The sequence below is a fragment of the Myodes glareolus genome, chromosome 22 (genome assembly GCF_982192425.1).
Source record: "Myodes glareolus chromosome 22, mMyoGla1.1, whole genome shotgun sequence".
NCBI classification, from domain to species: domain Eukaryota; kingdom Metazoa; phylum Chordata; class Mammalia; order Rodentia; family Cricetidae; genus Myodes; species Myodes glareolus.
In genome coordinates this window covers 14,289,416-14,361,504 of record NC_142047.1, presented here as the reverse complement: position 1 = coordinate 14,361,504, position 72,089 = coordinate 14,289,416, and the positions used below count along the sequence as shown (strand labels likewise).

The window sequence follows — 72,089 nt, the reverse complement described above, 5'->3', positions numbered from 1 at the left end:
GGAAGAGCCATTGGAGAGCATCTGAAGGAAGAGATGGGCAGGCGCCAAGGCAAGAATTCCACCAACAATCTGAAAAACAACATGAAAACACCAGATCCCAGCGATCTTATGACAGAAGGACTTGAACACCCTTTTCCGGAAGAAGTGGAAAACAGTGTCATTATGAAAGCAATAGAGTCTCTTAAACAGGGTATGAATAACTCACTTAAAGAAATAGAAGAGAAATATAACAAAAAGATGGAAGAAATGAGTAAAGAAATGGAAGACAAATATAACAAAAAGTTTGAAGAAATGAGTAAATTCGTAAATGATACCCTGGGAAACCAAGAAAAAACAATCAAACAGGTAATGGAATCAGTACAAGAATTGAAAACTGAAATGGAGGCAGTGAAGAAAACACAAATCGAGGGCCGGCTGGATATGGAAAATCTAGGTAAATGAACGGAGACTACAGAATCAAGCATAACCAATAGAATACAAGAGATAGAAGAACGAATCTCAGATTATGAAGACATCATAGAGAAAATAAACGCCCTGACCAAAGAAAACAGCAAATCCAACAAATTCTCATCACAAAACATTCAGGAAATATGGGACATAATAAAAAAACCAAATCTAAGAATAATAGGAGTAGAGGAAGGAGAAGAATTGCAGATCAAAGGTTCAGAAGATATATTCAACAAAATTATAGAAGAAAACTTTCCCATCCTAAAGAGGGATATTCCTATGAAGGTGCAAGAAGCATACAGAACACCGAATAGACTGGATCAGAAAAAAACACCCCTCGCCATATAATAATCAAAACACAAAGCAGTCAGATTAAAGAAAGGATATTAAGAGCTGCAAAGGAAAAAGGTCAAGTAACCTATAAAGGTAAACCTATCAGACTTACACCAGACTTCTCTATAGAAACCATGAACGCCAGAAGGTCCTGGATAGAGGTACTGCAGAAATTAAGGGACCATGGATACAAGCCCAGACTACTTTACCCAGCCAAGCTTTCGTTCACTATCAACGGAGAAAACAAAATATTTCAGGATAAAAACAAATTTAAACAATACGTAACTACTAATCCAGCCTTACAGAGAATATTAGAAGGAAAATCACATCCCAAGGAATTCAACATTGCCAACACTGACTACAATAATTCAGACATCTAGCGACCCTTCACTAGCACAATTCAAAGAAGGAAAACACATACACTCTATTACCCCAAAAAAAATGACTGGCGTCAACAACCAATGGTCATTAATATCTCTTAATATCAATGGACTCAATTCACCTATAAAGAGGCACAGACTTAGAGATTGGATACGAAAAAAGGATCCAACATTCTGCTGTTTACAAGAAACACACCTCAACCACAAAGACAGACACCTACTCAGAGTAAAGGGGTGGGAAAAGGTTTTCCAAGCAAATGGACCTAAGAAACAAGCGGGTGTGGCCATTCTAATATCTAACAAAATCGACTTCAAACTAAAATCAATCAGAAGAGATGGAGATGGACATTTCATACTCATAACAAGAACAACTCATCAGGAAGAAGTCTCAATCCTGAATATCTATGCCCCTAATGTAAAGGCGCCCACATATGTAAAAGAAACTCTTCTAGAACTCAAGGCAGTCATCAAACCACACACGCTAATAGTAGGAGACTTCAACACTCCTCTCTCACCAATGGACAGGTCAATCAGACAGAAACCAAACAGAGAATTAAGAGATTTATTGGAGGTATTGAATCAAATGGACTTAACAGACATCTATAGAACACTCCAACCAAATTGGAAAGAATATACCTTCTTCTCTGCAGTTCATGGAACCTTCTCGAAGATTGACCATATACTCGGTAACAAAGCAAACTCTCACAGATACAAAAAAAATATTAGTAACCACCTGTGTCTTGTCAGATCACCATGGATTAAAATTAGAATTCAACAACAACGCTACCCCCAGGAAGTCAACAAACTCATGGAAGTTGAACAGTCAACTACTAAATCACCCCTGGGTCAAGGACGAAATTAAGAAAGAAATTAAAGTCTTCCTTGAATTTAATGAAAACAAAGACACAACATACTCAAACCTATGGGACACTATGAAAGCAGTGCTAAGAGGAAAGTTCATAGCAATCGGTGCCCAAATAAAGAAAACGGAGAAAGCACACATTGGAGACCTAACAGCACACTTGAAAGCTCTAGAAAAAAAAGAAGCTGATTCACCCAGGAGGAGTAGAAGACTGGAAATAATCAAACTGAGGGCTGAAATCAACAAAATAGAAACAGAGAAAACAATCCAAAGAATCAATGAATCAAAAAGCTGGTTCTTGGAGAAAATCAACAAGATTGACAAACCTCTATCCAAACTAATCAAACGGCAGAGAGAGCACATGCAAATTAATAGGATCAGAAATGAAAAGGGGGACATAACCACAGACACAGAGGAAATTCATAGAATCATTAGATCTTACCATGAAAGTTTATGTGCCACAAAGTTGGAAAATGTAAAAGAAATGGACATTTTTTTAGATAAGTACCATATACCAAAGTTGAACCAAGAACAGGTGAACAATCTAAATAGACCTGTTAGTCGTGAAGAATTAGAAACTGTTATCAGAAATCTCCCTGCCAAAAAAAGCCCAGGACCAGATGGTTTCAATGCAGAATTCTACCAGAACTTCCAGGAAGAGCTAATACCTATACTCCTTAATGTATTCCATAATATAGAAACGGAAGAGTCATTGCCAAACTCCTTTTATGAAGCTACAGTTACCTTAATACCAAAACCACATAAAGACACAATCAAGAAAGAGAATTACAGGCCAATCTCACTCATGAACATCGATGCGAAAATTCTCAATAAAATACTGGCAAACCGAATCCAGGAACACATTAGAAAAATTATCCATTATGATCAAGTCGGCTTCATCCCAGAGATGCAGGGCTGGTTCAACATACGCAAATCTATCAATGTAATCCATCATATAAATAAACTGAAAGAAAAAAACCATGTGATCATTTCATTGGATGCTGAAAAAGCATTTGACAAAATTCAACACCCATTTATGATAAAGGTGTTGGAGAGACTGGGGATACAAGGATCATACCTAAATATAATAAAAGCAATATACAGCAAGCCGACAGCTAACATCAAATTGAATGGAGAGAAACTCAAAGCCTTCCCACTAAAATCAGGAACACGACAAGGCTGTCCACTCTCTCCATACCTCTTCAATATAGTGCTTGAAGTTCTAGCAATAGCAATAAGACAACACAAGGAGATCAAGGGGATTCGAATTGGAAAGGATGAAGTTAAACTTTCGTTATTTGCTGACGATATGATAGTGTACATAAGTGACCCCAAAAACTCTACCAAAGAACTCCTATAGCTGATAAACACCTTTAGTAACGTAGCAGGATACAAGATCAACTCCAAAAAATTAGAGGCCCTCCTATACACAAAGGATAAAGAAGCAGAGAGGGAAATCAGAGAAACATCACCTTTCATGATAGCCACAAATAGCATAAAATATCTTGGGGTTACTCTAACCAAGGAAGTGAAAGACCTATTTGACAAGAACTTTAAGTCTTTGAAGAAAGAAATTGAGGAGGATACCAGAAAATGGAAAGATCTCCCTTGTTCTTGGATTGGGAGGATCAACATAGTAAAAATGGCAATTCTACCAAAAGCAATCTATAGATTCAATGCAATCCCCATCAAAATTCCATCAAACTTCTTCACAGACCTTGAGAAAACAATAATCAAGTTTATATGGCAAAACAAAAAACCCAGGATAGCCAAAACAATCTTATACAATAAAGGAACTTCTGGAGGCATTACCATCCCTGACTTCAAACTCTATTACAGAGCTACAGTATTGAAAACAGCTTGGTATTTGCATAAGAACAGAGAAATCGACCTATGGAATCGAATAGAAGACCCGGATATTAACCCACAAACCTATGAGCACCTAATTTTTGACAAGGGAGCTAAAGGTATACAATGGAAGAAGGAAAGCATCTTTAACAAATGGTGCTGGCATAACTGGATGTCAACCTGTAGAAGGATGAAAGTAGATCCATACCTATCACCATGCACAAAACTCAGGTCCAAATGGATTAAAGACATCAACATTAATCCGTCCACTTTGAACCTGATAGAAGAGAAAGTGGGAAGTAGTCTACAAGATAAAGGCACAGGAGGCCTCTTCCTAAGTAGGACCCCAGCAGCACAGATAATAAGAGAAACAATGAATAAATGGGATCTACTGAAACTGAGAAGCTTCTGTAAAGCAAAGGACACTGTCAGTAAGACAAAAAGGCTGCCTTCTGAGTGGGAGAAGATCTTCACCAACCCCTCATCAGACAAAGGTCTGATCTCCAAAATATACAAAGAACTCAAGAAACTAGGCACTAAAACTCTAATTAACCCAATTAAAAAATGGGGTACTGAACTGAACAGAGAATTCACAACAGATGAACTTCGAATGGCCAGAAGACACTTAAGGTCATGCTCAACCTCCTTAGCGATCAGGGAAATGCAAATCAAAACCACTTTGAGATACCATCTTACACCTGTCAGAATAGCTAAAGTCAAAAACACCAATGATAGCCTATGCTGGAGAGGATGTGGGGTGAGGGGAACACTCATCCATTGTTGGTGGGAATGCAAACTTGTGCAGCCACTGTGGAAATCAGTGTGGCGGTTTCTCAGGAAACTGGGATTCAACCTCCCTCAGGACCCAGCAATTCCACTCTTGGGAATATACCCTAGAGATTCCCTAACATACTACAAAAGCATTTGTTCAACTATGTTCATAGCAGCACTATTTGTAATAGCCAGAACCTGGAAACAGCCTAGGTGCCCCTCAATAGAAGAATGGTTAAAAAAGGTGTGGAACATATACACATTAGAGTTTTACTCAGCGGTAAAAAATAATGACATCTTGAATTTTGCATGCAAATGGATGGACATAGAAAACGCCTTACTGAGTGAGGTAAGCCAGACCCAAAAAGAGGAACAAGGTATGTATTCACTCATAAGTGGATTCTAACCACAATTAAAGGTCTTTGAGCCTATTATTCGTGATCCTAGAGAAGCTAAATAAGAAGACGAACCTGATGAAGACTATTTAGCTATCCGCCAGGAGGTAGGAAATAGTCAAGAGTCCCAGGTAACCTTGGGTGCATGGGGGGGGGGTGGAGAGTTGTTGGAAGGGGAGAGGGTTAGAGAGAAGGGAGAAGGGGAGGAATGGAGAAAGCTCGGTTGACCGGGATGGGGGGAAGGGAGGAAGGATGAATATGGGATCAGGGAAGAATATATTTCAACTAAGGGAGTCATTTTAGGGTTTACAGGAAACTTGATTATATATGGGATCCCAGGTCCAAGGAGAGATCCCCAGATTGTTCTCTGGACAGAGGAGAGGGTGCCTGAACTGGCCTTGGCCCATAACCACACTGATGAATATTTTGCTTATCACCATAGATCCTTCATCTGGCGATGGATGGCGATACAGACGGAGACCCACAACAGACGGAGACCCACATTGGAGCACCGGACTGAGCCCCCCAAGGTCCAAATGAGGAGCAGAAGAACGAAGAAAATGACGAAGGACTGCGAGGGATGCTATCACCCACTGATACAAGGGGTCGGATCTAATGAGAGTTTACCAAGGCCAGATGGACCGTGACTGAATGAGCATGTGATCCAACCAGATTCTCTGAAGGTGGCCGGATTCTCTGAATGTGGCTGGCCCGGAGTCTTCCTGAGAAGCCATTGACAATGACACTGGGACTAGTTTCCTCTGCATATACTGGATTTTTGTGATCCAGTCTGTTTGGATACTCACCTTCCTGGACCTGGAGGGAGGGGGGAGGAACTTGAACTTCCCACAGGGCTGGAAACCCTGACTGCCCTTAGGGACAAAGAGGGAGGAGGAGGGGGGGGAGTGGGAGGGTGTTGGGAAGAGGGGCGTAAATGGAAACTTTTATAATTTAATAAAATTACTTTCAAAAAAAGAGAATATATTGTAAGGAAAAAAATCTATTTTCAAAAATAAAACAAAAGGAAAACTGCCAGAAGTATTGCATCTCAGGTTTCAAGTTACGTTATCTGTAGTAGAGTCTTAGTAATAAAAGCTCAAGGTACTCGCATAAAACCAGGCACACTGATCAATAGATTAGAATTGAGAACCCACATATAATCCCACACTCCTACAGCCATCTGATTTTTGACAAAGAGACCAACAGTACACACTGGAGAAAAGAGCACCTTCAACAAAATAGTGCCGAACAACTAGATAGCTACGCGTAGAAGAATGAAACTAGATACTATCTCTCACTCCACACAAAACTCGGCTAGAGATGGATCAAGGACCTCAATATAAGACATAATACCCTGAATTTGAGAGAAGGAAGGACACGATATGTTTGAACTCATTGTCACAAGAAAGGACTTTCTTCTTTTTAAAAAATGTGTACAAAAATGTTTTACTTCCGTGTTTGTATGGATGCCAGTGTGCATGCCTGGTACCTGTGACTGGTGAAGACAGCTTCAGATTCCCTGGAAATGGAGGGTTGCAAGGCACTATGGGGGTTCTGGGAAGCAAATAATGTCTTCTGCAAGAGCAACAAGTGCTCTTACCCACTAAGGCGTTGCTCCAGCCTCAAGAAAGACTTTGTGAACAGGAGCATGTTAACTCGGGTATTAAGTCAAACAACTATTAAATGGGACCTCATGAAACTAAGACATTTTTGTCCACCAAAGAATATCATCATTAAAGTGAAGATATAGCCTGCAGACTTGGGAAAAAAATCTTTACAGTTATACATTTGACAGAAGGTTTGAATCTGGAATGTACAAAGAGCTTAAACAAAATGTAGACACAAAGAAATCAAACAACCTAATTAGAAATTGGGCAGGGATGCTGGTGGAGAGCATCACTTTTCCTTGTAAAGGTGGCAACTGATGGTTTGGTCGTGTCTCAGTGGATGGCAGCACTAATTGGACTCAGTGAGTTAAAACAAATTAGGAGAAAATTTGGGAGGGAGATTTGTTAAAGGATCTTGGGGGAAGCTGGAAGGGGATGTATGTGATGAATATGATCAAGATATATTATATACATGTATTAAATTTTCAAAGAATAAATTTGTAATAAAAATAAATAAATAAAAATAAAAATATTGTAAAATGGAGCCTGGACCTGAACAGAAAGTTCTCAAAAGATGAAATGCTAATGGATGCAAAACATTTTTTAAGTGTTCCACTTCCTTAGCCACCAAGGAAATACAAATTAAAACTACTTTGAGATTTTGTCTTACCCCAGTGAGAATGACTAGGATTAAAAAGAAAACAAACAAACAAAAACCAATGCTGGCAAGGAGGTTAGGAAAGGGGAACACTTAATTCTCAGCTGTCTGGAGTGAAAACTGACCAGCTGCTATGGAAATCAGAGTGGAGGTGCCTCTAAAAGTTAGAAATAAATCTACCACACAATCCAGTGTAACTGGAGGTTTCATTTCCACCCGCCACTTCCCGAATAACTGCTCTGAGGCTTAATAATAATTAATAAGCCTGTTTGGCTTATTAGCTCAGAATTATTATTAACTAGCTCTTACAACTTAAATTAACCCATTTCTATTATTTTATATTTTATAACAGGGTTTGTAGCTTGTTACCTTCCGTCTTGCTTCTCTGGTGGCTTTCTGATGTCTTCCAGATTCTGTCTTCTTTTTCCCGGTACCTTTGCTTGAATTTTCTGCCTGACTATTTGGCTATTGTCCAAATCAGCTTTTTTATTAAGCGATGGTAATAAAACATATTCACAGCATACAGAAAGGCATCCCACATCAATCCAGCTCTGTCACTTTTGGACGTATTCCCAAACAACTCTGTGTTCCACTATAGAAATACCTGCCAATCCATGTTCAAGGCTGCTCTATTCACAAGAACCAAGAAATAGAAACAGCCTAGAAATATCAACTGATGAATGAACAATGAAAATATCACACAATATTCAGCACAATATTTTACAGTCTGTTAAGAAAAAAACCAAATCTATCTCATAGAGTGTGCATTAAATTCAATCAGAAAGTGGTTGGTTACTCAATAACATTGATACTACTATTGCACCAGTGGTTACTATTTTGCCAGGCTAGTCATTAGTGTAGCTCATAGGACTCAGAGCTGGGTTGGTTTGATGACTAATTTGCTCTTCCATGAATATAAACAACACCTTCCAGCACTCTGAAAGCTTTCAGGGCAGTACCAGCTCAGTTTCTTCCTGTGACTCTAATATCTGGTGTCTTCGACAGTGGGGTTGTACAGCAACCATGCATATTGGCAACAGCCTGTAATGTGTGCAGTCTTTGTGAATGTCCTGGTCAATAGCTATGAGACGTACTACATTCCTGATGCTGTGCTTTTCCTTTGTTAGCATATGGTGTCTAATAGAGGCATTGCTGCCCTATACAGAATAATTCTACTTAAACTCTTTTAATATATGTATATAGGGAATTCCATTTTAAGCCTTTATATAATGTATTCTATCTCCCCTCTCTTGAAAATCCCCCCTCACTACCATTTAGTAGTTGTCTGACCTCTATCAGCATTCTAGATTTATCTAAAGATTTAAAGATAACAACCACAAATGAAAGAAAAACAATGTTTATTTATTTATTTTTGGTTTGGGTTACCTCACTAAAAACAATTATCTCCAGCTCTATCTAATATATGCAAACTTCATAATTTAATTTATTAAATCTTGGAATTATCCCCTGGGTAGCACATATTCATTATTTGTCCATCAGATAAAGCCCATACCTAGCACCATTATCATACCAAGAGCCTATGGTTAGATAGATCATAGACTCTAGGAGAGAACCTATTACTCTGCTAAATAGGCATAATATTAATCAAACAACTAGTGACTTATCATTGTACCCACAGAGTAAGACATCTCTGAACCCTTACCAGAAAGCTCTATTTGCGGTAGATGACTATCAACACAGAGATTTAAGGTCTGTTCCAAAGGTAAAACCCATAGAGCACCATACTATCAGTGCCAAGAACCTGTGGCTACATAGGCCATTGGCACAGGGGAGAATCTACCACTACTATTCTGCTAAATGGGCATAGTATTAAACCAGTTCCTAACGGCTTATCATTATACCCATAGATAAGTGTATCTTCACCCTCGTCAGAGAAGCTTCTTTATGCAATAGACAGTGATTACTATAGAGAGCCACAAATGGTCAACATGCAGAGAATAAGAGACTGAGGAATACTTGGTCCTAAATTAAATCTCAGTATTGCACCCCTTTCCCACACTCAGAGATCTTCGCAGAGGAAAAGGCAGAAAGTTCATGAGAGCTAGATATGGTGCGTTTCTATAACCGTATGGTGTTTTCTGGGCACAATAGGGAGATTGTACATAGGAGCTCACAGCAATTGCAACAATATGTACAAGACCCTGATAAGCTAAGGCCAAACAAAACCTCAGCCAAGAGAGGAGTTGAGAATGAAGTCCCACCCATAGTTGCGGAATGATTACCATTTGATAGTTACTGGAAGAGGTAGAGTTAGGTTTTAACCTTAACATAGTAAAACGATATTCAACAGAGCATTTAATAAGTAAGGATTACATTTATAATATTCAGTCCATTTGTATTTAGCAAATTCAGAGAAAATACTCCACTATCTATCTTACCTTAGTGGTTCCAAAGTTTTATACCTAATTCACCTTCTATCCTAACTAAAAACTATAACTCTATTTTTTGTTGTAATTCTTTATTGATTCTTTGGAAATTACACATCATGCACTCCAATCCTGCTCACCTCCCGGTCCCTCTATATACTCCTCTTACCCCTGCAGCGTGCCCCTCTCCCCAAACTAATTAAAACCAACCAAAACCCACCTTGCTCCTCCATCTTTTCAACACCTCTTCATCCCAGTGGTATCGGGAGCTGTCGTGTGTCACGCAGTCTACCCTTCTGTTCAGTCAGCCTCACCATGAAGTGTTCATTTCAATGAGTCATCAGTCTGGTTGAAGGGCTTTGGTTTCTGGTACGTCATCAACACTGGGCCCTCAGATGTCCTGTTGTTGCCTGAGTCATGGAGATTCTGCAGTTATCATTCTGTAGGACCAGCCCATTGTGCACACCAGCAGGTCAAGGATGGGCTGGCTGTTAGGTGGGCCAACCCAAGGTCCAGGATATAGGCCGGAATGGCACTTGAGCTGGTGGGTCTGGGTCACTGGGACCACTCCCCTCAGCTGAGGATCAGAGCCAACTTTCCTAAGCCCGTGCCACTGGGGCCAGTTCTCCCACACCCATGGCGCAGGGTGGGGCCATGCTTCCTGAGTGCTGAGGTCAGCTCTTCCATGGGGGCAGGGGCAGGGGCAGGGGAAACACTAGCTCTCCTGTTATAATGCCCAGTGAGAGGTAGGGACAGCTATCCTGGGGCCAGTGAGGGACAGGGCCAATTCAACACAGCCCTTGGATTTCAACATGCTTGGTTCCTATGACCCCTTGTGATATCATGAACCATGGACTTCAGCCCAGACCCTGGCTGCTGTTGGACCACAGACCGAGATGTGGCCCATTGCAGCAGCCTGGGTCAGGCCTGTGTGACTGTGCAGACCACATGGATTAGCCTGACCTCCATAGTAGCAAAGCCCTTGGATATCAGCATGGTCCCCATGGCAGTATGGTCTTTGGACACCAACATACCCCCAGGAGGTGGCCCACACCCTGGCATCAGCATTGCCTTCAATGTTATCAGGAGTCACAAACATCAGTTCAGACCCTGGCTGCAGTAGGGCCACCGACCCAGACATGGCTCCTCAGTGCAGTCCAGGATCAGATGTCAACATGGCCTCAGGTGTCAGCATAGGCCATCCAGATTATCATGGCCCCAATGGAAGCATGGCCTGTGGAGACCAACATTAGAACCCAGTCATCTACATGGCCTTCAGTGGTCACCAAAGCCCTGGCCATAAACACAGACCCTACAGGGGAATGTACCCAGACATGGTCCCTGGCAGCAACCCAGGCCTGATGTCATTATGTTTTTCAGGTGGCAACATAGTCCATCTAGACCAACATAGGCCTGGTGGTGGCACAGCCTATGGACACCACAATGGTCACAGGTGGCATCCCACACCCTGGGCATCCCTGTGTCCTTGGTGGCAACATGGGTCATAGACATCAACATAGACCCCGGCTGTTGAAGACCCATATATGGCCGTAGGCAGCAGCCCAGGTCCAGATGTTACCCTGGTCCTGGGTGACAAGAAGACCACCAACATCAGCCCATTCCTCTTAGCCTTCACTTCTTCAGAACTGTGTCTTATTACAGCACATGGACCATTCCACTTCTCTTTCTCTCTGAATTCACCACCATATACCTGCTCAACATATCAACACCCACAAGGGTGCCTGGCAGACATGTGGATGTTTCAGGTGACTTGAACCGTGAGCAAATCTATTTTGTCTTTAACTCCATCCATCCAAGACCTGGAAAGATGTAATATTACCTAACAACAGAGACATATGGCTGCCTGGACAGTCACCCAAAGTTTTTCTGCAACATTGGGGCATCCATCTTTGGTCTACAGACCTAGAATATTTGACGGACTTTTCAGTGAAGTTGGAAAGTTGAAGGACTGTCCTGCCTTGTATTGGCAAACTTTGTCAGTTGCTTTCGCTTGTGTCCAGAAGAACATCTGGCAGAGTCTTCTGTGAAGCAGGAATCTTGAGGGACTGTCCTGCCTTTCTTGGCAAAATTTAGCAGTGTTTTCCCCATGTCCCACTTGTCCAGTCTGTACTGCACACTGTCAGCGGTCAAGGCAAGAGCAGTTTCTTGACAAAATGGTTAGCCTTTTCATATTGAAATCACATTCCTTATGGAGTTTCTTTGATGGCCATGATCCTTTTATGAAGTATATTGGTGCTGCCAGGAGAAGACATATCTCACTGTCATGGAAAGCCCTATGTTAATAAAACATTTTCAGTGCCACATTCTATGGGTCTTTGCAGTGTCTGAAACTATCCGTCTCTCTAAAATACACCCATCTAACCTTGAAAACATACCTAATGTGACTACAAGTTTACTTATTATAGATGAACTGCTAACCTCATTTCTTAATTATACATTGCATTTTTAAATGAGCAGCAAAAGCACAATAGGCCAGATAAGAGTAGGAACACATATGCAGTATAGCAAAATAAATTTAAGCTTATATCAATATGCCAAGATTCATGTCAATGCAAAATATCTGAGATTAATAGTTGTCTTTTTATCCTATATTTCTATATTCCCCTAAATGATAACAAATATCCATAAATCACCAAATAACAAAAGACTACACACTAACTCTTGAGGGCATTGTGTTCTCCAGACTGCTTCCTGTTGTCTGTGGGGTTCCTGAGAAAATTGAGATAATGGTCAAGTCCTGGAAGATCTTTGTTGATATATATTACTTATCAAGATTCAAGAGGTCTCTCCCAATCAAACCTGACTCATATTAACCCTGAAGGAATAAACATCCATTTTCTGTGAAAACAAAGGTATAACCTCTTCCCCAAAGCATTTTTGACTTCCATTTGACAAATACATTTTGACTTCCATGTTAAAGTTAAGACACCCTTAAAACATCTAGGCTGGCTTGTTTCAGTAGTCCTTTTCACGGTGTCTCCCAGCAGCAGTCTTTTGCTTATCAGCATTCAAAAAAGTAACAAACAACACAGCAACATACAGGATCCAGACTCCCTGTGTATTTTTCACCTTTATGTGGCTTACTCTTTTTATATTACTTTTCTTTTCTCTTTAAAGACCTCACTTTATTATTTTAAACTTTTCATCTTTTCCTGTGACCATCTATACCCCTTTTCATTCTTTCTTGAGCCTATGCATATTTTTAAGCTTGTTTAGATTTTTTTTTCTGTCTGAACCTGCTTTGCTGAGCATCTCTAGCAATAAACTGCTAAGCTGCAGCTGGTTCCTCTGCTGTGGCTTTAGTGGCTTGGTCTGCCCCTTCCTTGGGTCTGTGAAAGTCAAGCCTAAAGTTGGTGGGCCAGCTGGAGGCAGGTGACTGAGAACTGTGTTTAATCCCTAGCTCTGGAATTCTGGCGCCCTGCACCGCTGTTTAAGACCTCTGCTGTATGGCAGAGGCTGAATTGCCCTGAGACCTAGGATAGAACTAAACTTGATCGGAGGAAAATAAGTCGATATAATGATGCCTAACATTATTCTGCTACTCATAGACTACTGCATATCGCAATTGTCATCAGAATAGTTTTATCCAGCAACAGATGGAAACAGATGCAGAGGCCCATAGCCAAATATTAGGGCAATCTCGGGATATCCTGCTGAAAAGAGGAAGGAAGGATTGTAGGAGTCAGAGGGTTCAAGGGCATCACAAGCAAACCCCCTAGAATCAACGAACATGGGCTCATAGGAGCTCATATAGGCTAAAGTGACAAACAGGGAGCCTGCATGGGACTGACTTAGACCTTCTGCATACATATGACAGTTGAATAGCTTGGTCTTCTTGTGGTACTTCTAACAGTGGGAACAGGGACTGTCTTTGATTCTTTGGACAGCTTTTGGAACCCTACTCCTCATACTGGGTTGCTTTGCTCAGTTTTAATACAAGAGGAGTTACTTAGTCTTACTGCAACTTGATATGGAATGTTTTGTTGATATCCATGGAAGGCATGTTCTTTTCTGATTAGAAATGAGGAGGAGAGGATGGGGAAGTGTCAGACAGGGGGTGGGAGGAGGGAGAGAGTAGAAGAGGGGAGGGAGGGAAAACTGCAGTTGGGATGTAGTATAAATAAATAAATTTAAACATTAAAAATTTCATGTGTTAATAATGTTGCCTTTAGCTGCCTTCTGACTGGGAGAAGATCTTCACCAACCCCTCATCAGACAAAGGTCTGATCTCCAAAATATACAAAGAACTCAAGAAACTAGGCACTAAATCTCTAATTAACCCAATTAAAAAATGGGGGTACTGAACTTAACAGAGAATTCACAACAGATGAACTTCGAATGGCCAGAAGACACTTAAGGTCATGCTCAACCTCCTTAGCGATCAGGGAAATGCAAATCAAAACCACTTTGAGATACCATCTTACACCTGTCAGAATAGCTAAAGTCAAAAACACCAATGATATCCTATGCTGGAGAGGATGTGGGGTGAGGGGAACACTCATCCATTGTTGGTGGGAATGCAAACTCGTGCAGCCACTGTGGAAATCAGTGTGGCGGTTTCTCAGGAAACTGGGAGTCAACCTCCCTCAGGACCCAGCAATTCCACTCTTGGGAATATACCCTAAAGATTCCCGATCATACTACAAAAGCATTTGTTCTACTATGTTCATAGCAGCACTATTTGTAATAGCCAGAACCTGGAAACAGCCTAGGTGCCCCTCAATAGAAGAATGGTTAAAAAAGGTGTGGAACATATACACATTAGAGTTTTACTCAGTGGTAAAAAACAATGACATCTTGAATTTTGCATGCAAATGGATGGAAATAGAAAACGCTTTACTGAGTGAGGTAAGCCAGACCCAAAAAGAGGAACACAGTATGTATTCACTCATAAGTGGATTCTAACCATAATTAAAGGTCTTTGAGCCTATTATTCGTGATCCTAGAGAAGCTAAATAAGAAGACGAACCTGATGAAGATTATTTACCTATCCGCCAGGAGGTAGGAAATAGTCAAGAGTCCCAGGTAATCTTGGGTGCATGGGGGGGGTGGGAGCGTTGTTGGAAGGGGAGAGGGTTAGAGAGAAGGGAGTAGGGGAGGAATGGAGAAAGCTCGGTTGACCGGGATGGGGGGAAGGGAGGAAGGATGAATGTGGGATCAGGGAAGAATATATCTCAACTAAGGGAGTCATATTAGAGTTTACAGGAAACTTGATTATATATGGGATCCCAGGTCCAAGGAGAGATCCCCAGATTGTTCTCTGGACAGAGGAGGGGGTGCCTGAACCGGCCTTGGCCCGTGACCATACTGATGAATATTTTGCTTATCACCATAGATCCCTCATCTGGCATTGGATGACGAAACAGATGGAGGCCCGCGTTGGAGCACCGAACTGAGCCCCCCAAGATCCAAACGAGGAGCAAAAGGAGGAAGAAAATGACGAAGGACTGCGAGGGATACTATCACCCACTGATACAAGGGGTCGGATCTAATGAGAGTTTTCCAAGGCCAGATGGACCGTGACTGAATGAGCATGTGATCCAACCAGATTCTCTGAATGTGGCTGGTTTTTCTGAATGTGGCTGGCCTGCAGTCTTTCCGAGAAGCCATTGACAATGACACTGGGACTGGTTTCCTCTGCATATACTGGATTTTTGGGATCAAGTCTGTTTGGATGCTCACCTTCCTGGACCTGGAGTGAGGGGGGAGGAACTTGGACTTCCCACAGGGCAGGAGACCCTGACTTCCCTTGGGGACAAAGAGGGAGGAGGAGAGGGAGGGGGGGAGTGGGAGGGCGTTGGGAGGAGGGGCGTAAATGGAAACTTTTTATAATTTAATAAAATTACAAAAAATAAAAAAAAATAATGTTGCCTTTATCAGAAAAAAATATATTTCAAATATACTAAAATATCATCTCAACTTGGTTGCATTAAGAAATAAGATGCTCAGGATGGCAGAGGAATTTTTCAGTTATGTTCAAATGATTGGGTTATTCAGATTGTGTTCTACTAGAATCACTTTGGAGAACATTTTTTCCATGAGTTAGTTCAATAAGGGAGAGAGTATGTGTGCCACAGCAGCTGTATACAGATCAGAGAGCAGTCTTTTGAGAAAGAACTCAGCTTTCATGTTAATGTGGACTCTGGGATTGAATTCAGATGACCAGGTCTACATGGGAAGCATCTTTATTCACTAAGTCGTATCACCAGCCCTCCACTTTATTTTTTGAGACAGGGTTTCTCGCTGACCCTCCAATTTGCTGATTAATAAGATAGCCTAGCTGGTGTGCAAGTATAACAGGGCCCCAGATCCTTGTAGGCCCCCAACCTTAGTGCAAGTAACACCCCACGGCACAAGCACCAAGGCTCTCCCTGTATTCCTTATTCCTCCAGCGCCATGATGACTGGTGTACATGTCTTACACTGGTACAAAGGATCCATACCTCATGCACGCAATCAAGCCATTTGTTAACTGAATTAATACCCCTTTTCTGGGTTAAATTATTGAGGAAACGTTCCTGAATAGTCCCCACTCTTTATGTTCAGATCTTAAATATGTTAAGAACTCACGTTAGGTGTTTTACTTAAACATTTCATAAGATGCCATCTGCTGTGTTCACTAGTTCTCACAAATGTCTATGATGATTTTCCTGGTTGGTCTGAATTGGGGAAGTCACTTTATAACATCTAAAATAATACTAAAAAGCCCCCATAGTAAATCATACTATCTTTTCTCTCTGTGTGTACTTATTTGGGTTTTTGTATGAGTGTGTTGTTTTAATTTTTTAATTTAAATTTTTTGAGAAATTTTAAAATTTCAATTATAATATAATTACATCATTTTTCTCTCTTCCTCCCTTCTACTCCTTCCATATTTGCCCATTTTCCAAGTCTGCCCACCTCCATGTCTGCCCACATTCAAATAAACATATAAATCTAATCTGCTGAGTCTGTTCAGTGCTGACTACACGCATAAGTTTCTAGTTGATGTTATATAACCAGACAGGGGGTTCATTCTTGTGTAAGATTTTTTTTTTTTGAGACAGGGTTTCTCTGTGTAACAGCCCGGGCTGTCCTGGAACTAGCTCTGTAGACCTGTAGACCAGCCTTGAACTCATGGAGATCTGCCTGCCTCTGCCTCCAGAGTGCTGGGATTAAAGGTGTGCACCATCACTGCCCCATCAGGGGGTTCATTTTTAGGGAAGACTAACTTCCCTTCTCTCAGCAGTCATTAACTGCTTGTAGCTCTTCATCTAGAGGTGGAACCCCATGAGATTTCTCCCATCTGTGTTGGCATATACATGCTAAAATTGTTTAGGTCTTGTTTAGGCAGCCATAAAGTTGGGATTTTGTGGGAGTAACTGCTCTGCCACAGGTAGGAGAAGGCTTCCTGCTGTCTGGCTCTTCTGAGCTTTCTCTCACCTCTTCCTTGATGTTTCCTGAGCCTTGGGTGTAGGAGTTGTGTCATAGATGTATCAGTTGGGCCTGGGCACCCGTCCATGGCCAGTTCTCTGAATTTTAACTAGTGAATTTCTGTAAGAGTCTTCTGAAGCAAAAAGAATCATCTTTGGTGAAAGCTGAGCGCTACACTTATCTGTCGGTATAAGGATAAATATCTAGGAAGCAACAAGGAATTATGCTGGTTTAATAAAATGGTGGTAGTATGTTCGTTTCTAAAATCCATGACCTCAGTAGTCACATGTATTTGGCTAGGTTCATGATGTCTTCAACAATAAGGACTTAATTTCAACTTTTTGGATTGCTTTCTTGAATTTTTTTTGCATTCTTTATATATTCTGGATAGTAATTCTCTGTAATATATATAGGGGACAAATATTATCCCCACTCTATGGGCTTCCTCTATACTTTATTTCTTTAGCTATAAATAAACGTTTTAGTTTTATGAGATCTCACTTGTCAATTGGTGGCCTGAATTCCTGAGCAAATGAAGTTCTTTTCAGAATGTCCTCTCCTTCACCTTTATCGTGAAGGGTACCACCTAGGTTTTCTCCTGGCAGTTCCATTGTTTTAGGTTTCACATTTGATTAGTTTTTGTGCAAGGTGATAGAGTCAGGCCAATTTCATTCTTCTCTGTGAGGACATGCAGATTTCCCAGTACCCTCTGCTAAAAGTGCTGTTTTTTTTCACCAACTTGTTTGTTGTCAAATATTAGATGGCTGAAGTTATGTGCAGTCATGTTTGGGTCTTCAATTTTGTTCCATTGGTCTATATGTCTGTTTTGGTGCCAGTACCATATTCTGTTTTATTACTGTGACTCTCTAATATATCTTAATTGTTTTGGCTATCTGTGGTCTTTTGTGGTTCCATATGAATTTTGAGTAATTTTTTTCTCCTCTGTGAAGAACGAGATATAGATTTTGATTGGGATTACACTGAATCTGTAAATAGCTTTTGGAAAAATGGTTATTTTCATAATATTAATTCTACCAATCCATATCATGGAATATCTTTTCATTTTCTAGTGTTTTTATCTGTTTATTCGGAGATTTATGGTTTTCATTATAGGAGTCTTTCATTTCTTTTGTTCAGTTTGTTCGTAGATGTTTTCTTTTCTTTCTTTTGCTCTACCCCTTTTCTTTCTTTCCTTTGTTTTCTTCTTCTTCTTCTTTTTGAGGATATTGTGAATGGGAATGTGTTTATAATCTTTTTTCTCTGAATGTTTGTTGATGTACAGAAAAGCTATTGATTTTGGTATGCTCAATCTGTATCTGATCATGTTGCTGAAATAGTTGGTCATTTCTAGAAGTTTTCTGGTAGAATTTTTAGAATCTCTTATGTATAGCATGTCACTGGAAAGTAGGGATTATCTTAATTAAGGTTACTACGGCTGTGACAAAACACCATGAACCAAAGCAACTGGGGAGGAGAGGGTGTAATTTATTTACAGTTCCACATCACTATTCACAATCAAAGGAAATCACAGCAGGAACTTGGAGGCAGGAGCTGATGCAGAGGCTGTGGAGGGATGTTGCTTACTGGCTTGCTCAACCTGCTTTCTTGGAGAACCCAGGACCACCAGCCCAGGGGTGGTTCCACCCACAACAGACTGGACTCTCCCATGTCAATCATTAATTTAAAAAATGCTCTATAGGCCTTGTCTAGAGCCTAATCTTGTGGAGGCATTTTCTTAACTCATAGTCTCTCCTGCCAGGCGACTTTAGCTTGTATCAAGTTGACATAAAACTATCCAACACAGGAATAGTTTGATTTCTTCTTTCCCTATTTGTATCTCTTCAATTTTCTTCTCTTTCTCTACTGCTTCAGTTATTGCTTCAAGCAAAATATTGGTTGGGAGTGTGATAGTGGACATCTCTGTCTCAGTGCATCAAGGTTTTCTCCATTGAGGGTGATGCTCTCTTGGGTTTCTCATATATACACTTTATTATGCTGAGATGTTTTATCTAGTCCTATTCTCTCTGGGAAAATATAAATATATTTTATACTATATAATATATAAGGTATGATGGAATTTTGTCCGTGGCTTTTCCTGCATCATTTGAGATGATCCTGTCATTTTATTTTTGTGCAGTCCTGGCTGTCCTGAAACTCACTATGTAGATCAGGCTGGTCTCAAACTCATAGAGCACAACCTGTCTCTGCCTCCTGAGTGCTGGTGGTAAAAGCATATATTACTATGCCTGCCTAGATTTTTGTGTTTAAGTCAGTTTATGAATTTATTATAAGACAGGCAGTGGTGTCATATGCTTTTAATCCCAACACCTAGGAGGCAAAGGCAGGTGTATCTCTGTGAGTTTGAGAGCAGCCTGGTCTCTAGGTGGTCCCAGGACAGTCAAAGCTACCAGAGAAACCACATCTTCAAAAACAAAACAAGAAAGAGGGAGAGATTTATTACATTCATTGTATATGTTGAATTCTCCCTGAATCTCTGAAATAAGCTCAACTTGTAAATGGAAAATAATCTTTTTCATGTATGCCTGTATTAGTCTGCAGGTATTTTAGTGAGCATTTTTTGATCTATGCATCAGTGATATTAGCCTATAAGTTTTAAAACTTATTCATTGCTGTGGATTTAACTGATTTTGATATTAGAGTAATAGTGGCTTCAAAGAAAGAGCTTGGGAATGTTTTTTTATTTTTTTTTATTTACACTTTAAGAAGTATTGGCTGTAGATCTGCTTTGAAAGTTGGCTTTGGAATTCTGCTGTGAATCCACATGTGACTGAAATATTTTAATTAGAAGTCCCTTTGATACTGTTTAAATCTTCTTATGAGTCTTTTTAGATTGTTGATCACTTGTCTTGGTTTAATTTTGGTGACTTAGCTAAACCTAATATTTTGTACATTATTTTTAGATTTTCCAACTGAATAGAGTATAGATATTTACAATATACCCTTAAAATGTTCTGAAATTCCTTAGTGTCTGTTGTAATGTTTCCCTGTCCATTTTTGATATTTTCTATTGATTCTTATTGAGCTCTACATTTTTTTCTGCTACCCTCCCTGCCTCTCCCCTCCCCTTCAACCTTCCTCCAAGGACCCCATGCTCCCAATTTACTCAGGAGATCTTGTCTTTTTCTACTTCTCATGTAGATTAGATCTATGTATGTCTCCCTTAACGTCCTCATTGTTGTCTAGGTTCTCTGATTGTGATTTGTGTTTTTTTTTTTGCTTTATGTTTAAAAACCACTTATGAGTTAGTATATGTGATAATTGTTTTTCTGTGTCAGGGCTACCTCACTCAAAATGATGTTTTCCAGCTCCATCCAGTTTCTTGCAATATTCAAGATGTTGTTATTTTTTTCTGTTGTGTAGTACTCCTTGTGTTAATGTACCACATTTTCCTTATCCTTTCTTCAGTCGAGGGGCATTTAGGTTGTTTCCAGGCTCTGGCTACGACAAACAAAGCTGCTATGAACATAGTTGAGCACATGTCCTTGTGGCACAATTGAACATCCTTTAGATATATACTCAAAAGTGGTATTACTGGTTCTTGAGGAAGGCTGTTTCCTAATTTTCTGAAAAATTGCCACACTGACATCCAAAGGGGTTGTACCAGCTTGCATTCCCACCAGCTATGCAGTAGCATTCACTTTTCTCCATAACCTCTCCAGCATAAATTGTCTTCCATGTTTTTGATCTTGGCCATTCTTACAGGTATTAAGATGGAATTTTAGAGTTGTTTTGATTTGCATTTCTCTGGTGATTAAGGGCGTTGAACATTTCCTTAAGTGTTTTTCAGCCATTTTAGATTCCTTTGTTGAGTGTTCTCTGTTTAGGTCTGAACTCCATTTTTTATTGGATTATATGTTCTTTTGATGACCAATTTCTGGAGTTCTTTGTATAATTTGGAGATCAGACCTCTGTCTGATGTAGGGTTAGTGAAGATCTTTTCCCATTCTGTAGGCTGTCGTTTTGTCTTGTTGACCATGTCCTTTGCTTTACAGAAGCTTTATAATTTCAGGAGTTCCCACTTATTGTTTCTTTCAGTGTCTGTGCTGATGGGGTTTTATTTAGGAAGTGGTCCCTGTGCCAATGTGTTCAAGTGTACTTCCCACTTTCTCTTCTATAAGGTTCAGTGTGGCTGGCTTTATATTGAGGTCTTTGATCCATTTGGACTTGAGTTTTGTGCATGGTGATAGATATGGGTCTATTTTCATTCTTCTACATGTTGATATCCAGTTATGCCAGCACTATTGGTTAAATATCCTTTCTTTTTTCCATTTGATATTTTTTTTGCTTCTTTGTCAAAAATCAGGTATTTGATGGTGTGTGGATTAATATCTGGTTCTTCTATTCAGTTACATTGGTCCTCCTGTCTGTTCTTATGCCAATACCAGGCTGTTTTCAGTTCTGTAGCTCTGTAATAGAGTTTGAAGTCAGAGATTGTGATGCCTCCAGAAGTTCTTTTATTGTACAGTACTGTTTTGGCTATCCTGGGTTTTTGTTTTTCCATATGAAGTTGAATACCATTTTTTCGAGGTCTGTGAAGAAATTTGCTGGTATTTTGATGGGCATTGCATTGACTCTGTAGATTGCTTTTGGTAAGATTGCCATTTTTACTATGTTAATTCTGCCTACCCAAAAACATGGGGGATCTTTCCACTTTCTGTGTTTTCTTCAACTTCTTTCTTCAAAGATTTAAAGTTCTTGTCATACAAGTCTTCCACATGTTTGATTAGAGTTACTCAGAGATATTTTAAGCTATTTGTGGCTATTGTGAAGGGTAATGTTTCTCTGATTTCTTTCTCAGCCCTTATATCATCTGTAGGAGGGACTTTTTTGAGTTAATCTTGTATCCTGCAATATTACTGAAAACGTTTATGAATTATAGAAGTTCCTTGGTAGAATTTTTGGGATTGCTTATAAACTACCATATCAAAAGCAAATAGTGAGAGTTTGACTTCTTCTTTTCTGATTTGTATCTCTTTGATCTCCTTTTGGTGTTTTATTGCTCTAGCTAGGACCTCAAGAACTATATTGAATAGATATGGAGAGAGTGGACAACCTTGTCTTGTTCCTGATTTAGTGGAATTGCTGGGAGTTTATCTCCATTTAGTTTGTTGTTGACTGTTGGCTTGTTGTATATTGCTTTTATTCAGATATGTTCCTTATATCCTTGCTCTCTCCAAAACCTTTATCATGAAGGGATGTTGTATTTCTTTGAATGGTTTTTCGGCATCTTTGAGATGATCATGTGGTGTTTTTTTTCAGTTTGTTTATATGGTGGATTACTTTGGCAGATTTTCGTGTGTTGTACCATCCCTGCATCTGTGAGATGAAGCTGAATTGATCATGGTGGATGATGGTTCTGTTGTGTTCTTGGATTCAATTTGCCAGTATTTTATTTAGTATTTTTGCATCAATGTTCATGAGTGAGATTGGTCTGTAATTCTCCTTCTTAGTAATGTCTTCCTGTGGTGTAACATGAAGGGGCCTGCTCGTTGGGGTTTATGTCCTGCCCAGTTCCCCACAGCCAGCAAGCCCAAAGAAAATCACACAGAGATCTCCATAAGTTATAAAACTGATTGGCCCATTAGCTCAGGCTACTTATTAGCTCTTGTAGCTTATATTAACCCATTATTCTTATGTATGTTAGCCACATGGCTCGGTACCTTTCTCAACGGAGCAGCCACCCTTCTGAGTAAAACCACCCACTGTCTCACTCCGTGTGGGATTCTATTTCGATAAAGGAAAAGATTCTCTTTACCTTTCTGAACCCAATGTCAACTCAACCAGAATTAATCTTTTCTTTGGTGAGCCTCCTGAGAACACATGTGGGTGTCTCTGGGACCCCTGAGATCAAAGTTCAAGCTGCTTTGCTCCAGCCTGACTCTCCAAAGCTGTGCTTCCTTCTCCTTTCTAGATGTCTCTGGTTGCTCCATCCTATATTTAGGTCTCTATTTCTCTCAGCCCAGGAAGGGCAGGGTTCTTTAAGGAAAGACAGGGTTGTGGGAATGGGCTTCCAGGCCTGTGATTTTCAGAGAACACCTGGGCTGTTCTGGAGAGTAATTCCACAGAATTATCTATTTGTGATCATGGATGGAGCTGCCCTGAGCTCAGAGGAGGCTGGGAGTAGAATGGACCTATGAGAGCAGAGAGTGTGGCTCTGGTGGTATGTATGTCTGTCTAAGAGACCAGTATGTTCTCACCACGGGAAGCAGCCAGACTCTTGCTTGTTAATCCCAATGATGTAGGGGACAGTGATGAAATTCTTCTCAGTCAGGATCTCTTCTGATGTCTTCAGTAGCACCACCCCATCGTTCCTTATGAACGGGAAGGGATAGTTGGCGGGAAGGGATGAAGGGAGTGGATGAGATTACTCTGCCCAGGTAACAACTGTTTCTGTCCTGTGCCCGACTCAGGCCTTAGTCAGCAATTGACTCCTGTGATCACAGAAACTCTAGGTCCTGAACGGGGCTTAGTCTATGACTCACCAACAATAGGACCACAACTGTGGAGGCAGGCAGTGATAAAGTAATATTGGTAGGGAAGGGCTATGGAGGCTTGACCAAAGTGAAGTAGCACACACACACACACACACACACACACACACACACACACACACACACGCATGAAATCACACATGGACATACACCTTAAATTGTAGCTGAGGGTGTAAAAGTTCAGTGAGTCCTGAATGAGCCAATACTACTGGTCAAGAATAATTCCAAAGTTAGGGCCTGAGAGGTTCTAGTTGGAATATTCATAACATTCACCTTTGTTTTGTGTGTCCATTCACATGAAAGACACATGAATACAGTTGACTTGCACATTAGTTATTTGGAGAATTCACCATAATGAGATTCTAACTGGAGATGATTTGTTTTACTGACTCCAAGCAACATAACTGTTAGGAATTTTGTTAACATGAGTTCTCTGTCGACACAAAAGTCCCAATCAAGCAAAATCACAACAAGCCAAATTAATAAATATCCAGGTTTAATGGGATTCCTGCGCTCTTGGGTGGCCCCGAGGGGAAACCGGGAAGCCTCAAGCATGACCACCACTAGGGTGGGGGGGGGGGAAGGAAAGAGACCACATGGGAACTTTTTGGGGAAGCAGTTTAAGATTTTGGTGGGCTGTCTTGGCCCTGCTCCCGGGAGGTTTCAAGGCTTGGCGGGCACAGGGATGGGGACTCCAAAGATGGAGGCCAGAGACCAGGACTTACATTCCAGACTGTTTGTATAAGGAGCAACAAGAAGCTGAGGTGATATTTTGACTAACACTTAGGCTCTCTTAGGAAAAAGGGGCGTTGACTCAAGTCTGGCTACTTCCTGCGGGCATGGGACGATGTGGGGAAGGGGAGAGCTGGGTGTTGGTGGGTCCACGCTCAGCAAGAAGTGTGGCTGGAAAGGCATCCCATGTGCTGTCATCCCGGAGACGCCAGGCATCTGTTCCTTGGGGGAGGTGAGAAGGCAGGTGTCTAGGAGAAAAAATATTGTTATCACCAAAATGAGTATGCCTGGATGAGAAGCAGGTAGGCCCTTCACTGTGGCATCCTGGAAAACCAGAGGGTGGAAGGTCCTGTCTGCTGGAGTAGGTGCCCGCTTGGGCCTGGAGAGATGGTACGAGCATGGGTGTCCCAGGAGCTTGGCAGCCGAGGGGTTGGTGAGGATGACCATGTGAAGTCCTGTCCATCGAGGTTTGAGAGACCTAGGAGTTAGCTGTTTGAGGAGGACTCTGTCCCCTGGGGAGAGCGGGGACAGGTTTAGGGGCATTAGGGTCCACTAGTGTGGTGGCAGGAAGATAACTGTCAGTGTGTGAACAGAGAAAGGATCTTAAAAGGGAGAGGTAGGGTAGATACCCCACCAGTGGAGGAGTTTGGACTGGGAGGTGATGGTTAAGGAGAAAGGGACTGGGCCTGCCATGAAGCAACTCAAAAGGGCTCAGGCCCATAGGGAAACATGGGGTGGTCCTGAGGCAAGTCAGGGCAATGGGGAGAAGGGAGGGCCAAGATAACCTGAGTTCAATGGAGGGCTTGATTAGTTGTTGTTTGATGAGTCCACTGGCCTTCTCCACCTATCCAGAGGATTGTGGATGGTAGGGGGTGTGGAATTTCCAGGAGATGTTGAGAGCTTCTGACACAAGCTCCATGACCCTGGAAGAAAAGGCTGGCCCATTGTCAGTCTGGATGGATTGTGGGACACCAAACCGAGGAATGATGTGGTCCAAGGAGGCCAGAAACGCTTCTATCCATCCTGTAAAAGTGCCCACAAGTGTTAAGAGATAATGGGGTTTTTTTATGAGTAGGCATATGAGTAAAATCAACCTGCCACTCTTTGCCTGGTTGGTGTCCACGAAGCTGCTGTAGAGACTGACATATGTGAAGAGCCCCTTGTGGGTTGGCTTGGGCACACGTCTGACAGGAGGAGTGAACCTGAAAAATAAAATCTTGGAGATGGGTGTGGTCATAAAGGGGCTTCAAGAAGTGGAACAAAGCTTTGGGGAAGTGGCTAAGGATATCTCCACCCAGTAAAGGTGCTAGGCAAGCCGGTATCACTAAGAAAGAATGAGAGAAAAATTGTCCTGCAAGAATGTAGGGCCGTGGCAAAGTTTTAAGTGGGGAGGAATGGGTCCCGTCTACCCCCATAACTGAAATTGGTGAGGGGAATGTAAGGCCCGAGTGAGATGTTAATACAGAATAGGTAGCTCTCGTGTCCAAAATAAAAGTAATGGACTTACCCGCTATCTGCAGCTTTACCCTAGTCTCGGAAAGGGTTACGGGATATACCAAGTCTGGGCACCGTCAATCCTCTGCAAGGCTGAGAAGTTTGAAGGCTGGCACAGTTTCACTTGCCAATGTTGGTGAGGCTGGACCTCCATGGCGTGGCATAGAGGACAAACCCGCACGGGGGCATTGTGATTTCCAGTGTCCAGTCTGCTGGCAGATAGGGCATAACCTCGGAGGAGGCATAGTGCAATATCGTGTCACATGACCATTTAGGCCACACATGAAGCAGCTTGCCTGTGAGGTTGACTTAGGTTGGGCTTCATCAGAGTAGAGCCTTGTGGTTGGCTTCCCTTGTCCCCCTTCCTTGACCTTAGGGCAGCTGCTAAGGCCTGGGCCTGCAGATTGTTGTAGCCTTGTCTGTCAGGAAGACTCAGCTGTTTTTTTTCTCGGGCATTAAAAACTTTAAAGGCCATTTTCACCAATTCCTGTATAGGGGTTTGGGGACCCTCCTCAACCTTTCTTAACTTTAAGCAGAAGGATCAGTAGAAAAGGAACCTAGCCACTTTTCTATCTGAGAGGGATCTGGAAGAGAAAAGGGAACATGAACTTTCATAATGCAATTGACTTCCACCACCTCCTGGAGAGGACAGAGAAGGGAGGATCTATGGTGGGATCTGGTATGGGAGGAGACTGGGGAGAATTGAGAGGGGCTATCTCAGTGCACAGAGGGGGTCCAAGGGTGGGGAGATGAGGTAGGAGGGGGAGGGGGGAGAGGAAAGTGGATAAGGTGGAAGTCGACCTTGAACTTCTGGATTGGCAAGGGAGGGAGTAGACCAGGAAGAAGAGAAATGTGAAGAATGTTGTTCCATAAAATGGGGTTGGGTAGCATGGGCTTGAGGGAGTAGGGGAGGGGCCAGTGCCTCTGGCTGCATGGTCCAGCTGGAATTGTTGGGGTCCCAATTTTCAGATGATCAGGAATTTGGAGGTGTTGTAGCCTTAGCTACCAAGACCCGTGCTGTGAGACACTGGCTACCAAGGGAAGGGTGAGAGTGCAGAATCCAAAACCCATGGACATACGTAAGCTCTGCCCATTTGTCCTTATGGTGACAAAAATTTAAATTAGCCATTCGAGACAGATTGTATCAGACAGTCCCAATTTATAAAGATTTTGTAAGAGGCATCCCAGGGGCAACAGCGGATCTGGCTTAGAACTGCAAGTGCCCATTTTAAAGTCTATGCCCAAGCACGTGGCCATAAGTCTATTATACAGCACATCTGCTTAAATAGCTCTTAGGCCTAACGGGGTCATGGAAATTGAATGCTAGGTGTCCCTAAAGCAAATAAAGTCCATCTCAGCTAGACCCGGTTTTGCCAGTCTAGCGCTGAACTGAGATCAAACTCTTGCCATGGGCCCACGGCTTCTACAAGAGTCCGATAATTGACAAAAGTAAGTATGAATGGGTTCCCCAAACCTTATAGCATAGACAACAAAAAGGGACTCACCAAGATGCAGCCGCTGTAGCCCAGGAGCCGGTTTTAGTGTGGCATGGCGAGTTCAGATTGTGGTCTAGGGAGTTTTCGACCCATGGCCTATGGCCACACGGAAAGGCAACCCTACCCAGTGGGACCTCCAAGATGTTAGGAATTTTGCTGAGCTCTCTGCCGACACAAAAATCCCAATCAAGCCAAATCACAACAAGCCAAATTAAAAAATATCCATGTTTAATGGGATTCCTGTGCTCTCGGGTGACCCCAAGGGGAAACCAGGAGGCCGTGGTGGTAATTGCAACCACTGGGGGAAGAGGAAAGAGACCCCCTGGGAACTTTCCGGGGGGGGAAATCAGTTTAAATAGACTGGGGTGTGGTCAAGATTTTGGCGGGCTCATCTTGACACTCTTCCGGGGAGGAGTCAAGGCTTGGCGGGCACAGTGACGGGGCTTCCAAAGATGGAGGCCCAAGACCGGGACTTGGGATTTAGAATATCTAACTATAAAAGTGCTTGATTTCTGACTTATAACCTTCCTGCACACTATGTTTTAAAAACACATCATTTCAATCCCTTCTCTCACAGGTTCACAATGGAAAATGGGCGCTGAGTCCAGTTCAAACTGTCCCTATAGAGAAGCTCTACAGTGCCGAGGGCACCTGAGAGCCACCAAGGGGAGTAGGAGCCACTCATCCGAAGCAGGATACATGTTGGCCACACAACGAAGACACCTGTGCCCTCGGTGGTGAGCTCTGAGCATGAGGATTTTCCAAACAGTGGTATAATGTTTCCCTGTCAGAGGAAGTGACTGTTGAGTATTCCGCACCGCTCTGATACTCTGGAGGCAGGGTTCCCTGCTGACCATCTCCACCTGATGATCTCCCCCCCACCCACCCTTGGAGCTGCGATCCTGCAGTTTCCTTAGGACAAGTCTGGCTATTGCCCCCTTCCTGCCTCTTCTCCCGTCTTCCCTTCGGAGGAGAGTGGAGCAGGGCAATCAGTGGCTTTTTCCAGAGCAGAGCAATGACTTTCACTGGAGCAGAATTGTTAACGCTCTGCTGGGGAGGCCTCCATAGCTGGAACAAAACTCTAACACTTCGGCTGGGAAAGCTGTCCCTTCAGAGTTGCCCATAATCCCACAGCTCTTTTAAGCCCTTCTGGACCTCGGGACCCCATTCCCAACCCTTTGCTGTGAATGAGACCCCTACTCCTGGAGCTCAGTTTTTGTCCTCACCTTCCAGTCTCTACAAAAGCCCTGGTACCAGGCACTGAGTATCCCCACTGGCTTAGCCAGGCTAAGCGCCTGACCCCTCGGCAAGTGTGGGGACAACCCACTGAAAGGCTTGGTCATTCCTGAGTACTATACCCGCAACTACAGTCTGCAGTAACATTTTCCTTCTCTCTCATCCGTGAGACTGTGTCTTCCATACCCTCTCTTTTCCACTTGGATGCCTCTTAGAAAACCTGTAACTTCTACACCTGGCACCTGACCTGAAAGGCCCTAAATTTATTTATTCTTGTAATCAAATTTGGCTTCAATATCCCTTAGATAATCAATCCAAAGAATCACCCAATGGCACCTTAGATCCTAATATTGTGGGACCTTTACAAATTCTGTGAGTGATCCGTGCAAACAGAAAGAAATTCCGCGTTCCCTATTTTTCTTTTCTCAGCACCAAGCGCTGTTTTTGTCTAGGCTACCCACCATACAACGAGTATATGTCGGGTCTTTCAATTTACCAAGGACAGATCTGTAAGTTTGTTGCAAAGTGGGCCCAGGAGCCAGACAAAAAGGGAGGGGGAGGAAGCAAAGGGGCAGGCCAGTTGTGTCAGGCACACGCCCTACACTGGATCTTCACAGACTGGTGCATCTCTCAGCTCTCTCCCCAAGCGTCCTCTGTCTATAGCCAGAGCTGAAACTCCTAGCTGTAAGCTCCAAACCAGATGATTCTTCCTCTATTTTTTATTTTTATTTTTTTTAGTTGATATTTATTGAGCTCTACATTTTTCTCTTCTCACCTCCCTGACTTTTCCCTTTCCCCTTCAATCCTCCACTAAGGCCCCCATGCTCCCAATTTACTCAGGAGATCTTTACTTTTTCTACTTTCTACTTCCCATGTAGATTAGATCTATGAAGTCTCTCTTAGGGTCCGGGTTGTTGTCTAAGTTCTCTGGGATTGTGGTTTGCAGACTGGCTTTCTTTGCTTTATGTTTAAAAACAATCTTTGAGTGATTACATATGATAATTGCCTTTCTGGGTCTGGGTTACCTCACTCAAAATAATGTTTTCTAGCTCCATCTATTGTCCTGCAAAATTCAAGATGTCGTTATTTTTTTCTGCTGTGTAGTACTCCCTTGTGTAAATGTACCACATTTTTCTTTTCTATTCATTGATCAAAGGACATTTAGGTTGTTTCCAGGTCTGGCTATCCAAACAAGACTGCTATGAACATAGTTGAGCACATGTCTTTGTGGCACGATTGAGCATCCTTTGGTTATATACTCAAAAGTGGTATTAATGGGTCTTGAGGAAGGCTGTTTTATAATTTTCTGAGAAATTGCCACACTGACATACAAAGGGATTGTACCAGCTTGCATTCCCATCAGCAATGCAGGAATGTTCCCTTTTCCCCACAACCTCTCCAGCATAAGTTGTCATCAGAGTTTTTGATTTTTATCATTCTTACAGGTGTAAGATAAAATCTCAGAGTTGTTTTGATTTGCATTTCTCTGATGACTAAGGATGTTGAACATTTTCTTAAGTGCCTTTCAGCCATTTTAGATTCCTTTGTTAAGAGTTCTCTGTTTAGATCTGTACTCCATTTTTTTTATTTGATTATGTGATCTTTTGGCATACAATTTCTTGCTCTTTGTATATTTTGGAGATCAGACCTCTGTCTGATGTGGGGTTAGTGAAAATCTTTTCCATTCTGTAGGCTGTCATTTTGTCTTGTTGACCATGTCCTTTGCTTTACAGAAGCTTTCCAGTTTCAGGAGGTCCCATTTATTAATTGTTTCTCTCAGTGTCTGTGCTGCTGGGGTTATGTTTAGGAAGTGGTTCCCTGTGCCAATGCATTCAAGTGTACTTTCCACCTTCTCTTCTGTAAGGTTCAGTGTGACTGGCTTTATGTTGAGTTCTTTGATCCATTTGTACTTGAGTTTTGTGCATGGTGATAGATACGGGTCTATTTTTATTCTTCTTCATGTTGATATCTAGTTATGCCAGCACCACTTGTTAAATATGCTTTCTTTTTTCCATTTGATATTTTTTTGCTTCTTTATCAAAGATCAGATGTTCGAGGAATTGTGGATTAATATCCGGATCTTCTATTCAGTTCCATTGGTCCTCCTGTCTGTTCTTTTGCCAATACTAGGCTGTTTTCAGTACTGTAGCTCTGTAGTAGAGTTTGAAGTCAGGTTTGCATTTCCCTGATCGCTAAGGAGGTTGAACATGACCTTAAGTGTCTTTTGACCATTTGAACTTTGTCTGATGAGAATTCTCTTTTCAGTTCAGTACCCCATTTTTTAATTGGGTTAATTAGAATTTTAATGTCCAGTTTCTTGAGTTCTTTATATATTTTAGAGATCAGGCCTTTGTCTAATGCACGGTTGGTGAAGATCTTCTCCCATTCAATAGGATGCCTTTTTGTCTTAATGACAATGTCCTTTGCTTTACAAAGGACATTGCTTCTTTTTTCTAGAGCTTTCAGGTATGCTGTTAGGTCATTGATGTGAGCTTTCTCCATTTCCCTTATGTGGGCACTTAGTGCTATGAACTTTCTTCTTAGCACTGCTTTTATAGTGTCCTATAGGTTTGGGTATGTTGTGCCTTCATTTTCATTGAATTCAAGGAAGACTTTAATTTATTTATTTCTTCCTTGATCCAGGAGTGGTTCAGTAGTTGACTGTTCAGTTTCCATGTGTTTGTAGGCTTTCTGAGGGTGGAATTGTTGTTGAATTCTAACTTTACTCCATGGTGATCTGATAAGACACAGTGGATTACTCCAATTTTTTTGTATCTGTGGGTGTTTGCTTTGTTACCGAGAATGTGATCAGTTTTAGAGAAGGTTCCATGAGGTGCTGAGAAGAAGGCATATTCTTTTGTGTTTGGGTTGAATGTTCTATAGATGTCTGTTAAGTCTATTTGATTCATTACATCTGTTATTTTCATGTCCATTACATCTCTTATTTTCCTGTTAAGTTTCTGTCTGTTTGACCTGTCCATTGTGGAAAGAGGAGTGTTAAAATCTCCTACTATTAGTGTGTGGGGTTTGATATGCGATTTAAGTTTCAGTAATGTTTCTTTTACAAACGTGGTGCTGTTGTATTAGGGGCATAGATATTCAGGATTGAGACTGCATCTTGATGAATTGTTCCTGTTATGAGTATAAAGTGTCCTTCTCCATTTCTTTTGATCGATTTTAGTTTGAAATCAATTTTGTTGGGTATTAGGATAGCCACACCCGCTTGTTTCTTAGGTTCATTTGATTGGAAAACCTTTTCCAACCCTTTACTCTGAGGTGATATCTGTCTTTGAGGTTGAGGTGTATTTCCTGTAAACAGTAGAATGCTGGATCCTGTTTTTGTATCCTTTCTCTTAGCCTGTGTCTTTTTATAGGTGAATTGGAACCATTGATATTAAGTGATATTAATGACCAGTGGTTGTTAACTCTAGTTATCTTTCGGTAGTTTCCTGTCATTGGGTTATGCTGGTGGGGGGTTAGCAGATGTCTATGTTATTGTGAGTATAGTTAGCTTCCTTGGGTTGAGATTTTCCTTCTAGTACTTTCTGTAATGCTGGGTTTGTGGATATGTATTGTTTAAATCTGTTTTGTCATTGAATATCTTATTTTCTCCATCAATGATAAATGAAAACTCTTTGCTGTGTATAATAGTCTGGGCTTACATCCATGGTCTCTTAGTGTCTGCAGCACATATATTGAGGACCTTTGACTTTTATGGTTTCCACTGAGAAGTCAGGTGTATTTCTGATAGGTTTACCTTTCTATGTTACTTGATCTTTTTCCTTTGCAGCTCTCAATATTCTTTCATTTTTCTGTATGTTTTGTGTTTTGATTATTATATGGTGAGGTTTTTTTTTTTTATCCAGTCTAGACCTTTTGTAAGCTTCTTGTACTTTCATAGGGATATCATTCTTTAGGTTGGGAAAGTTTTCTTCTATAATTTTGTTGAACATATTTTCTGGGCCTTTGAGCTGGAGTTCTTCTCCTTCTTTTACCCCTATTATTCTTAGGTTTGGTCTTTTCATGGTGTCCCAGATTCCTGAATGTTTTGTGTTAAGAATTTGTTAGATTTAACGTTTTCTTTGATCAATGAGTCAATTTCCTCTATAGTATCTTCAGCAGCTGAGTTTCTTCTATCTCTTTTATTGTGTTGGTTATATATGTCTCTGTAGTTCCTGTTCATTTACCCAGATTTTCCATTTCCAGAGTTCCCTCAGTTTGTGTTTTCTTTATTAACTCGATTTCAGTCTTCAAGCCCTGAACTGTTTCCTTCACCTGTTTGACTGCTTTTTCTTAGTTTTCTTGGGTTTCTTTGAGGGATTTATTAATTTCTTCCAGCTTTTTTTTGTCTTCTCCTCCATTTTTTAAGGGAGTTTTTCACTTCCTCTTTAGAAGTCTCCATCATTTTCATAAAGTTACATTTAAAATTGTAATTTCTACATCTACTCTGTTAGAATAATCAAGTCTTCCTGTTGTGTGTCTACTGGGTTCTGGTGTTACCATGTTGCTTTTTTGGGATGTTGGAAAAATTCTTGAATTGGCACCTACCCATCTCTTCCTTCTCATGGTGCCAGTATTGTCTTGGCTTTTTGGTCCAATCCTTGCTGTAGCTGTCTCTTAGGTCCTCTCAGTATTGGAGCAGGCTCTTAGGTCCACTCATATTGGCACAGGCTGTGTAGCAGGGTCCCACGGAGCTCACAGGACAATAAGATGTTTATAAAGCAGAGTTCAACCAGTAGGATTATGAAAGGGAGGAGAAATGGGTTTAATAAGGGTAGTACCCAATTCCATATTCAACTGTCAATGAGCCACTGACTAGAAGCATCAAGCTGTTTCTTATGTTTTTGAAGATCCAGCTGGAGTTGTCAGATGTCTTTTACTACACCTTATTGCCTGGCATAGAAGCAATATTCATCCCTGAGGAAGAGACAAAGACCACCTCTCTCTTCTGCTTGTAGTAACAGAGTGAGACTTTAATAAACCCCAAGTCAATGGAGGAAGAGAAGAAGAGCCACAAAATGAACTCTGCTGGAAGGCAGTTTCTGTAAGTTCCAAGTGGCAACTGAGAGGCAAGAAAGAAGCCCAGGAGGAGACAGAGAATCTCAGAGACTTCCAGGTGCAGCTGAGAGACAGGAGGTACCAGGTCACAGAGGCTCAGAGGGCTAAAAGATGCTGCAGAACTTAGTAGGCAGGTCCTGATTGGCCAGGAACATGGTGACAGATAGGCCCAGGAGGGTATTAAGAGAGATAGATCAGGTAGTTCCAAGGGAAAGGGGGCAAGAAAAGGTCACAGAAGATTCATTTTTAAAAGGGATTTCACTAGCATCAGGTTTTTTTGTTTTGGGCCTTTTTCATCTCCTCGGTGGTACACTGTGAAGGCCACAGATAAGACTTCTACCTGTGGAGTCAGCGGTCCTTTCTCTAGATGATTAATTTTGGACCTAATGTTTAGGAAACTCTGGGAAAGTAGGTCATAAGTTGTTTTCTATATAGGATCTGAGGATCCATGTTTGGAATATTGCAAGAGGGCCTTTGTAAGGCAGTCTAGGAATTGGGCTGGATTTTCATGTTTGCCGTGGATGACCCCTTGGATTTTTTCATAATTTACTGTTTGAAGTGTGGCATTTTGAAAACCAGCGAGAAGGCAAGTTACAAATTGATCCCTAGCAAGGATGGGCCTGTCAGGGACCACCTCAGCACTGACTGGATGGGCAGCCTGTAACTGAGAAGGGAGAAGGGAAACCAGAGAGGCTGGAGAAAAAGAGAAGAAATTGTGGGTTGAGGTGCATGAGGGGGAGGCTGTGAGTGTGGTTGAAAATAGAGGAAGACAACATCCCTTCATGATAACGAACTTGGAGAGAGCAGGAATACAAGGAATATACCTAAACACAATTAAGGCAATATACAGCAAGCCAACTGCCAACATCAAACTAAATGGAGAGAAACTCCCAGTGATTCCACTGAAATCAGGATCAAGGCAAGGTTGTCCACTCTCTCCATATCTATTCAATAAACCTCTTTCTAAATAAAACCCCAGTAGCACAGACAATAAGAGCAACAATAAATAAATGGTACATCCTTAAACTGAGAAGCTTCTGTAAAGCAAAGGATACAGTCAATAAGACAAAAAGGCAGCCTACTAAATGGAAAAAAATCTTCACCAACCCCGCATCAGACAAAGGACTGATTGCCAAAATCTATAAAGAACTCAAGAAATTAGACATTAAAATTCTAAATAGCCCAATTAAAAAGTGGTGTACTGAACTAAACACAACAATTTTTAATGGCCAAAAGATATTTGAGGACATGTTCAAAATTTCCTTAGCTATCAGGGAAATACAAATCAAAACAACTCTGAGATACCATCTTACACCTGTCAGAATGGCTAAGATCAAAAACCCTAATGATAAATTATCCTGGAGAGGATGTGGACCAAGGGGAACACTCATCCATTTCTGATGGGAATGCAAACTTGTGCAACCACTTTGGAAATCAGTGGGGTGGTTTCTCAGAAAACTGGGAATCAACCTACCTCATACTCCAGCAAGAGCACTCTTGGGAATATACCCAAAAGATGCTCAATCATACTACAAAAGCATTTGTTCAACTATGTTCATAGCAGCATTATTTGTAATAGCCAGAACTTGGAAACCACCTAGATGACCCTCAACTGAAGAATGGATAAAGTGTGTCATATCTACACACTCAGCAGTAAAAAAAAATGACATCTTGATTTTTGCATGCAAATGGATGGAATTATAAAACACTATCCTGAGTGAGGTAACCCATACCCCCCAAAATGATTATAGTATGTACTCACTCATAAGTGGATACTAGTCATAAACTAAGGACATCAAGCCTATAGTTCATGATCCTAGAGAAGCTAAGTAATAAGGTCAACCCAAAGAAAAATATATACACATCCACCTGGAAATTAGAAACAGACAAAAATTTGGGAGCATGGGGACGGTGGGTAGATGGAAGGGGAGAAGAGGGGGGTTGAGGAGATCTTGAGGGAAGGGGGTAGTTGAGATGCAAGAAGGAGAGATATGAGAGCAAGAAAAGAGATATCTTGATTGAGGTAGCCATTATGGGGTTAGCAAGAAACCTGGCTCTAGAAAAATGCCCAGGAATCCACAAGGATGACCACAGCTAAGACCCTAAGCAATAGAGGAGAGGGTGCCTGAACTGGCCTTGCCCTGTAGTCAGACTGATGATTATCTTAAACATCACCACAGAACCTTCATCCAACAGCAGAAGGAAACAAGAGACAATGACCCACATTGGAGCATTGAACTGAGCTCCCAAGATCCAGATGCAGAATGGAAGGAGTGAGAGTATGAGCGAGGAATTCAAAACCATGAAGGATTCATCCACTGAGACAGTTTGCCTGAGTTAGTGGTAGCTCATCAACTCCAACTGGACTGGGAATGAACGAGCACGGAAACAAACAAGTCCCTCTGAATGTGGCTGGCAGTTGGGGCAGACTGAGGGGCCACTGATAGTGACACTGATATTTGTCTCTACTGCATGTACTGGTTTCATGGGATCTTCTTCTCTTTGGTATACTTTGCTCAACCTAGATGTAGTAGGGAGGGCCTTGGACTTTCCACAGGACAGGGGGCATTGCTGTCTCTTAGGATTGGAGGGTATGGGGTGGGAGGGTGTGTGGAGGGAGTGGGTGGGGAGGGAGTAGGAATTTGGATTGGTATTTTTTTTAAGTAATAAAATATAAAAAAATAAACTTCTTGTCTAGATTATTTCAAGAACAGATTGAAAAAATTGCTAACCAGACTTTTAATCAGTTGCTATCACAGGATTACTTGCTTCTAGCTACAGAGCCAGAGGCCAGCGACTCCCAAATATACGTTGATGGTGAAGATGAAGTTTGCCCAAAAGGGCTTTGATGCCCTGATTCAACACTAAGTTGTCTAACAAAAACATTGCTCCTCTTTTACATGGCATAATTGTTTATTAATAATAACAAAAAGGGGGGAATGTAAGCCCCTCAAGTCACAAGACCTTCAACTGCCAGGTTCCACCCACAGGACACTCTGTCTTAACTGCTGGACCTTGTCTCCACCCTTCAGAGTAAGAAGCCCAGTCTCTGAACATGAAATCCCACCAGTCTCCACCCTGGAGAGCTCTACCCTCTCCCCAAGAAACTATATGAGCCCGGTATCCTGTTCAGATTGCTGCTGTTTCTCACCCAAGCAGAGGCAATCAGCCTTCTGGCTTTTCCTGTTCCAATGTCTTGTGTGATATTTGTTGTGTGATGTTACTTTGTGTAATTCCTTTTCTCCTGACTGCCAGGAAACCTTCCCATCCAAGCTTTAATGCTTACAGTGGGGGCAGGCTTTGAAGTTCCCTAAGCCCAGGACACTGCCTAGTGTCCCAGTTGACTTGCTGCTACTTGCAAGATGTCCAACTCTCAGCTGCTTCTCCAGCACCACGTCTGCCTACACGCTGCCATGCTCCCTGCCATGATGATAATGGACTGAACCCCTGAAACTGTGAGTTGCTGTGGTCATGGTGGTTTTTTTTTTACAACAATAGAAATTTTAACTAAGACTAATGTCTTTTAGAAACTGTCACTTGCCTATGGGTCACCTCTGTCTCCTCTTTATCCAGAGGCAGTCATTTGCCCCCCAGGGACAAATATCTCTTCTCCCTCTCTTTTGCCCACCTTTTCCTCTCTCCCTTATTCCCTCCCTTTCTCCCTTGTCCTTTATCTCCTACCTTCCAGTACCCTGAGCTCTGGTAAGTAGGTGAATAATCTAGTTGGACACCAGCTCAACTTCTCCATGTTTAATGACAGAAGTGTTACCTCCAGAAACAAGACCTTAATATCAGGTTGTGTGAGCAATGAAGAGCCTTGACAACAGCCTGTGCTATTTGGTGGTTTCCACAGGTCCCTTTTGTTAATAACTCAACAGGCTGTAACCTGTTCCTGGCACTGGAGGCTTAATTTGGTGGCACAAGATGTCTACTTGAAGCCTTCTCTCTTGCTATTTTTTGTCTCCCTGTGGGTTCCTTTCACATACGTATAGGAAGCTCCTAGGGTAGTGGGTTCCCATATAGTCTTTCAAAGGACCTTTAGTATTGGTTGTCCCTCTCTGTTTTCCCTCCTTTACCTTTCTGTCCCACCCTCCTTTCATTAAATCACTCAACTCTAGTTTTTCTTTATAACTTCATAACACTGTATTTCCTTTCCTGGAGAGATACTCTTCTGGTCCCTTAGTAGGTACCAAACCTCTGTGGTTATTCAGATTGTAGTTCCCATATCAGAACCTTAAAAGGTAACATCCTTAAAAGAGAAAACATACAATCTTTGTCTACATGTGCTGAGCACTGTACGATTTTGTTGCTGGAGTCTGACCTGGGCATGTGCAGAGCACACAGGGTGCACAGTCACTGAGGACCATTGTGTGCTCACAGTGCGTCACTATGTCCGTGGAACTGGGTTGCTAAGAATGAAGCAGAGTTCAGCTCACATTGAACCAAGGAGCTGCCCTGGCAGGACGTTCTTTTGGATTGGTGGGCAGATATAACAAGTGTTTTGAATATGAACTGTTGGGTTTGGGAGGGTGGAGGGTGTGTGTGGCTAAAGGGGAAGGCAGTGAGGGCTGGGAGGCCTGTGGAGCCTTGAGGCTCAACAAGCAGGAGGACCTTGATTTCGCTGCCCATACTATTATAGCCCCTCAGCGGGCTCGCTGGTACACCTGCCAGTGGCCTGCATGCCTAGGTTATGGGTGCTTGGGTCATAAATGGTAGCGATTTACCCTGTACCTAATCGGATATGATTCTGTGGGGCAGTTTCACAGGGTGACCCGTGTAGGTGATGTGGCTTCAGTGGAGAGACTCATCAACATTACAATGAATACCATGTAAATGGATATGACAGGAGTGGCAGGTAATGGGGCCTAGGGAGGGGCAGGAGGGGCAGGAGGAGCAGAAACTATTTGGCACAGTCAGGGTCTCCCAGGGGGAAACACACCTTCCAGAGCTGCCTGAGGGAGGGCTGGTGTCATGCTTAAGGCTCTTCTTTCATGGAAACCACTGGGTCTTGTGCCTGCTTTAGGATTCTAGGCATCTGAAACCTGCACACCTTGGAAGGGCAGCTTCTTGGCTTTCTTTAAGAGAAGCAAAACAAAGGACTTCAGTTAGTTTACAAATCCTATTTCATTGTCTCCTTTAGATCACTTTATTGTGTGCTTTAAAGGGATTTAGCTAATAAAACCACATACTTTTTTGTGTACAGTTAAAATTTTCTAGATTTGAGTGTTTTGCCTGTGTGTATTTTCAATGTACCACACACGCATCAGAAGAAGGTGTTCGACCTCCTGGAACTGGAGTTATGGACAGTTGTGATCTGCTATGTGGGTGCTGGGAACCAAACCCAGGTCCCCTACGGAAAAAACTAGAGCTCATAAATGCCAAGCCATCTCTCCAGCCCTTAATGCATATGTTTTTAATGCTATGTTATATGCAACAAAGAAAATTGTACCATGAGATAAATTTTCACTTAAAATATCAACTTAAAGTAAAAAAAAAAAAGAAACACCAAGAAATAATACGCCGATGTCTTTCATGTATGCTGAGGAATCTCATAAGGAAATTTTCAACATAAACTATAACTCTGACCCCTGGACCCTTATATACATGTTGTGTGTGCTTTGGTACATACGTGAAGGCTAGAGGTTGACATTCTCTTTGTCAATTTCTTTACCTCTCATTAAAAAAACATATGTGTGTGTGCACACATGAACCCCACACATGCCAAGTAAGTGTGTGGAGGTCAGAAGAGAGCCATATTTGACAGTTGTGTTCTGCCATGTCGTGAGTTCTGGGGATTGAACTCAGGCCATTGGGTCTGCCAGTGGGTGCCCTCACGTGGTGAACCACCCTATGGTCCCTACACCTCAGCTTTTGAGACAGATTCTCTCACCCAAATCCCCACTGTGTTTGACTGATTGTCTTGGAGTATACGGATTCACCTAGACTTGCAGGCAAGCAAGCTTTGGGGATCCTCCTGTATCCACATCTCCAAGTTTCTCAGGTGCTGGGGGTTCTGACCTCAGCTTCTCAGGCTTGCAGGGCGAGGGCTTAGCAACTGAGTTTTAACAATCACTGCAGCCCTCTTTCCTAGTCCTTGTTTCTTATTTCTCTCTAGGTTATAGGCAGGAAACCATGGCCCTCAACAGTAGATTCTCCATAGCCCACATGCTTCTTGATCATGTCTGTAGTTCTGAGGTTATTTAGTCTATAGTTATTCAGTCTCCCAAATTAGAGCTTCATCCAAATAACAGAACAGTAAATAATCATTTCAAAGTATTCTTTTGCTTGATAAATGTATTCTTTAAAAACCCTGAATTTTCCAGCTGTGTTTATCTACCCTGCCAATCCATTTATTCCCTGCGTGTAACTTATACTGTACAGCATACACATCTACTAGCTCTCAAGATCCTCTCATTCTTAATATATTCATGTTTCTCTGCACAGCCAGCTTTCCTTACATTCTATAAATTTAAATATTGAATACAACGAACAATGCTCAATTGAATCCCTAGTTTTTGGCTTAAAGCTTTTTGAAAATCAAAGAAAGGGAACTATGATGCCATTGGTTATCTCCTTCTGGAGAGATTTTCTCAAGTTTGGTGCTAGGAGATGGACACATGGAGAGGTATAAGAGAAAGCCATTTGCTACTGTCTGGTGTCTTTATTAACATGGACACTCTGTCTATTGTCTGAGGACTATGCTGTGTCCCTGTTGGCAGCAAATACAGAAACATTACTTCTGGACATTGAGAAATGAAAAAATTATCAAAGTACTGATAACTGAGGATTTAGATTTTTGTTTGTTGTTATTGCTATTCTAAGTTTGTTTACATTTCTTAGTCTTAAGAGCTGATGTTTACATAGGTACGAGTGACCTGTAGAATTGTCATGGGGCTGTGGATTGTATCATGTTTCATTTGATACAAGGCACAATGGACTGCATGGTGAACTTTTATTTTGTATGTTACCAAAGTAAAAAATATTGCCAATTATAGTCATAAAATATCATGAATTATAAGTGGCAGATGTCAGCGATGCTAAAGTGTGAAATAAAGAGGAAGGTAGGTGCAGTGAAACTGCCTGCACTCCTACCTACTGGGAGGATTAGCAAGTTCAAGGCCAGCTTAGGGAATAGAGTTTTAAAACATTGTTGTAGTGAGGGGCTGCGGGCAGGCCTGCTTTTCGCCTCACCTGGCTCCCGCACGGCTAGCTTAGTCCCAGAAATAACAACACACAAATTGTATTCATTTAAGCACTGCCTGGCCCATTATCTCTAGAGAGTTAGTTACTGACTAACTCTCATATCTTGATATTAACCCATTTCTAATAATCTGTGGCACCACGAGGTGGTGGCTTACCGGAAAAGATTCAGCATGTCTGACCTGGTGGCTGGCTCCATGGCATCTGGCTCATAGCCCTCTTCCCAGCATTTTGTTCTGTTTACTCCGCCTACCTAATTTTCTGTCCTATCAAGGGGCCAAGGCAGTCTCTTTATTGACCAATGAAAATAACACAATAGACAGATAACCCTCCTCCATCACATTGTAAAGTTATTTGAAGAAAAATATTTGCAGTAGGTATAATTCTGTTATTTCTCTTCACTGAAATATTGTGCTTGTTAATATTAGGAAGACCAATCATAATTGTATCCAGCAAACACTAAGCTGTCAGTGCTGGAAGCATTTGTACGTGCTCTTGAAGATGCGAGTTGAAGCATCACAGCAGCATTGTGTAAGATAGCTACAGTGTTGAATCCCCATTCTACAGATGGAGAGATTGATTTATGGGCTCACAGGAAGTCTAAGTAGTAACTACTAACTAACAGTGATTGGGGTAGGATTCAAATCCAAGCTGAGTTCAATCTATTAGGTGTTCTGTTTCCAGAGAGTACTCTGAGGAAGGATGAAGCCTGATACAGAGCCCTCGCCTTGGATGGGACAGCCATGCACTGTAGGCCTAGCACAGAAATGAACACCTGAGTAGAGAAATAAGTAAAAGAGAAAATTTTAGTTTCTTCTCTTACATCAAAAGGAAATGCACTTTGCTGTCTAGTTTTTACTTATCAATTTACACTTGAATGTGCCTTTACATAGTAATCTGTAATTTCCTAAAATGTCCTCTCAATTTGTAGGACATCACTGCATTAGACATGCGCACACAACCATCCAGCTGTGGTAACATTCTTAGTATCCAACTGTACAAACATCAACATTCAAGATGATGAAGGCTGCACACCCTTGATTAAGGAAGCTATTGAACAACTGTTTTGGAATGGAATGGCTTATCCTTGTTTGGTTTTCGTTGTTGTGATAAAACACTGGCCAAAACCAGCTCAGGAAAGGAAGTGTTTATTCGGCCTACAATTTCACATCACAGTCTGTCATGAAGGGAAACCAGGGCAGGAGCTCAATCAGGACCAGAGGCAGGAAATGAAGCAGAGGTTATGGGGAAATTCTGCTTTTTCATGGCTTTTTTTCCAAGGCTTGCTCAGATTTCTTATACTACTCAGGACCACCTGCCCAGTCGTGCCACCACCCCTAGGAAGCTGTGCCCTCCCATATCAACCTCAGTCAAAAAAATGCTCTACAGACTTCCCAGAGTCCAGTCTGGTGGAGGCAATTCTTCAAGTGAGGTTCATTCTTTCCAACTTATCAAAACAAGCAAATGAACAAGCAACCTCCCACACTACAGCAATGACCAAACAGTGCTGGTGAAATGCTTTACTATCTAGGTGTGGTGGCACACCCCTGAAATTCTACCCTTTGGAAAGCTTTCGTGGGGGAGGTTATAAATTTAGGCAAGTTTGGGGTACTGAAGAGGACCCTGTCTGAAATAAAGAGAAATAATATGCATAACCTAAACAATTGATCTGATCTAAGGGTATCTATTCAAAGTAATTGTTGGAATGCTTATCCTGACTTTCTTGAATTCAGTATCTCTTTCTTTACACATTACCCACGGGCCACCTAGCGGGTCAATATCGAGTGCATTTCTATACTACTGATGCAGGGTGCTGATCCCCATATGAAAGATTTCAGAGGGAATATAGCCATACACCATGCCGTGCCAGAGGTAATACAACAATTACCTGCAACCTGCTCAAATACAATGCTAATATTAAAGCCAAAACAGAGGTAAAAATCTCTTTATAGTTTTTGTAGATAACTTAAGGAACTCAGCACAGCACATTGTGTTTCTGACGTGGGCTTTACTTTAAAAGTGAACAAGTAAAGGATTTGAGCCCACACATACTTCACATACATACAAGCAATAAAAAATTAAGGTAAACGTCTGTAGAAAAAACAGAAATCTGTGCTATTAAGAAGCCATTGATGTGGTTTGTCTCTCAGAGATGAGGCTAGAGTGCAAAGGTCACAGGCACACAGGCAAATGTGAAAATCTGACCATTGAAGAAAACATACTGAGAAGACATTTTTTTTTTATTTTACTTTTTCAGGTTTTCGATGTACATAGTGAAGGGGCCAAAACATGACTCCATCTTAGACAAGGAGCAACTCCATTATAATTAATGACCTAAGCCTGAATCCAGGAAGTTCCCCAGTCAAGTTTAGCCAATCTGCTAAATAGTTCCAAACCTGTTCTTACAAGGCTAAGAGACCCTGAGTTGCAGGATCTGGCTGCCACTGACCATGTGAAAGAAAAATCCCATAATGGATGAAAATGATATTAGCCCTGTCCAATCAACATGCACCCCATGTAACTACTCCCTGACTGCCCTATTATAACAAAGATACTAAGAATTCCCCGAATTCCCTTTAAAAGGGCCTGTATGTCTTTGTCCCTGGTCTTCATTAACATTTTATATGGGTGATGGAATGTTGCATGCTGGCATTTCTGAAGAATAAGCACTCTTTGTGTTACATACCATTTGAGACTGGGGTCTACCTCCAACATTTCTGGACCACTACAATAGGAAATGATGCTTGGTTTGGGAGATAATTTTTAGTTAGGGAAAAAATAGTTTTGAAAAACAGATTGAGAAACTGCTCCAGAGATGCCACTTGAGTTCAGTCATTCAACAGAGGCACACAAACCTAACTCCATGTTTCAGGGTTGGGGCAATGGAGGCACATCGCCATGGAGCTAAGAGCTTGGAACCAGTGAGTGTTCATGGGCAGTTCTGGAGAGGAGTGGTAGTTCACAGGCAATGTTGGACAGGGGAAGGTATGTCAAAGGGAAGAGAACGCCTGTGTATGTGAATCTGCAGCAAGGGCTGAAGGAAAGCTATCCTTTTGTGACTCTTTTTGTTTATGAAATCTGTGATGCATTTTTAGTTGATAAGCATGTCAATTTATAAAATGAAATTTTTTCTTTACAGTATGGGTTGATACCGTATCAACTCGCGTTATACAAAAGACAACACAAAATGGCAGAATTTTTAATACAGAATGGTGCAGATGCACATTCGGTGGCTAAGCCAAATAGGTACCTGTCTCTTCTTTTTTACACTTTTAGTGCTGTTCTTGAGGGTGACATTGCTTAAGTAATGAATACTAAAATGATAGAGGGAATATGGCTTCAACTCAGAAGCTCATATTGAGAAATCCTAGCACACAGGGAGTGTGAGCTGGGAAAGAGACTGTTCCAACATAAATAAAAGAACAGTTTGTACCAGGGCTCAGCTTCCAATTTAAAAAAACAGTTTGTCGTTCCTAATCTGATTGATTGGCAGTTTTCTATGAGTTAAGGCAACTTCACATTAATGTTGTTTCCTTTGGAAGTATCAACTTCATTTTCAACAGTGAAATGTATAATAATTTTAGTATTTTTTGTTCTGTTTTTATATGTTTTTCAATATACTATGTTCAACATAAACAGCTTTTTAAAAAAAAATCCTGTTGTCTTTTTGATCACTCACTCTGCTTTAAGTGATTTCTGAACAATCACATACATTAGGGTGTCCATCATGACAATGAAATGATATTATCAGATACTATTTTTTCCTTGTTCTGTCTGAAATGTCTTGACACTGTGTTGATCAGATGTGAATCTGTGCACCCAAAATCCTGAAACAGCTAATCTGGTTAGGGACAGTTGTCCACAATGAGTACAAAGAACTAAGACTCCATTGAGAAAATGCCTCCTCCATAAGATCTAGTTGTAAGGCATTTTCTTAATTAGTGATTGATGGATGGGAACCCAGTACATAGTGGGTGGTGCTGTTCCAGGACTTCTGGTCCTGAGTTCTATAAGAAAACAGAATGAGTAAGTCAGTACAGCTTCCCTCCATGGCCTCTGTATCAGCTTCTTCCTCCAGGTTCCTTCCCTCTTTGGTTTCCTGTCCTGATGTCCATTAATAATGGACTATGATGTGGACACATAAGCCAAATGAATCCTTTGTCCCCACGTTGATTTGGGTCATGGAGTTTCTTCACAGCAAGAGCGGCTCTACATAGGACACTTGGTATTCAGGATGAGTTCAACATTAAAAATCAAATGATTCCTTCCTTGAGTTTTGAACCTGGTTGTGAGTTATAAAGACTCAGGATCACACAGAAAGGCTTACTGAACAAAGAATCAACCAGACAGTCATTTCACCATTCACACATGAATGAACTGTTAAAACTGAAGATACCACAAACATCATGGCTTCTGAGAATACAGGCAGAGGATTGCTTCGAAGTAAAAAAAAAAAGTTCCTCATATACTGACCACTGAGAGCATAGCACTCAAAGGCCTCCAAAGTACATGACAGAGACAGGACTGTGGGGGTCAGAGGGACGTGGGCACATGAATGGAACCGGAGCTCTGACTCCAGGAGCATCTAAATACAAGCTTACCGGAGCAAATCATATGGGAAAAACACTACTATTATTCATATGTGTCTGCATTGTTTAAATACGAGGTAAATTGGTAAATTTTCTGATTCTTCTCCATGAGGACAGGTGGAAAGGACAGCAGTAATTAAGCATAATCAGTTGTTGAAGATTGAATTTAGAGTTATTTGGCTGGGCCTCTTTCCCATGCCTCTAATCCCAGGACTTGGGAGGCAGGAGGCAGAGAGAGCTCTTTGATTTCAAGACCAACATGATGCGTATAGCGGGTTTAAAGTCAGCTGAACTGCATAATGAGATCCTGTTTCAAAAAAACAGTATTTGTAAATATCTAATGTGAGATATACTAGGGACTCAAAATTAAAGAAGTTAGAAAACATGCTAAGTGTTTTTATGTGAATAGTTAAATGATGATCACTTTTGAACATATGTCATGGTGACGGAACATCTGCGAAGGAGACAGGACAGACAAAGGAAAAAGTGTGTCAGCTTCAACAAAGATAAGAATTGCTCCATCTGCTCCTACCTTCCCTGAAGAAAATAAGGAAGAGAAAAGATTTTTAGATCCCCAAAAAGGAGGTAAGAAAATCAAGTATAAATGCAGTTCTGTTGTTTTCAAATATTCTGGAAAGTCAGAATTAAGAAATTATTTCTAAGCACTTTCAACTGTGAAAATATATTGTCAAAACATTGCTTATTTTGTCTTAATGCTGATATCTGTACTGCCTTTGAATAAATAAGAAAACGCCTTTACACCACACATGTCCTCCATAGTCACATTACAGCAAAGAGGATTGTGAGAAATAGATTCTCCTTGAGTTTTTATGACAAATGCCTTGCATTTTGTACTGCATACCTTTACACAGCTCAGTGCCACTAAAATGTAATAATGTCACAAATAAACTTTAATAATCAATCACTTTCATTAATTAATATCTTACTTATTGATGTAATAAAATCTTCTGACCTAGTAAATGTCTGTGCAGTTTCTCATTTTTGACAGTTTTGTCATACTGTATAACTGTTTTTTTTTAAGAACTCTCTCATTTTAGGGTGAAAGTTTTGTTCCATAATAAATATATTGATTTTACGAAGACTTATTAATCCTGACATGTTTTCCTTTTCTCTTTTTTCCTTCTTCCTTCCTTTCTTCCTCCCTCCCTTTCTTCTCTTCTTTCTTGTTTTTTGGTTTTCTGAAGTGCTACAGGTTGAACACAATGCTTTGGGAGCATCCTAGGCATGCACCCTACCCATTATCTCTACCTTTAGTACTTTTCCCTTTAGTTTTTGTTAATAGAACAGGGTAAGGGGGTACATCATTTCCATGATGCAAAGCAGGATTCAACAAGAAAATTGAAACAAAAAGAGTTTTAAAAATGACATCATTCTGTATTTCAAAGAATTTGCTGCTTCTCCATTGAGTCGGGAGAGACTGTGGCAGTGGCAGCAACACCACAGAGTTTCTAAATTCAGCAACTGTCATCACAGTGTCTTTTATACCTAACTTTCCAGTGGCAACCTCACTAGGTAGTGAATCCAAAACCTTCTTCCCTCAAGAGGTAAGATGAAGAGAGTCAATATCACTGTAATGGAGACAGCTTTGTGTCACTTTATTATGAGGTTTGCTGTTCTTGGCATTTGTGGTGGTGAGAACTGACTGATGGCTCCTGCATGGTAAGCAGAGGCTTCACCACTGAGCCGCAAACCCAGCCAACTAGTTGGTGGCTCAAATGGCCTTCCTGAGTCCTGGGGAATGCTAGGAAGGCACTAAGTTTCCCTCACCATAGAACCTTCATCTGGCGATGGATGGAGATAGAGACAGAGACCCACATTGGAGCACCGGACTGAGCTCCCAGGGTCCAGATGAAGAGCAGAAGGAGGGAGAACATGAACAAGTAAGTCAGGACCGTGGGGGGTGCGTCCACCCACTGAGATGGTGGGACTGATCTAATGGGAGCTCACCTGGACTGGGACTGAACGAGTATGTGATCAAACCGGACTCTCTGAATGTGGCTGACAATGAAGTCTGACTGAGAAGCCAATGATAATGGCCCTGGGTTTTGATTCTACTGCATGTACTGGCTTTTTGTGAGCCTAGTCTGTTTGGATGCTCACCTTCCTAGACCTGGATGGGGGGGGGGGACTTGGACTTCGTACAAGGCAGGGTACCCTGACTTCTCTAAGGATTGGAGGGGGAGGGGGAGAGGAGGAGTGGAAGGGAAATGAGAGGAGGAGAGGACATGAAAATTTTTTAATCAAAAAAGACAAAAAAATGAATGAATGTGTCATTTCTTTTTTTGGTGGTTTATTCTGGTTTCTGGAGACAAGGCTTTTCTGTGTGTAAATTTAGTCCTGCCCTTTAACTCATTCTACACACTAGGCTGGCTCCCACACAGCCATTTGCTTCTATTCCCAATTGCTGGGATTATAGGTGTGACCACAACAAAGAAACTAGAAACTCTTTCTAATGTCATTAGCCCAAAGTCAAACAAGAACCACAGAAGCTATTTTGTGACACAGTCAATTGATGCTTCTACTGGCAAGGATTCTGCTCTCCATCTGTCTGAGAGAGGTCATTTAGGGTCATCACATCTGTGTATGGGTGGGGGTTTAGTTTAGGTATTATCCTTGATAAATTTAAGTCTTCTTTGATTTGAACTATATAGAAAATAGATGAATTCTATATGGAAAAAACTGCCTACAAAAGAGTATTTACTCTAGAATAGTTGAGATTGGTCTCAAAAATTGATACTATGTGTCTACTCATTTTATATGTTGTATTTCTCTAACCTTGTAATACAATGCATTTTGTTTTTTTAGAAGGACATTATAGTTCTGACCCAATGCCTTTTTGCAGGTAAGGTCTAAGAATACATTAATGCTAAGGAAATTCAAAGATAACAAACTAATTATTGGTTGTATTCTCAGATAGATACCATTTTAAACAATCAAATTTGCTTTTTTTAGAGTCCCCACAGTATTATCAATGTATTTTTAGACTGAAAAATTGTTTGTAGATCATGGACATACTATGAGGTTTATACTCAACCATCGTTTCCCCAGGAACAATTCTGTTCTGAAAAATGAGCCTGCTGATGTTAACCACACACACTACATCCATCTGACACTCCTTGCCTTTTCAAAACCTTTCTGAAATCAGCTAGTGAACTAGAACTTCATTCCATTTACCTTTCTGAGAGCTGACAGAATTTGGGATCAATCTGAGTTATCACACAGTGTTATAAGAAGCCAACAAATTACTTTCCTCCTTTGACACCATCTCTACATGCAGAGGATCTTTTGTCCAGTGTAGCATCCTTTCATAGATGGTGGAAGACCCCATGCCTTCCTCCTACCAGAGTGCTCCATCCATCATCACTCCATTCATGTGAGCTGTTTTCTACAGCAATGAAGTCTCTGAATCTCAGTAGATTATCTGAACATAGAGGGCAAACCATAGCATGACTATTCTTTGTGTCTGTAAAAGAGGAGCTTTGCCTTCCCCATCAGTTGAACATGAACATAGAGTTGAAGGCACCTTCCCGTCAATGATTTGCTATCTCAGTCATTGATTTGGCAGAAAATCAAAGGTTGTATGTCAAGATAGTTCTGTGCTCTTCTTGATTGATTACTTCCATAATAGAGGACAATTGTGTTATCTTTTGTGGGGCCATGTATCAATAAAGCATTCAGTACAAATTAGTAAATTGCTTATTAGCTTCAAATTGAAAGATTCAAAAATCACAGCCAATGTTTAAAGTGCAGATTCATAATTTGCAGTAGCTACAACTGTTCAAGGACACACCTTGAAAAAAACCACGTTACTTTCTACTTGGATTTTTAAACAGTCTCAAGATAAAAACCTGAAATTATCCACTGAGTTTTATTGTTTCTTGTTCATGCTTTTATTTTGTTAATAGCAATGCTCATTTGGCATAGAAACAGGCCCATTGTGGTTTCAAGATTCACTCATGAATGGACTACTAAGGGACAGCTTGAGCATATCCCAGGCCACGATAGCTTGTAAGAGTGCTAGCAGAAGCTGGAATCTATTCTATGGTTCACAAACAAATCTCGTGGGAGATAACATCACATTCAGTGAGAACTCACAAAGTAACATGACATAGAGAGGTTCTTTGTTGATCCAGGAGCAGAGAATGACATGTGGAATCTGGGTACTAATTACATTGAGTTCAAGAGTTACCATCAGTTACTACAGTTAAAAAATGTGCTGGGGAGGAACTAGTGTCTTCCTAAATGTGTGTGTGTGTGCGCGCGCGTGTCTTTCTATGCTTTGGATGGACTAATTTTTGTGAACTAAATTCTTTCCTTTCTTTCACATGAGAAAAAGTTTTAAGGAAAGTGTCACCAAACCTAATCAACTGATTGAAGAACAAGTTAATAGTTGACTGTAAATCTCTAATGTATGTAGGAAATCAAACAACAAATAATAAAAAGCATTTGGTAAAGGTTTTATATGAATATTAAAATACTACTTTTTAAAATATGCCACAGTGAAGTACGACCACCAGGAGAGCTGAAATCCATACTGAAGGATTCCTTCCAGATCAGTGGAGGTAAGAGTGATCCTGAATACTTTGCTGCTACTTCCCTAATTTCAGTAACAGCTTGGTTCTTTCAAAAAAGGAACAAAGCAAATTAAATATAAATATAATTCCATTCTGTATTCATTTGCCTCCTAAAGTTCTTCGACTTCAAATTTATTTAAGAAATGGTTTTCTGAGAAATTTTCATTCTCATACTGTATCATCTGAAACATGTTTGTTTATTTAATGTGAGGCTCGATAAACAAAGTATCTTTGTCTAAATAAAAAGACCTCTAACTAGTCCATATTATGTGTCCTCTATAGTCATGTAACACCAAGTCTGCTTCTTAGAAAATAGATTTTCTTTTATATTTATAATAAATGCATTTATTCTATCTATTATATTATAACTGTCAAAAAAGGTAAACATGTAAACAAAACAGAAATATAGTATTTAAAACTTTTATTAAGGTTTTTGAGATCTAAATGTAACTAACTGCTTTTTTGGGTTTCCTTCCTTTGTATAATTTCTCAATTTAGACATATTAGACAATTCACAAATGGTTTTATGTTTATTTTTAATTATCTGCCACTTAATCTGAATATATCTTGACAAAGAAATAATACACTTGCTCAACTTTTTCAAAAAATGAATTGATGTTGAGTCCTATAGGCACTGTTGGGGATTGATCACTGCCATTATAAGCATTCTAGGCTAGCACCCACCCTATTGGCTATACTGCCAGCACCATTTTCCTTTGGTCTTATTAGTTAGTGTAGGATGTGGTAATACTTGGTTTACATGTGAATAGACATACTTTCCAGAACAATTTTCCACAGTAGGAGGAAGGCTGAGAAAAGAGCATCATTCTGCAGTGGACAGCGCTGACTGCTCCATTGAATCTGGATAAGATTCTAAGAGTGGGCGGAACACTACGGAGTTGGGACTTTCAGCAGCTGTCACCACAGTGTCTTTCTCACCTACCTTGTCTATGGAGAGCACAGCATCAAGTGAATAGGAGTACATGGAGTGTAGAGGATCTGAGAGACCCTCTTCCCATAAGAGACGAGGTGAAAGAGTCAGTATTATGTTCTTTACATTATTTCCACACTGGATTTTCTTTTGGTGAAGAGGGTTGATGGAGGTCTCCCCATGTTAAGCCTCATTGACTTAGCATGTGGGAGCATTTGTTGGTGGGACAATGACTCTTCCTCAGCCATAGACAATAAGGAGGTTACATTGCAGCTTCCATACTGTGAATGAAACAGACAAAAATTCGTTTTATTCCTTTGTAGAGGGCCGACTGTGAGCATAAATGAAAGCTTGACTCACTGGCTGCTTTATATGTGGGAACCCAAATGGTTCTGTGAGGTACTACGCCCCTGGAATTGCTGTCCGGTCCCCACATTTCTTCCATGGTTCTCACCGGTATCTCGTTCAGAGTGCATAACTACTGCAGGGGTCTTTGCAACAGCTCTTACCGTGTGAGGTGACGGCAGCTGATGCTGAACTTCTTTGCACACATGAGCGAGGGACCAGAGCTAGAACTGAGTCTTCTGCATCTTCCTCAGAAGCAGTCAAGGAGAGCACCCACAGTGACCTCTCTCTGGAGCTTTGCCACCCTGGCATCTGGAAATCTTTGCAGGGGTCTTTGTCCTTGGTCGGCTTGTGTTTCTTACATTTAGCTCTGCTGCAAAGGGCAGTCGTCATCGACTTAGCTTCCTCGTGTCTGGAATTTTCATCTTCCATGCGATAATTTCAACTCGATCCTTAGAGAGGCTCTTTTCGCTTCCATACGAGATGAGTGTGCTCACTTACAATTCTAACACCACTGGTCCAGGACAAAACCAGCAGCAGCAACACTGTGCTACCACGTTAACACTTCAGCTTGTGATACTGATTCTGGTTCAGATGCCAGTTTCTCTGTCTGATAGTGCTCCAGGTCATAGGTGTTTTGTACACCAATTTATTATGAGTAGTAACTTTTGACAAATTTGTCTCTGTATTTTAAACATACAAAGAAGTGTAAATTAATAGTTTTCCTTGTATTTATTGTCTATAAATCAGTATTCACTTTAAAGGCTATCCAGATTCAAAGTATGTGTTAACAAAGTATCAGCCTCGGCTCAATGCTCATTTTCTACAGTGGCTTATAACATATCTTGCCTTTCTACTCTGTGGGTAATGGAGGAATTAAAGACAAGATCTCACTTGGGTAAGAATGTCTGGATTTAAAAATACACTGTGTGTGTAGAGAAGCTGGCCCCATATTTTTCTAAGTGGAAGACAATTTCAGCTTCTTGATTATTTGCTAATCAGAGCTGAATAGTTATCTGTGGAGCACATAGTTTAAATGACTGATTATGCCTCCGATACAGTGTGAAATGCTGGGAGCACTCCATGCCTGTGGAGATGATTCAGCGGATAAAGTGCTGGCTGTGCATATGGGAGAATAGGAGATGGATGCCCAGGGTCCACATGAGGCCTGATGGTCTTGTGTGCTTCCAGAATCCTGGGGACCTTATGGTGAGATTGCAGGTGGAGACAGGATTGCTTTCCTGGAATGCTAGCCTGGGACTTGCATTTAAGAGCGAGAGACCCAGTCATAAATCTAAGACTGAAGGTGAGTGTCAACCCCCTGCTCTGTAACCCAGTCATCACACCTACTCACTGGCAAGTATGTGTCTGAAGTCACACATACATACGAATACACTGCACATAATATACCATACACATATATGTAAAAATATTAGTTTTCAGGCCCTTAATCCTGTTTACTAGTATGTTTGGGGCGAGTTGTCTGCTGGGAAGAGTGTGAGCAAAATGGCAAGGCTCAAGACTCTCCCAGGCTTTGCTGAGGATCATCTCAGAATGGTCTTATAGACATAATTCTGTCCAGTAGGTTAATAGCCCCCTCAATGAGTTCCACAACTGTGGTGAATTCCAAGGTAGGTGGAAGTTAGAAAACAAAGTGGACAATGTTGCTCTCCAGTTACCTATAAAATGACTCAGAAATGCCTTTGAGTACAAAGAGTTTCATCATAAACTTGTGGACAGACTATCAAAACGCAGCTTCAAGGTACTGAAATATGGAGACTTCTGAGATTTTGGCAGCTTAATGCTTAGACATAGAGTATATTTTATGTTTCCCCAAAGACACTTCTTGGGAGAGAGTGTGAGACTAAATAAAATGACTAAAAAGTTTATTCACAGAAAACAGGTCATGGTATTTTAGGGTTAGGGGAAGAAAGGAAATAGGATCACTAAGTGCTTGGAGTACAAAACAATCAGTTGCTGTATCCATCAGAACACAGTTAGTGGAAAAACCACCATTCCCCCATCTTGTGTGTTTGGATGTGTGTGTGTGTGTGTGTGTGTGTGTGCGCGTGCGTGCGTGTGTGTGTGTGTGTATGCGTGTGTGTATCTGTGTATATTTTACATATTTCTCTATGCTTCGCATATTTCTCTGTGCAGACATGATGGAAATAGGAGGCCATTGGTGTCTTGTATCATTCTCTAAATTATTTCCTTGACATAAGATCTCTGACTGATCCTGGAGCTGGTCTGGTAGTCAACAAGCCCTAATGATAGCCTGTCTCTTTCACCCACAGTACTGGGGTTTTATATGTGCACATGTCCATGCCCAGTTTTTTATGTGGATGCTGAGGATTTAAACTCAGGTGGTTTTGTGTGGGCAGCAAATATTCTTATTGACTGAGCTATCTACTGAACCACTGGCTTTTTAAATTTTTATTTTTAAATAGAACTATGAATGAGTCTTCACTGAATGTTACACAGATTGAGATAAATGAAACTACAAAATCAACAAAAACCTTAAGATAGGGGTCAATGTTGAATTACATAAATGCAAAAATGTCACTTAGTATACAGGTAACACATCTTTCAATAAAATTTCTCTAAGGACCAAGCTCACCCATCACTGCATGTTTTTATTCTAAAGGCTTTCTGAAATCCCTGATGATCCTGCATCTAGAACAGAGGACAAGGGCAGTACCTTTGCTATTAAGATAGAATTCTCTTTTGTGAAACTTGTTTCTTATGAATTTTGTTAAAATGCAACAGTAGCCTACCTATCACAGTTTTTTCCTCTTATTGATTTTTGTTGAGCTCTACATTCTTTTCTACTCCCCTCCCTGACTCTCCCCTCTCCCTTCAACCTTCACCCAAGGACCCTATGCCCCCAGTTTACTCAGGAGATCTTGTCTTTTTCTACTTCCCATGTAGATTAGATCTATGTAAGTCTTGCTTAGGATCCTCATTGTTGTCTAAGTTCTCTGGAATTGTGGTTTGTAGGCTGGCTTTCTTTGCTTTATGTTTAAAAACTACCTATGTGTGAGTACATGTGATAACTGTCTTTCTGTTTCTGGGTTACCTCACTCAAAATATTTTCTAGCTTCTAGCTCCATTCATTTTCCTGCAAAATTCAAGATGTCACTAATTTTTTTCTGCTTCTTCATTGTGAAAATGTACCACATTTTCCTTATCCATTCTTTGGTCAAATGGCATTTAGGTTGTTTTCAGGTTCTGGCTATGACAAACAATGTTCCTCTGATCATAGTTGAGCACATGTCCTTGTGGCACAATTGAGCATCCTTTGGATATATACCCAAAAGTGGTATTACTGGGTCTTGAGGAAGATTATTTCCTAATTTTCTGAGAAATCACCACATTGACATCCAAAAGTGGTCTACCAGCTTGCATCCCCACCATCAATGTCTATCACCATTTTATATGGAAATTTGGTCAGAGAAAAGCGTTTGGTATCTATGAACCTTTTTTTTTCTATAAATTCCATTGAGCAGTAAGTCCTTGTAGATAGCATGGCCCAATAAGAGAATGAGCTGGAAACACAGGGAGTGGGAGATTGAGTGCAGTTCTCACACCATAGAAGGGGCCTGATGCTTGACCAAGGATGGCTTGCAGAAGTAAATATACATTAGACTTATTTTAAAAATGACTGTGGTAATACACCTGAATACTTTTGAAAGGGTCCAGTTATTTCAGTGGTCCAGGCATCACCCAGGTGCCTTTTCCTTCAGCATATTTGCAGATAAGTTTTCTCTACCCTGGGAAATTCCTATTTAAGGATCACATAGAAGAGCATCTCCTCTGTTTGTCTCTTTGCTTCTGTGTTTACACTAGAAAATTTAGCTATTTGTAATCTGTTCAACCAAGTTTTCATTGTGAAGAGATTACAGTGTGTTTTCTATTTCATTCCACTAGGAGGATATTGAAAACTCTCCCTCCAGTTACACAGTATTTTTCCCCAATTAGCCAACAGTTGTTGACATTAAGATTTAATTATCATATAGTAACACTTTGATTTCTGTATATTTGTTCTGTATTTGACAATAATATACACTCTGATTCTTTGTGTCACGTTCACACATTTACAGTATTTTAAGGTTGTAATTAGATATTAATCTATTCATAGTAAAGTGACCTCATCACCGTGAGCTGCTGGAGGTTAGGAATCCTGTTTGTAACCTGGAGCCCTAGAGTAAGGGTTGTGTGAATCAGAAGTTGAATATTAATGACTTTTGAATGTGACTCAGTGGACAAATTTGTTTCTATAAAGCAGTTCCACAGATACTATGATATGGAGGACATTACTAATTAAGTGAGAGTTTATTAACGAATGGAAAATAATATGCATTTTGCCTCCTAACCACAGAAGATAAACACTGCTGAGAGGTGGGCATATTAAAATTAATAATCATCTCATATATAAGGTTTAGAAATTTTAAAATATAGCAAGTTCAGTTTAGTCTCAGTCACAGAGAAAGGCCAAATTTCTCAGTTCATGGTCTTCTCAATCTAGATAGCAAAAATATTTTTTACTTCTTGATAATATCATAGTAATTTGTAAATAGATAAGCTCATTAGAAGAAAGTAATAGTTTCTACTTTTCATGTTTCAATACCCTGTGCCTGGTAAGTAATAAAGTAGTTTTGAAATTGTTCATCTCCAAACAAACAAGAAAATCAGAAAAGTCAATCCTCTGTCTTTTCATTGCAGAACATACGGAAACAATTTTTATATTCTAACAAGATCTCCGCAGTGAAGAAGAGGAACCAAACAGTTCTTCGGAAACAAGTGACGAACCTAAGTTCTCCGGGAGAGGCAATGCCTGAATACTCTGGAAAAAAATCATGCTTGATGGTAATTCCCACTAATTTGAAAAGTAACATATTTGCTTGTGAGGGGAGTGATGGCTTTGTGTTTCTATGTCTGCATAGTTGCAAATAGTGTCAGAGAAGAGAAAGCCAGCCTCAAACATATCCTTTGCCTCCTTCATACCCTCACTCCTGGGAATACCCATGCTAGCTAGGCACCTTCTAAGGCAGTAGTTCTCAATCTTCCTTATGCTGTGACCATTTAAAACATTTCCTCAAGTTGTGGTGACCCTAAGCATAAAACGATTTTCGCTGCTACTTCAAAACTGTAATTTTGCTAATGTTATGAATCATAGTGTTGATATCTGTATTTTCAGAAGGTCTTAAATAACCAATGAGTGGGTGCTGGAATCAAGTCCAGATCTCTGCAAGAGCAATAAGTATTATAAACTACTGAGCCATCTTTCCTGTCCCCGGAATGAATATGTTTGATGCACAAATAATTAGAGTACATCATCATTGGAAAGGAGAAGTCATTCTCAGGATATTTGCTAACTTTTTAGCACCTAGGCCAGTTTGACACATTAAAATCCAGAGAACACAGAGGCAGGACAAACAGCAATAGGAGGCTGGGCATGTTGGTGCACACCTTTAATCCCTGCACTCATAAAGCAGAAGATGGCTGTCTCTGTCAGTTCAAGGACACCCTGGTCTCTCTTCATTTGATGGATGGAGAGAAGCACTGAACATGTGTACCATAGCAGAAGTCTGGAGGTCACAGGATAATTTATGGGAGTCTGTTCTCTCCTCTCACCATTTCAGTCTCAGGGATCAAATCCAAATTGTCACTGATGCTGGCGAGTGCCTTTATCCATTTAGTCATCACACTGGACCCTGATTTACACTTTGATGGAAATTTTTTAGCATTATAACACATATACGCATGCACGCTGGCATTCCCGCACACACACACACACACACACACACACACACACACACATACACACACACACACACACACCACCACCACCACCACCACCACCACCACCACCACCACCACCACCAAACAAGGGAAAGAGAGAGACAGAGAGAAAAAGGAGATCACTTTTTCAATATTTTGTTACCATTTAGGAGATGGTTTAAACCTTTAGAATATGGTCTAGTGAGCAGAAGGTTGTCTGTGGTGGGTCTTAATGGTCATGAAACTTCTGGAACCAGTTCTGAGTTGTCTGCTTCCCTGGTCTATCAGCATGTGAGAAGCAATAGACCACGACCACATACAAAGCCTCCCTGTTTGCTTTCCCGACTGTAACTGCTGCAGGGAATGTCAGTTAGTTAGAGCAGGGAAGGCAAACAGAAGTTCTCTGTAGCCATGAGCCTTCTCCCTTCTTCCTTAAATAGTCTCTCAGATATTTTATCTCAGCAACTATAAAAGTAATAGCCTTCTTTTGTGTTTTTATTTATTTTACTTTTTCTTTTAGTTTTTAAGACAATCTTTTTTTTTTATTTTACATGCCAATCCCAGTTCCTTCTCCCTCCCTTCCTCCTGCTCCCCCTTATTCCTCCTCTGACCCCTATCCATTCCTCAGAGAGGATGAGATCTCCAATGGGGACTCAACAAATTCTGTCATATCCCTTACGGACCAAGGCCATCCTTCATGTATCTAGGCTGAGCAAAGTATCCCTCCATAGGGAATGGGCTCCAAAAAGCCAGCTCACACACTAAGGATAAATAAATCCTGATCCCACTGCCATTGACCCCACAAAGCTGCCCAAGCCATACAACTGACACCCACATTCAGAGGGCCTATTTTAGTCCTACACAGGTTTCTCAGTTGTCAGTCAAGAGTCAGTGAACTCCCACTACCTTGGGTTAGCTGTTTCTGTGGATTTCTCTAAAATCAATCACATCTTTCAAGATTTTAGTGGAAAATTCATTAGCATATAAATTAACATGATTAATACAGATATAATTTTTAGACTAAAGTAGAATTTTTTATGCTGACACAGAAAATAAGTGGTAATGTAATGAGTGTGGTGACCGTGGGTGTTCCCCTTGGCATGAATGGACCAACATCTTGGATATGCAAAGGATTAGAATATAAACCACAATATCAGTAACAGAAATGAGACATCAGCAAATTCTTGAGGCAAATAAAGCAAAAGGCAGTGGTTCCTATCCTTCAAAGATGTAACTGAAATAAAACTAGAGATCACTTTTATGATGTTAGATTTACATAAAACTATATTAACACATGAGTTTTCCAGAATCCATTATCTGGTAATTGCAGTGTAATGAGTGTAAAATCACCAACCTGAGCTAGATAATGTCAGTTCCCCATGCTAACAGAATACTAAATACTAAATAGATGTCTTCATGAAGAGCTACAGCCAGACGTGCCGAGAAATGACACAGGCCCCAAAGGCACAAAGATGATGGTTAACTTAGGAGAAAGAAAAAGCTCACATTGCAATGAGTCTTCTCCATTTTCCTTCTGAACTGCTAAAAACTAATCTCTATCTCTATCTCTGTCTCTCTCTGCTCTCCTGCACACACACATCTTTTCATTAAAAAGCTAGGGCACACACAGACATAGACACCCACACCTACACACACTCACACAGGCCAGCAGGTCAGAGCACTTATCTTGCAATCCTATCCCAGAGAACACAAAAGGCAGCAAGTGTCTTACAGACGTAATCTCATCACCCCTAAATCCAGATTGGAGGCTGAGAGTAGAACAGCCCTGAAACCTATAAATCGGCCAGACTGGAACACACAGAGCAGCAGAAACAGTGAGAGACCCTGTCTCACCCAGTGGAAGTAGAGAGCCACCTCCCGAATGTTATCCTCTGCCCCCCATGTACATATGCGTGCGCGCGCACACACACACACACACACACACACACACACACACACACACTAGCATAGCACAGACAAGCATAGAAATGCAAACACAAATAATAATAATTTTTAGAATGATACAAAATTGGGTATTCTGATAAGTAAATGGTGTCTGTATATTCATTGGTTCTCCTGTTGTGTAACTGACAGTCCAGGAAAATATCTTCAAGGTCTTCTCGCTCATCTTCAGTGTCTCTGTTTTCCATGTGGCATGTGTTCTGGAAAACTATACTTGTCCCATGTGGCCCTTTCATTTCCTTTTTATAACTGGCTTAAGCATACTTAGTGAATGATGAAGCAGTGAGTGAAACATGCAGCTTGTGAAAATGTGTCCAAGGCTCACAGATATCAAACGCTCTGATGTGTTCAAGTTCGTCTTTCTCAAGGAAACCAATCAACTGAACATTTTCACATGATGCACTTGAGCAGTTTGGACATACATGTAGGATGGCTACTTCCTCATCTGCTTTCCTTTGACAAACGATGCTTCTTAAGCTATTTTGTTTAATCATCTCTGTGTTACATTGTTTGATGATGTTGGGTAAGCTTTGGAATGTTTGAATTTTTCACATAGGTAGCACAAAGTCTCCTCAAATCTGGTACAGAAAGGTAAACCTAGACTGCTAAGTTAGGAGTCTCCCTGAGATGTCAAGAATGACAACGACCTAAAGTCATTATTTGTTATTGGAATAAGAGTTGATGAGGCACCCCTCCTGACAAACAGCATCAAATGCATTTTCAAAACTGACTCTTCCTAAATGTATCTCATTAAATCAGTTGGTGTTCTATGTATCCTATCTAAGCAAACATTATGGGATGTCTCAACTCTTTTGGCATAATCCACTACAAAACACCCCTTCAGCACATCAAATGAGGCCTTCAGGCTTTGTCCATGTCATTCAGACTGTGATTGGATGACAGTTATATTATTTTCTATTGCTGTAATAAAATACCATGCCCTAGGCAACTTCTAGAAGGAAGGGTTTGTTCAGAGTGGGGCCTATGGTTCCAATGGGACACATATAATTTCATCAGCACCGTGGTTCAGGCAGGCATGGTGCTGTCGCCCCAGCTGAGAGCTACATTTAACTCATACAAGAAACCGAGAGCTCACCGGAAACGGCACCAGTCTTCTGAAACAAGACACACAACTCCTCCAACAAAACCACACCTCCTAACCCTCCCCAAGTAGTTCCATTACCTGGAGACCAAGCATTCAAATATATAAACCCATGAGTCTGTTCTCATTTAAGCCACCACAGAGATGCTGGAACAGACCATTATATCCGTCAGTCATGTATAAGAACAGTTATGGCTAGGGAGTAAGAATTTGGAAGGCATCTCCCAGAATCCCCTTTGCTGTGGATAGTGGAACACTTTATTCACACATTTCAAAAGTCACCCTCACTGTTCTGTTATTCCAGGAACCTAAGGGGCAATCGTGAAAGCCATGGAAAAACAGTGTGATGCAGAAGAGAGGTTCTTTTTGTTCCCAAAGCCCCTGATTGTCACATTCAACTAATCTGGCTGGAATGTAAAATCCCGATCATAAAGACAGGAGAGGACACATTGTATCCTTTTCTTTTCACATCTTCCCATTATAGAGAGGATGACAATGTCAGGTAGCAAAGAGCTGTAGAAAAGAAGGCATAGAGCTGAGCAGGTCCCCTTTTAAGATTCTCAAACTCAGGGCTTTGACTCAAACAGAAAGGAAGCAGAAGTTACAGGATATTAGTGGCTAGATTGATAAAATTTCCCAGAGCAAATAAACATTTGGGGACTATAAATCAAGACCCTAACATTAACAGATAAGTTCTAAAATAAATAAAAATCAGTGGAAGTTTAAATGAAAACTAACATCTCAAATTTCCTAAAAGTTTGAAGAAAAGAAGGCGGAAGGATTTCATCCTGCAACATATGCCCCAGCCTACTGCCCACAGTGACTCAATATCATCTTCATGTACAAGTGACAGAGGTGATGCTTTTCAGACATCTGAGAAAATTACAATTCACAACACCACTCTGGATCACAAACGTTCTTTAGGTACTTACACTGGGCATGCAGTGGGGAGACCATATGCTGACCCTGAGCTTGCTCCTGGTAACCACTGGTGACACCATGGACCCTTTGCAAAATGCTGACCCTGTTTTTGAAATTTGCTTAGAAGAGAACACAAGTGTGGCAGATTCACTACTGATCAGGAATCTGCTCTTGTTTGTGTCTCAGGTCACGCTTTGGACCCTCATCAGAAGGCTAGTGATGTGTTCCTGTTTCAAATCCACCTGACTACACCTGCTATACAATGAATGCTCACTCAAAGTCTCTTCCACTTTGGGCAGCAACCATGTCATTGCTCGTGCTAACATCTTCAATATGACTTCTGATATTCTTAGCATTGATGATGGCATGGGTATACAGCATAATTTAGCAAGTGCTGTGCAGCTTAAATTACCACGAGCTTAACAAGTTAAATTAGATTATAACAATGGTTTAAAACAGATGAAGATTTTTGTACTAGGAATCCAATTCTCTTTGTCAGTAATATGTGTGATAAATTTTGTGCTGTGTATAGGACTCTTTAGGCATTACCTAAAACTAAAAAAAAAATGCTCATCTTCCCAATCATATTGAAAATACACCACATAAAAGTAACAAAATCAGTTTAGTCCAACCAACCTGATCAAATAAAGTTGGTAGGTCCACAGTTATCTCCTGTGCTGGAATGAGGGAATAATTTTCACTCCTAATGTGAAAATTGTGTCTTCTAAATGACTAAGCAGAGAAATGTAATTGTTAGGTATTAGTTTCTATTTTTCTGTGTCCATACACTGTGACTTATGTGGATAGCATCATTTTAGAACCAAACACCCCCAAATAAGCAGCATCTGAAAATAAAACCAATGAACTAAGACTCCACATTCTCAGCACTTCTCAAAGACAATGATGTTCATTGTGACATGACACTACATAGGATTCTACTGGTGATGCCTCTGTTACTGCTCATCCTGACGATGCCACCAATGATGCTCTTGGTACTACTGATAATTCTTGCTTTTCTTTTTGGTTGCTGCTGAAGCACCTATGAGGAGCTTCTAACATCAAGTGACAATATGTCAAGAATATTTTACAAAATACAGAAATTATAATGTTATATTTCTCTGAAAATTGATACAGTATATATTGAATTCTGTATATAAGTTTATAATAGTTTTTCATTAAAATGTGTTAAGAAAATATTTTAAACTGTTTCTATATATTGTATAAACTGATGACATGACCTTTTGGTGATGTGTTTAAAGAGCAAGATTCTATTATAGCTATCAGAGATAGAAGAGATAGAGGCACATTGAATCACCAGAGCAGAAAGAGATGTTGATTGAACATAGCCAACTGCTGCTGACTATGAAAGAAGCAGAAACAGAGCAGAGAGACAGAGGGAGAGAGAGGAGAAGACACACACACACACAGAGGAACATAGAGACAGGAGGAGACAGAGAGATAGGTTGAGAAGGAGAATGAGAAGCTGGGGGAGGGACGCTTCTGAACTAGAGGGAGTTTAGGGTAGGAGAGGAGGGCAGAAGACCTTGACCACTAGCATGGGCTTTGAAATGTATAGCAGGTACTTGTGTTACTGAAGAAGTCTAGAGGCGAGTCTAGTCTGTACCTTATCATGGTAATAGACACCACAGCCAGTTTTCCTACTGTCAGTGATAAAAGAAATGACACCTTTGGGTAGAGGAACTAGCTTCACAAGTTTTTAAGGAATGTTGGCTTTTATCTACCCTCCAGAAATCCTCTGAAAGTCCAGGTTGAGCCAATTTTTGGCTATCTGGGTCTGCCAATGCAGTTTTGGGAACTGGAGTTCAATAACAAGCATCAATGAATTTTAGTGGATTTTCCAAGTCACAAACCAGCTATGTTGAATTTTCATACTCAAACTGCTCTCACATGAGTAAAAACACCACCTAAATTGCTCTATTGACCTTAACATCCACGGAGTTAAAGTGTGCCTGCTTACCTGCATTTCCTTTTCTTTTCGTTTTTATGACACACCTCAGCACATCTTAACTGGGCAAAATCCCTCCCTGAGGGTGGGGCCTTTTGAGGCCCTTCCTGTGTATGATGATCATTGTGTCCTGGACACCACTTCACAGAACCTATCTACAACCTCTGCCTCTCTCTTCCAAAGTAGTCGCTGAGCCTTGGAGGGTGTTGTGGTTCATATATCCTGCTGTGGTCTGACAACTGCACAGTTATGCATTCTCTAAACTTTGGCCATATGTGAGTCTGTGCACTCACCAGAGCCCACTGCCTAAAGAAACCTCTCTCATAAGGGATCACAGTTGCTCGAATGTATAGGTGTCTGTATGAGTACGTAGAAGGCAGTTTTAACAAGACAACAACAGAGGAAATATTGTGTGCATTCAACACATCAGTGATTAACTGAGAGTCACCGGTACTGCGTCAGTGTGGCATTAAGGAAAGAAATAAAAGCACTTCCACTGGGAGTCATTTCCAGGTTTGAATTTCCTACGTGTTCCCTGTCTTCCCTTTTCTGTCTGTTGAATGAATCTGAGTCCATGCCTTTTTGAAGAAGTCTGTCTCTGTGTCTGTTTTTGTGCTGGAGTCTGTGTCTGTCCCTATGTCTGTCTGTCTGTCTACATCTGTCCCTGTGTGTGAATGTGTATTCCTGCCCCTTTTGTTGATCTCACCTTTATTGAATTTCCCCATAAGAATCAAATGGAGATAGGAGTGGGATACTTTATAGAAATCATTCATGGAGTCTTACAAGGGATTAAGGTAATGACTGAAACTGACCCCAACTCACCAAGACAACAAAAAACATTACAAACACCATGTTTCTCCAGTAACGCTGCTGTGTTCAACTGTTTTGGTGGATATTCATTTAAGACTGTTTTCAACCTTTATATTTGCTATTTTATACAAATGATACACATTTGTTCTGGATTAGGGGGCACAGAAGAGAACATAATTTAAGATTACAGTTAAGTATTAGTTCAGTTTGTAAAAGATGGATATGTAGGAAGACCAAGGAAAGTAGTGGTAATTGTTACATTGTTAGCCTCTTAAAAGTAGGCTAAACAATCAGTTTGAGTACACAGTAGGGCAGCAGCCTTATATCTTAGTGACTTCAATGTATGTTATAAACTCTGGATGTGATGTCCAGCAAAGTTTTCAGTCTCTAGAATCAGAGAAATTTCCATATTACATCACCCTGGCCTCAGTCACTGGACTCTGAACCAGGTTTACAGAACCAGCCAAGAGTTCCCTTCTGTGTTGGTAGATCTAAAATCAAATCACAAAGTTCATCGTTCCTATAACAGTCAACACACTATCACACAGAGGATATCTTGCCAGGCATGTTGTAACATGCAGGGTCTACAGATAGATAAAATCATTACCAACTTTCCTCATCCATTAGCTTGCATAGAAGCTTCTAGTACTGCAAAAGCTAGCCAGCGTGGATACAACATGACTTCTAAATGTCCTATATGCCAAGTGTACAGTGTGTTCAGAATAGTTCTACAATCTAATTCTTATGCATCAATGAGGACATTGGCAGCAGCCTGTAATGTGTGACTGGAGCCCCCCTTGCATCCCAGCTCACAGGGAACTATCTCACAGCATTGGGACCTTTGTTTAGTCAACTTAGTCTTCTGCGAGGAGCGTTATCCATGCATGCAGGGCTCCTTCATTCAGTTGTTTTACTTAAGCTTCCAAGGTTGCAGCTCCATTCATTAGACTTGGTGGCAAGCCACAGTCAATGTGTGGAGGTCAGAGCATCATTTTCTGGATCATTTTATTACCTTCAACCATGTGGTTTCCCAACATCAAACTCAACATCATATGGTTGGCATCAAGCACCTTTACATGCTAAACTATTTAACCAGCCCCTCAAATGGTTTTAAATGACTTAAAATGCAATATTTTTCCAAAAGAACTTTTTCCTCTATGCTTAATTTTGGTTAGCCCTTTCCCCACCACCACACTTCTCCTATCCCTAATTAAACCTTTCCATTTGCAAGATTTCCTTACCCCTTCCACAGTGCATTTCTTCTGCCTCCCCACTTCCCTCCGTGCCTGGTCTCCTCATCTCCTCTAAGGATCCACCTTATGCTTTCTGGCTTTTACAGGCTCTCTAAACTAAAAACATTAATCTGGAATTCAGGGCTTGGAACCACATGTAAGACAGAAGGGGCACAGAAACACTCAGTCCATTAAAGAACCAGCTTTTCTTCTGACTCCCAGGCCCTAGCGCATTGATCCTCCAAGTAGAGCCGCTCATAGTTCCCAGAAAGGAACAGAGGGTCTGATGCTCCAGAGTCTTTGCTGTTGAGTAGAGGATTCAAGCAGAGTTTCTTCCTGTATTTTTCCCCCATTGTTTCTTCCTTTTATTATTTTGAGACAAGGTCTACTGATACCCAGGCTGGCCTCAAATTCCCCATGGAGCCAAGGAGAGACCTTGAGCTCTGGATCTTTGTGCCCCCCCCCCCTCCACTAAGCTCTGAGATGACTGGAATGAACCATCAGCTTAATTTCAAGTCTGTGGACCACAATCTCTCTTCATAATTCCCATGAAAACCCTCTCTACAAAGGAGATAGAACCATCCATATCATGATCCTAACGGAGCCAAGTATTCACATTAATGAGCAAATAAAATGACATACCTAAATATAAATAATTGTTCGATTTCACCTGGACTTATCTTTAATCATTTTTTTCCAAAGATAGACTCTGTTCAATATAAACCATGACATCATACACAAGGCTTCCTAACCTGGCTTCTAGGTGAGGACTATGTACAGCTTGGTTGCTTCTTGACCACCAAGAAGATGGGGCCAACCTTCCAGTGTGTTGGGGACTCACTCTCTACTTATCCTCTCCAAGTCACAGTTTCAATTCACAGAATCCAGAACCAAACCTTCATGGTGTCTGGACCACAGGTGACAAAACCACAACCTGGGCAGCCTTAGGCTTGAAGAAGATGTGAGGCACACCCCCTTGTCTTGTGTGATTATGTGCCATTTTTACTTCAAGAGGTGCAAGGCAAGTTGAAGTCCATTATGAGTCATCCAACACCAAATCCTCTAACAAAGATGAACCAACTATACCAACAAAGTTTGGTGATCCAATGAATTAAATTCAATATATTAGGAGCAAATCCAGCCCTGTGAGCCAACCCAGTCCCAGAACACTGGCAGATCAGGACTGAGCTAGCAAACAGATCCAGAGTCAATGATCTCCACCAGAACAGGTCAAACTCAAAGCCAGGGACTTCTGCATGAGGGGATCTAGACCAGGATTTACAGAAACAGATCAAAGCCAGAAACCTAGGCCAAAGTAGGCCTGAGACAGCAAACTCCAAGGGAGCAGAGCAAAGTACAGGAGTGTTGAGCTATCTCCAGGAACATGGAGTAACCACTGGGGTAACTAGAACTGTGACACTGACTGTACCACGAGGATACATCTCTGAGGTTTATATTCACTGTCACTTAGAAGATTATTCAACAGAATCTCAGACAACCCCAACTACACCTATTAGATGAGTAGAAAAGATCACACACCATGCCACAAAGAGCAACACAACACCAGTAAAACCTAAAGACCCTACCACAGCAAGGCCTGAACAACCAAATATGGATGAACCAAAAGAAAATGACCTAAAAATAACTTAAAGAGAATGTTTGAAACTCTTAAAGATTAAATGAGAAAATCCCTTTAAGAAACTGAGGAAAAGTAAACAGAAAATTGGAAGATATCAACAAATCAGTTAAAGAAAACCAAGAAAAAAAATTAAACATACAAAAGAAACTATCCAGGACTTGAAAGCTGAAATAGAAACAATAAAGAAAACATAACCCGAAGAAATTATAGAAACAGAAATCATGAGAAAAAGATCAGGAACTACAAACGCAAGCATGAACAGCAGAATACAAGAGATGGAAGAGAGACTCTCAAGCGCTGAAGATACAATAGAGGAAATAGATGCATACGTTAAAGAAAACATTAAATCTAAGAAAAGCTTAACCCAAAATATGCAGGAAATATGGGACACCATGAAAAGTTCAAATCTTAGAATAATAGGTATAGAAGAAGGAGAAGTTGTTCAACTCAAAGGCACAGAAAATTTATTTAACAAAATCATAGATATTAATCAAAATCTACTAAAGAAAGATATGCCTATGAAGATACTAGAAGCTTACAGAATACCAAATAGACTGGACCAAAAAAAAGTCCTCTTGTCACATAATAATCAAAACACTAAACATACAGAATAAAGAAAGAATATTAACAGCTGCAAAGGAAAAAGGCCAAGTGACATATAAATATAGACCTATCAGAATTATACCTGACTTCTCAGTAGAGACAGTGAAAGCCAGAAGGTCCTGGTCAAGCATTATGCAGACATTGAGAGACCACGGATGCCAGCCCAGACTACTATACCTAATAAAACTGTCGATCACCATAGAAGGACAAAACAAGATATTCCATGACAAATCTAGATTTCACCAATACCTAGCCACAAACCCAGTTCTACACAAAATACTAGAAGGAAAGCTCCAACTCAAGGAATATGGGTACACCAGCAAAAACACAGACAACTGATGGTCTCATAGCAGCAAATCCTGAAGAAGAAAAAAATTGCACAAATTAACATCACCAACAATGAAAACTAAATTAACAGAAGATAGCGACCACTGGTCATTAATATTCCTTAATATAAATGGACTCAATTCACCTATAAAAAGGCACAGGCTAACAGATTGGATATGAAAACAGAATCCATCTTCCTTCTTCATACAAGAAACACATCTCAACCTCAAAGACAGAAATCGTCTCAAGAGTAAAGGGTTGGGAAAAAATACACCAAACAAATGGACCTAAGAAATAAGTGGGTCTAGTTATCCTAACATTGAACAAAATAGACTTCAAGCTAACATCAGTCAAAAGAAACAAAGAAGATCATTTCATATTAGTCACAGGAAAAATTCAGCAAAAGGAAATTTCAATACTGATCATCTATGCCCCAAATACAAGGGCACCCTCATGTGTAAAAGGAACACTTTTAAAGCTTAAATCATACATTAAACCCCACACACTAGTAGTGGGAGACTTCAACACTCCCCTCTCACCACTGGACAGGTCAATCAGACAAAAAATGAACAAACAAGAGAAATAACAGATGTTACGACCTAAATGAACTTAACAGAAATCTATAGAATATTCCATCCAAACAAAAAGAATATACCTTCTTCTCAGCACCTCATGGAACCTTTTCAAAGATTGACCCCATGCTCGGAAACAAAACAAACCTCAACAAATAAAAAAATAATGTAATAACCCAATGTACCTTATCAGATCACCATGATTTAAAACTAGAAGAAAGGATATTTAACAAGTGCTGCTGGCATAACTGGATTTCAACATGTAGAAGAATGAAAATAGACCCATATCTATCACCATGCACAAAACTCGAGTCTAAATGGATCAAAGACCTCAACATAAAGCCAGCCACACTGAACCTTACAGAAGAGAAAGTGGGAAGTACATTTGAACGCATTGGCACAGGGAACCACTTCCTAAATAAAACCCCAGCAGCACAGACACTGAGAGAAACAATTAATAAATGGGACCTCCTGAAACTGGAAAGCTTCTGTAAAGCAAAGAACACAGTCAACAAGACAAAATGACAGAATTGGAAATTCCCTACAGAATGGGAAAAGATCTTCACTAGCCCTACATCAGACAGAGGTCTGATCTCCAAAATATACAAAGAGCAAGAAATTGTATGCCAAAAGATCACATAATCCAATAAAAAAAATGGAGTACAGACCTAAAGAGAGAACTCTCAACAGAGGAAACTAAAATGGCTGAAAGACACTTAAGGAAATGTTTAACATCCTTAGTCATCAGAGAAATGCAAATCAAAACAACTCTGAGATTCTATCTTACACCTGTAAGAATGACCAAGATCAAAAGCACTGATGACAACTTATGCTGGAGAGATTGTGGAGAAAAGGGAACACTTCTGAATTGCTGGTGGGAATGCAAGCTGGTACAAACCCCTTGGATGTCAGTGTGGCGATTTCTCAGAAAATTAGGAAACAACCTTCCTCAAGATCCAGCAATATCACTTTTGGGTATATATCCAAAGGATGCTCAATCGTGCCACAAGGACATGTGCTCAACTATGTTCATAGCAGCATTGTTTGTCACAGCCAGAACTTGGAAACAACCTAAATAATCCTCAACTGAAGAATGGATAAGAAAATGTGGTACATTTACACAATTGAGTACTGCACAGTAGAAAAAAAAATGACATCTTGAATTTTGCAGGAAAATGGATGGAGCTAGAAAACATTATTTGAGTGAGGTAACCTGAACACAGAAAGACAATTATCACATGTACTCACTCATAGGTGGATTTTAAACATAAGAAGAAAAGAAAACCAGCCTACAAACCACAATCCCAGAGAAGTTAGACAACAATGAGGACAGTAAGAGAGACTTACATACATCTAATCAACATGGGAAGTTGAAAGTAGAAAAAGGCAAGATCTCCTGAGTAAATTGGGAGCATGGGGACCTTGGCGAGGGCTAAAGGGGGGAGGGGAGAGGCAGGGAGGGGAGCAGGGAAAAATGTAGAGCTCAATAGATATAAAAAATCCAATATATTATCTTCACAATAATATATTGGGGGTTACATGTACCTTTCATCCTACATGGTCAACATTCTCAGATCAGGGGAGTCAAGACCATACTACAGTCTTCATGTGCCCTGAGTCACAATTGGATATTGTGTAAGGATGTGTAGGGTGCACCCAGGAACACCCTAGGCCTAGGTATTTTCTGGACTGCCACAGATCAAGAACAGTAACCTAATCTCAAGTGGACACAGGCCATAGACACAGCTCCAGGATGAGGGGACACACTTTAACTCAGGAGGAGGTGGTCTGATGAGTAATGTAAGTGAAAGACCATGAAGGGACATTATTGGCAGCGAGGCAGCTCCCTGATTACCAACGAGTCTGGGGCAAGCTTAACTTCAAGGGCATATGAGCCACACAATCAGTTCATTTGACCCAGGAAAATCATAACCTCAAAGGATCCAGGACCACACCATGGCATGCAGCAAGACAAGGACTCATTTTAATGACCAAACAACATGGCCATGCCTTAATATAAAAAAATGCATAAACTGCTCCTCCAGATTTATCCTGACATCACTGACATCAGATGGGGTTTTTTTTGTTTTTGTTTTTGTTTTTTCAAATCAGCTCCTATATTGCTTGAAATATTTTGTGGGTATCTAAGCTGTGAAGAACAAAGACACTTTGGAGCATCACAGGAAAACACCATGAGGGAAGGAGTTACAATGGGCTAGAAGAATAACATCATGTATGAGAGACCAGGAAGTCTCCTTGGAGAGGCTGAGATTGACTCTGTCTGACCCAGAAGGCAGAGGCATTAGCCCCTGGAGGGACCAGAGGAACTGGAGGCAATAGATGGGTGGGAGACCGCAAAGGAGTAGAGAGAGAAGCAAAAAGAGAATCAAACGGTTGTCCCAAGATCTCACTTAAGCTACCTTGGGAGTCTTCAGGCTGCTTCCTCCACAGCCTTGGGGTGGATGCGGGATCGTGCCAGTGCTGCACACCGCTGTTGAGACACAGGCAGCGAGAGCGCCCAGCCAGTATCCAGTGCCTTCCAACCTGCCTGTGCCCTGACTGGGGTCTGCCGCAGCGGCCGAAAGGAGTCCGTTAGTTCTGAAGAATGGCAGTTATCCCAGGAGCCCCGTTGGAGAGTCTCGAGTGCATCTGTGTCCGCGCTCTGAAGGGCCTGGTTCAATCCAGTCAGCGTTCTCTAAAGTTAGGCTCCGCGAGGGTCCTCTGCTGCCCTGACTGCCAGGCGCCTAAGTAAAGAACTTCCAGGTCTCTCACTGCCGCTGCTGACCCCTGGCCGCCTTGAGGAGAAGCGCACCGGGAGCTTTCTCCCTGCCCTGTGGCGATCAGTGCCGGGCATGCGCACAGCCTCTCTGGCAAGTGAAAACCTGTTCTAGCCTGCCTGTAAATAAAAAATCAAAGGATGAAGCTCTACAATTGAGGCAGGGAGGAAACCTTGCACACCATCAAGCTCTCTATGCCAGACCCAGCTCACGTACTAGGAAAGCAGGGAAACCACGGTTTATTAGGATTCAGTCACACTAGGATGTTGCTAGCATTCTCCCAGCTTTGTTAAAATGTTAGGGACCTTTCTTGGATCCTCTCAAATTTCTCAAATGCTGTGGTTCTGATTTATCAAAGTGATATGGCAAGGCCATATCTGATGCCAAAGTCTTTACACTGCAGGATCTGAAGACTGTAAAGATTTTTTAACTCTGAGCAGTTATGCAGGGATAAAAAGTAGTTCTCAGTGCTGATCAAACACAAGCTGAGAGCAAAGGTAATTAACAACGGGAAACTGTACAAAACGATCTCACCACATATTGCATACATGAGTAGTTACAGGCAGTGTGATAATTATGTGGATAAAAAACACTCCTGCAAGTATAGGGCTTGCAGAGGTGGAGGGAAGGAGAAAAGGATTATGTGCGTGAGGTAGTTTGGTGAGTGATAAATCACAGAAGAACAGGATTTCAACAATGGATTGTTAGTTTGCAGCGATGGGCAATTAACACCTATGGCCTCATAGGTGCAAGGCTGCCCCCAGCTGCACCCCCAGTTTCTATGCGTAGGTGTTGAATAGTAGTAGTTGGGGATCGCCCTTAGGAGGAACAGATGCAATCCAGAGAAAAATATTTTAGTCTGGGTAGCTGCAAATAAGGTTTCCAGGATCCACTCAAATGTTAGGTATACTAGATGGTGAAAATACTTCACAAATTTTACACATATGCAAGTGTCATATTATGCAATGGACCGGCATTTTTAATTGCTCATTGCGTCGATTTAATTTTTAGTGATGTTCTGTTATATAACTGGATTAAATAAAAGAGGAAGGTTCTTTTATGCTGGACACTGGGTCTCATATAGACCA

The 72,089-nt window shown here is 41.0% G+C and overlaps 1 long non-coding RNA gene across 1 annotated transcript; it reads right to left on the bottom strand.

The window, feature by feature from the left end:
* Positions 1 to 24,112: 24,112 nt before the first annotated feature.
* Positions 24,113 to 71,057, bottom strand: LOC125400575 (uncharacterized). The gene is made up of 2 exons (XR_007232001.3): positions 70,645 to 71,057; positions 24,113 to 24,613 (listed from the first exon to the last, which is right to left on the bottom strand). It is a non-coding gene; the product is annotated as an uncharacterized LOC125400575 (long non-coding RNA).
* Between the last annotated feature and the right edge of the window lie 1,032 nt (positions 71,058 to 72,089).